Source organism: Cololabis saira, chromosome 12, assembly GCF_033807715.1.
Source record: "Cololabis saira isolate AMF1-May2022 chromosome 12, fColSai1.1, whole genome shotgun sequence".
Taxonomy (NCBI): domain Eukaryota; kingdom Metazoa; phylum Chordata; class Actinopteri; order Beloniformes; family Belonidae; genus Cololabis; species Cololabis saira.
Genome location: NC_084598.1, coordinates 13292883 through 13364263, shown reverse-complemented (window position 1 = coordinate 13364263; position 71381 = coordinate 13292883). Strand labels below are relative to the sequence as shown.

Sequence of the window (71381 nt, the reverse complement as noted above, 5' to 3'; positions counted from 1 at the left end):
GCAGCTCCATCTCCAGCATCCTTCTCCCAACATATTCCCTGTCCTGTCCTCTTCACATGTCCACACCATAGAGTCTACAGTATATTCTGGACATGATTTTGTTTAACACGCCACGATGGCATCGGTTTGAGAGTATTTCCAATTATCCTATTTCCTACAACGGTTTTGTGGTTAAGTCATGAATTTGCAACACAAATGTAGAGGGAAGGCCTTTTAAACAAAGATGGGAATCAAAAACAAGTCAGTATATTATTATTGGCCTGAAGGCAGTTTGTCTGCCAAGTGTCTGCCCCTGTAAAGGCAATTAATTTATATCTATCATTAACAGTTAAATGCAGAGGCAATTATGTAACATGACTAGATACATTTGAGTCTTGTGGTTGTTTTATATCCAACTCTTTGCCAGTAACCAAAATATCACTCTAACTCACACCCTCTACTTCTCGAGGCCGTGTCATTATAGATCATGATGTCATCTGCAAACATCTTAGTCTATGGAGACTCCTGTCTGTCCTCACCTGCCTATCTGTCCATCCAAGGGAAGTATCGTGATATTGTATGAGGAAGTCTGGATTGACAGTGTAGTGGAGGCCAGTATGAGGGCAGCAGTGAGGTGGGTAGTAGGAGTGACAGGTGTATCTCAGGTGGAAGTGGAACTGCATTAAAGATTTACCCTGAGCCTATTTTGTCACCAGAATGATGGAGAGGTTGAGGGAAGAGGTCATACTGGAGTCTCCGTGAACTGTGACGTATTTGTTTCCCAACAAGTTTATTTTGGCCCTTCCACTGCTCCATAGATCCGGCTATTCGCTTTCATCCAAAGCTTCTGAAAAGGGCAAAATGAAGAGTGCATTAATAGTTAAAAGATCTCACCTGTGCCATGAGAATACCGATCACCACACCGAGCTGGTGCAGGGTCCCCAGTGCTCCACGGAGAGACGTGGGGGAGATTTCCTCCACATACATGGGAACGAAGCCAGTGGAGAGACCAGAGTAGAGACCCACGATAAAACGCCCAACGATGAGCATCTCAAAGGAGGTGGCCAACTTCGAGAAGCCCATAAACACAGCAGCTATGAAGGCCAGCACGTTGGCCATGAGCATGGAGTTCTTTCTGTAAAAATCATGCCACTTGCATTGTTGAAGCTTATAATTTACAGGAATATAAATTGAGAGAAAAACGATCGTCGCCACGAGTGAACTCTCACCTGCCGAAGCGGTTGACGAAGAGGCCGACGGAGAAGGAGCCAAGCATTCCTCCCACGGAGAAGATGGCCACGGAGAGAGACCACAGAGCTGTTAAAGTGCTCTGAGGGATGGGCTGCGAAAACCTGCTGATCCACGTCTCATTGTAGAAGCCCTCGATGATCTGAGACGCAAAACAGCTCAATGTGGGACCAATGCAAGCAAATCAAACAGGCTTGTCTGTGGTTTACAGATGTGGTGAGTTCATTTGGACTTCAGCGGCGTCTGGTTCATCATGTTAGTTCAATGACACTTTATTAGAGCATGAAAAAGACATTTCTGTAGGGCTTCATGAGCATTTTTTTTAAAGAGTTAAAAAATACTGCAGATTAGATAAACAGTGAAACTCCTCTGTGGTCCAAGCAAAACTAAAGCTAAACTCGGACTTTGTTGTGCAAACTCATATTTAAAGGGAACCTATTATGGCATCTAATACCTATTTTAAACAGACCTTGAATGTCTTAAAAACAAGATTTTGATTGTTTTTGCTAAATAAATTAGAAATTCAGCCTCTGAGCCATGTCTTTACCATCCCATTCTCTAACTCATTCTCTATACGGGATTCTGAGGGGAGGGGAGTCTATGATAATGAGGCACTGTGCTGATTGGCTGCCTGAATACACGGCTACGGAAAAATGGTGGAAGCTCCGGCCGGCAGAGTTAGTTGTGGCCGTGGTTTGACGCATCGCTCGCGTCGTTACGTAACGACAGGAGCAGAATCTGAAGTGCTCGTAGATCCACATCACACTGGATGGCTCATCCGGGTGGCTGTACAGACACTGCAGAATTTGGTTGCTTTCCTCCTTCTCTGAGTTGGCAGGCTGAGGGGAGACCACTTTATATATGTTAAAGCAAGAGAAAACGTGTTTTTCATAATAGGTCCCCTTTAAGACAAAGGTCTACATAAACAAGATTCGATTTGACATCACAACAAACATGATGGAGGAACACCACTGCCTCGTCTGTGACGTCCTCACATGGTCTTCACAGATGCACATTTGCAAGCTTAACACACAGTATCCAATTGCTATGCGCAGCTTAATCCTTAATGCAGCAATTTGTTGGTGGCGTTATCTCATTAAGATGCTCCCTGTCATTTCACATTTCAGTCATGTCACATTCAAACACAAACAAGGGGTTCAAAAGCTCCACACAGTAAAGACAGCCCGCAAGAAAAGCAGAAATACGTGCCTGTTTTTAACGCTTTCTTTACCTTCAGTATTGAAATGTATTTTTTAATTTATGTAAATTCTATCATTTTTCTGGTTTAAGCTTGATTATTTAACTAGATGAACATTTAACCGTCCTCTGTTTTCATTCAACCATCAACTTCCACATGAGAGGAGCATTTATTTATTGAAATTTTAACTTGTAATTCTAACAAAAGATAAAAAGTATTTAAAAATAAATCTTTTCGCGAGTGATAAATAAGTAATGACATCGTGAAAGTGTCAGTGGTTGACATTTCCCCCAGTTTGTGTTTCTGTTTTTGCCCTGCCTGTCTTCCATCTGCCCTGATTGTTCACACCTGTGTCTCGTTACCCCCTTGTGTATATCTGGTCTTGTCTTTCCCTTGCGCCTTGTGGTTCCGTCCTGTTTCCTTCCTCCATGTGTCCTGCCAAGTTTTCAGGTTTTGCTCTAGTGGTTTTTGTTAATCCTGCTCTGCAGCGTTTTTGGTTCTTGCCTTTTTTTTTTTTTTTTTTTAAATAAACCCTTTTTTGCTGAACTCCTGCCTCTCGCTCTCCTGCATCTGGGTCCTCATCCAACCACTCCGTGACAGAAAGTAGTGATTACGTTTCCTGGACTCAGCTTCCGGTAAAACATGTGGCCGTTGCATGAATGACTATTTAACTGCGAGGCTGCCCTGCTTCCTCCGATTGTTATTTCTACACATTTTTACCCGAGTACAGTCGTTTCCTCTCACACACAGTACTCACAGTCTGAGGAGCGTTGATGACACCTGTGTTGTAGCCAAACTGCAGCGATCCAATCACAGCTGTTCCCACAGCCATCATAAGGTGGGGAGTCACCTGTTGGGAGAGGAAATAAACATTTCTTATTCTCAAACTCTTGTCTGAAACAAGGTATGTTTCCAGTTAGAACCTTTTACTTCCTAAGATATACCCACAAACACAAATAAAAACAAATTAAACAAATAAATACATAAAACTTGAGAGATTAAAAATATATAAAAAGTGGAAAATTAAACAAAAAAATAAATAAAAAGCCAACTTAAATAAAGATCAATAATGGACTGAAAAACAAACAAAAGTAAATAGATAAATAAATCAAAAACAAATTACTAAAAACATAATACAAATAAATAAAATAAATAAAAACCTAACAAAACTAAAAATAAACAAATTACTAAAATACAGTTAAGTAAAAACAAATGAGCAAACAAATAAATGAATAAATAAACAAATTGATAAACAGTGAAAGAAAGACCTAAAAAGCAAATAACATTGATAAAAAGTAAAAAAAATTAAAAATCTAAATAAAGAACAAATAAAGAAATAAATGAATACAAAAATAAACATTAACAAATAAACAATTAAAAACATTGATTAATAAATAAAACAAGCAAGCAAATAAACAAAAATAAACAGATAAAAATGAACAAATAAACAAATTGATACAGAAAACTAACAATTAACAAAACTAATAAACAAATTTAAAAAAAAAACAGTCACGCAAAAGAAAAACAAGTTGATGAAACAAACAAACACACAGAAGCATAAATGATCAAACAAATAAACTACTGAAAAATTAAACAAATACACAAATAAATAAGCCAGTAAAAATAATCACATAAAGAAATTAATGAACAAATAAATAAATAAATGAATAAAACAAACAAATGATTATATAAAAAATAAACCAGAGATGTAGCTTTCTTTCTTTTCACTTTTATTTCGTCCTGGGATGACTGACAACCGTGATGAATGTTTTCTACTTTTGAACTTTTGTTAACAAACACTTGAACGCTCCAGACCAGCAACAACATCTGTTCTTAGAGACGCTCACCTTTCCCAGTGATCAGTTAATCAAGTACATTGATTAGCTACTCACCCCCACCCCCCCAACACACAGAATGACACAAATCTCAACAGTACAGAACATGTGAAACCAAATTAAAAAATGTGTACAACCACAAAATGAAGAGCAAAAATAAATATTTTAAATACATTCTATTTAGATTTGAATGTGATCTGCTCCACTTCAAAACTATGTTTCTGCACACAGATTCACTGTTACTTCCTCAGATGTCATGTTTTTGATAGTTCTCCTGCATCAATACTGATTCTTCTGTGTTAATAAAACATCTGCTTTAAGATTTCCTTGAAACACCCCTTGTTTTTAAATATATTAAAAAAAAATGTTCATGTTTTATTTTTCTGCTCTGTAGCACTTTGAGATTATTAAATATACAGTTATAAATAAAATGTATTATTATTATTATTATTATTATTATTACCCCTCTTATAAAACGTCTCAGTCAACAGAGTGCGAGTCATGATGTCACCACTTCCCTCAAAGTTCTTTTACTTCACAGCATCTCCTTCAGACTGTTGCAGAGGTTAACTAAGTTCAGCAGATTGGATTTCCTTTGAATTCAGTTCACTTTTACTTTTTGTGTTTAGTGCCCAATCGCAGCAAACTTTATCTCAGGCCACTTTACAGAAAAAAATCTACTAATATCCAACTATATGCAATCTAATTATTATAATCCAATTCTGTTTAGTCCAATGATGTTCCTGTTATCTGCACCTACTGTTATTAACACAAGATGCATCAGTGATGAGGAAACACAAAAACAAACAAATATTAAGCTTTTCTGTTGCTTTTAATCATTTTAGACTTTATGAAGCCACGTATAACTTAAGATCACATTAATTTTATTTGAAATTATCCAGTATTATTCTTTTTCTTTCACCACTTCAGTTATGCAAACTAAAATATCCTGCAGTCTGTCTTTACCTCTGATGACACATTTAAGATGAAATGTGACAGATAATGCCAGATAAATCTTTAAAAAGAAATAATTATATCATTAAATCATCAATATATATATTAAATGTTATCTAATGTCACATGACTGATGAGAGACGATGCAAGCGTCATTGTTTTGGTTCTGTTCAGGGTGCTGTCCATGGTGCCGAGCATCGTCTGTGGAGGCCGGGTGTCGGATGGGGGATGAAGGGATGAAGGGATCCACAGCTTTCCCACTGAAACTGCTCCCTTTCTAACGTCACGTGTATTGATTATCTACCAGGCAGTTACCTCTTCGCTGCACTCCATGCTGGTCCAACTTCACTTTGGGACTATGGACACAAATCCTTATGGCTCCTAATCCCTCGGGTGAAAAAAAAATCTACTTTTAACAAAAATCCGTCGCCCCGCAACATCTCAGTGTAAACAAATCATCCCCAGTTTCATTCACCTGCTCAGGTAAGGAGCTTAGTGACGTCACCGCTAAGTGGATCTCGACGGCTGCTCCGATTGGCCGAGGCGGACACACAACAGACACCAAACACGTGTACTATCGCAGGGGTACTTAGCAGTATTACTTAAACACACTGGTAATCCTGTGGACCGCAAATATAGCTCACTAACAGAACAGCTCTAGAAACATTTTTTTAAATATATAGTTTGTTTACATTTCTTTTTGTATGTCATTTTTCCAACACATTTTACTCTTTTTTTCTCTTAATTTCGCCTTTAAAATGTGACCAGAAGCCGCCGCGGCTGATGTTGCGCCTGTTGTGGCCAGCAGAGGGCGCTGCCTGCACACCGCACCACTGCAGCATCATGCCATGATAAACCCTCCAGTCAACTTCTCCCTCAGGCTGTGCTGCTGCTCCTAATCCTGCTGTAGAAACCCGGGCACACGTCCACACCACAAAGATCTCTTTGCACAGTGACGAGGATTGGGAAGAAGGGAAGAAACCAAGAAGTAAAAATCCAACCACATTATATATATATATATATATATATATATATATATATATATATATATATATATATATATATATATATATATATATAGGCCTACATCAAGATCTACTGTCCTGCATATTTTAGATGTTTCCCTGCTTCAACACACCTTATTCTAATTAATGATCATCATCGGCGTGTCATCAAGGTCTGGACAACTCTGTTGGTGACACAGCCATGTCTGTCAGGGTTGTGTTGCAGGCAAAAAAGTATTTTCTTTTTCATAAAAGCAACTTTCTTAGAGTAAGGAGTGTAAATTGAGAATGAAAGCAAGTACAGATTGTGATAGTTTTATCCAATCCAATCCAATCCACTTTATTTATATAGCACATTTTAAAAACAACAGGGTTACCAAAGTGCTGCACAATAAAGCAAGACAGAATAATATAGTAAAAAAAATATAAAATAAGATAAAATAAAATAAAATAGTAAAAATAAAAACAAAATAAAATAAATAAGAACACATACAAGCATGAAATAAAAACACACCAGACAGCAACCAGTGATTCAGAAACATAAAAGACAAGACAGAGACCACACAACTCTCATGCTGGATTAAAAGCCAAAGAATAAAAATAAGTTTTAAGACGAGATTTAAAAATTTCAAGGGTGGGGGCCATTTTGATGTGGGGAGGTAGCTCGTTCCAGAGTTTAGGGGCTATTGCTGAAAAGGCACGGTCGCCCCTGGTTTTTTGGCTAGTTTTGGGGACGACAAGACGTAACTGAGTAGAGGACCTCAAAGACCTCGAGGGAGTGTAAATGTGTAGGAGGTCTGAGATGTATTTTGGTGGCAACCCATTTAATGACTTAAAAACAAACAATAATATTTTTAAATTAATTCTAAAAGAGACAGGGAGCCAGTGAAGGGAGGCCAGAACGGGGGTGATGTGATCATGCTTGTGGGTTCCTGTTAAAAGACGAGCAGGCGCGTTTTGGACTAACTGTAAGCGTGCAAGTTGGTTGACGCCAGTATAGAGGGCATTACAGTAGTCCAAACGGGTTGAGATAAAAGCATGAATCACTCGTTCGAAATCATTAAAAGATAAAACAGATTTAATTTTAGATAGAAGTATTGTGCTCCTTAGTTTCCCCCTGGCATCTTCTGTCTGGTTCTTTGTGAAGGACGCTGGTGAAGGTGTAGGGTTTGACAATGAAGCAACACCTTTTCTGGATTTGAAGACCTCTTTTTGGCCATCTGTGTCATCTGGGTTCACATTTTTATCAGATGTTGAATACCGTCCTCCGCCTTAGACACATCCTCCTCATTTTCCCTGGTGTCTTCAAAGTCCCTCTCATGACCAGAGATATTATCAGTCAGTAGCCTCATAGACACTGAATCTCATGTTGACTTGGGCTAGTGCAGAATGAAAGTGACCACAAATGTCACTCTTTTCAATAGACCGTCAGAATTTACCAACATAGTGAAAATGTGTTTAGTTGTGTTAAAACATACTTTTTGTATACCTAAACTAAAAAGGGGGTCAAATCTGACGCAAACACAATATAAGTGTTAATATGGGTGCAGAAAATGTTTGCACGGCAGTCTGAATGTGTTTAAAATCTAAAAGTTCAGATTAATTGCAGCTCTCGTGAAACGGTTCCAGTGCTCTGAAGAACTGGTTTGACATGAACCGTCTGTATTTGACTGAAAGTAGGACAGAACTTGTGTTTAATCAGTTAAGAGACTGCTGCCTCTCTTGGCTTCTCGGGGTCGCCCGTTGAAAGCGTGGGCGTGACTTCTGACAGCACATTTAAATTTGATAAACAAATCAGTTCTGTCATGAAAAGCAGCTCCTTACACTGTCGGCCAGAGTGAAGCCTTACCCATCTAATTATGAACTAGCATGGGTCGTCCATGCTGTTATAACTATGTAATAAGGTTACTGTTTGTGTGTCGGTGTAGAATCGCCGTCTTCTGGTTGTCTCCAGTTAGAGCAAAATGCTGCCGCCTTGACTCTTAACCTAAGCATATCACTCCCGGTTTGGCATCACTCCGCTGGCTTCCTGTTTAGGAGGGATTTGAACACTGATTATTAGCCTACCATATGTTGTTGGTTGGATCAATGGATGGATCTTTGTTTTCCAGCAGATATCCGGCTAGACAACCTTAAGAACTGTTCATTTTTATTATTTCTCATACCGTGTAATAAATGTTGGTATTTTAACAATGTGTTAGGATTTTCACTCTCATGTCACTTTTGCAAAATATCTCGACATTGCAGCAAATTTATTCTGTCTTTACTGGTTTATTATGATGATGATGATGATGATGATGATGATGATGATGATGATGATGATGATGATGATGATTTGATTAAAATAGTTATTTCAAAACAATATTGTAAAATATTCAAATAAACCATCAACAATATGTACAACGAGACCCCACAATCTTATGAAAAATACAGCTGACCTCTTTCAATTATTCTCTGTATCCGGACATGAACAAATCTGATCCTCAACAAGAGTTCTGTTCAGCCTCAAATAAACAGCAACACACGACATGTTATATCATCCCACTATGTATTGATCAAGACATGAGACCAAATGCAGAAGCAAGTTTTGCTACGACGATTAGATGGGCTCATTTGATCATCAGCAAGTGTGAGCACATTTTGCTGTTTGATGGTTTTAATGCAATACCAAGGAGGAAAGATGTCAGCAAAGATCCTATAGAAAAACAATCGTAACTGCTGGTTAGTCTGGGAAGGTTATAGGAATATTTCCAAACTATTTGGAGTCCATTATTTTACATTGAGAAAGATTAACCGGAAGCAGAAAAATGCTTCTCATAAAAGAAACAATAGTCTTGTCTGACCAACTAAAATACTTCTGCTGAGAGATGTGCATAAATGAATGTCTGCAAACCTCAATGCAGCCAAGCCAGACTGTGAAGAAGGATGTGGGCCAAAATTCCTCCAAAACAACACGAGCAACCGCTAACATCCAAGAGGCGTTTAATCCAGTTTGAAGCCAGAGGTGCACTTAGTTTGGCTTAGTTTTTGTTCAGTAAGCAATGAGTATAATTTGTCATATGTTGGGTATCTCTAGTATCTGACTCAATTTTTATCTTGGAACTGAAGTAGGGAGGGCCTAAACGGACATAATTAAAAATAAAAGCAGAAATATATATATTTAGTTTTTCCTTTTCCTTATACGTGCAGTCCTTGTTTTTAAATTCCCTCGTGTCCTCTATTTACTTTACTTTGTGCATTTCTGCCTCATTATGCAAATGAGGAAGGCGGGCCTTCTTGTTGCAGCTCCTCTACTATTGGTCAGTAAAGGGGAGGGATCCTGCTTTGGACTAAGAAGGGCATTGACCTGCTGCCGATGAATAAAACTAGATAACAGTCAGCTGTTGCTGTAGTTTTGGTTTTAGTATTAGTATGTTGGTATACACCTCCATCAATAAGTGGCACCGCAGAGACATTTCAAAGATTAACCCTCTAAAGTTGATGAAAGGATGGGGAGCGTCAGTGAAGCTGCCAAGGGGCCGACGGCAACCCCTAAGGAGCTGCAGGTTTCTGGCAGATACTCGCCAATACTTGCATGTGAATACCATCTCCTGTATTCAAGTCTGGGCTTTGGAGTTACGTGAGCCGTTTCTTACAAAACAAAAAAAAAAAAAAAGCATATGCAAGCCTTCTAACTGACGGACGAGACAAAGGCTGGACTTTCAGAGAATTCTAGGTATGTGAGGCTCAAAGCCAATACACAGTATCATCCCAACAACACCATAAAATCAGCGAGCATGGGAGAGGTAGAATTATGCTTCGGGGCTGTTTCTCTTCACAGATGGGAAAAAAAAATGACTAAAACACGTCTGAACACCAAAACATTTAGATGCAAGACTCTGTGTTCTCTGTCAAAAAAGCTGGAAAAGGAGAGGAACCTCCCTTTTCCATCACAACAATGACCCAAAGCTCTCATCAAAACAAAGACATGACTTCACAAACGGAAAATAACGGTCTTGGAGTGGCTTAGTCGGAGTCCAGACCTCAATCCCGTCCAAAACCTCTGGAATGACCTAAACACAGCCATACACCGGAGATCTGCTCAGTCTGCAGGGAGTTGAACTTCTTTGCAAAGACGCGTGGGATAAACATCCAAAGTCTGGATGTGTGAAGTAAATAGAGACTCCTCCGCAGAGACATGATGCTGTTATAAAGGCAAATGGTGTTTCCACAAAATATTAGTCTCAAGTGGTGCCATTTTTAATAAAAATATTCCCAGTAACTAGATATATATTCTTTCCCTCTGGATTTGCGTCTTTTGGACTCAACGACAACAAGTCTGACACCTATGTTGCTATTATTATTATTATAAGTGTACGTGTACTTTAAATAAGCACTGTATTAAACTTTGTGCCAGATTTCTCTGGCTTGTTGCTCCAGAGGAGGAATGGTGACATCCTGATGAACCTTGTCGGAGCAGCCAGGCCGTTTCTGTGGAAACGACGTGGGAACGCGTCCGTGGCGGAGCACCTGTGTCGGGACCGCTCGGCCGCAGGTCACGTCGGACGCCTCTCAGCGCCGGTGGTTTGTGTGTTTGCTTTTCTGTGGAACTTTTCCACATCGATCTCATTCAGCAAGCTTTTTCCAGTCTGGTTGGAGTCCAGATCTGCCCACCAGCAGCCATTTTCTTGCGCAACCCTGGGATGATCACTTCACCACACTTCCACTGTTTCCACAGGCCAGAGGCGGGGAGAGGTGGGAGGGGTGGGGGGCCGGGGTGGGAGGGGCGGGAGGGGAGGTTAAACATGGAAAAAGATTCAATAGGCCCAGTGTGTATGAGCAGGCCATACGAGCATGTGAATTCCCCACAGAGCCATCCATCAGCTGCAGACAGTCGCAGTAAGTTCGTTTCTGTTTTTCTTTTCTTGGAAAGGAAGAGGAGTGCCTCCACGCGTGACATCACAAGAAACCTGAAACCGTTATTTTCAGCAGCCCTCCCTCCCAACTGCCTGCTCCCACGTTTGCTCCCTCTCCCCAACCTTTCCCCGAGCTGCTCTAGTCTGTGCTTCTCAGCTGGGCTCCAAAAAAGCCCAACAATTCAAGACAAGCCTGCCCAAACTGCACCTCTGATCCCAGGAGGTGACCCAAACGGTGGCCCCGTGTGCTCCCGGGCTGACACCCCGACCCGCTTCTCGAGGTAAGTCTCTCCTTTCTTCTGGCTCACTTGAAACTGCTGTGCTGCCACGTGGTTTGGGTTCAAGAGGGTCTACTCAAGAAGAGTGAAGGATCATGGGAGAAAAGCCCAGAGGCTTTAATTTTGACAGGTTTATCAAGCTTTGGTTGTTGGGGTGTGCCCCGCTAGGGTGTGTTCTCCAACTATGATCAGTCTTAACAGTTCCTGCCGGCTTCTGCTCTCACTTTTTCTGTAAAGTCATTGATCATTTATTTATTTATTTTAATACGCTTCAGCTTTGTCTTGGAACTGAAAGAAAATGGAAAGTTTTTGTTATGGATAAACTTTTCTTTACTTATTTTTCTTGAGACCTTCCTTCAGGATATATATATATATATATATATATATATATATATATATATATATATATATATATATATATATATATATATATATATATATATATATATATATATATATGTGTGTGTGTGTATATGTATGTGTGTATATATATATATATATATATATATATATATATATATATATATATATATATGTATCCACAGTGTATATATATATATATATATATATATATATATATATATATTTATATATATATATATATATATATATATATATATATATATATATATATTTATATATATATATATATATATATATATATATATACATATGTATATTTATATATATATGTATATATATAAATATATATATATTTATATATATATATATAAATATACACATACACACACATATATATATATACACACATACATATATACACACATACATATACACACACATATATGTATATATACAGTAAGACACAAGGACAGAAACTCAAGAAAAAAAGTGGCCCTCCTGATGTTCATATAAACAGGAGCCTCATCTGATTCAGTTAGCCGTCAGCACGCCGCTCATTTAAGAGACACGCATGATAAAAGTGACAGTGTTACGTAAGCTACCGATCTACACGTTCCTTCTAAGGCAAAGACGGCTGTGCCTCGTTCAGGCACACATTGTCCCGTATGTACATGCAGACTACATCCTGCACCACCAATTTTAAAAACAAATGGTTTGTACTGTGTGAACCACATTACAAGATTTAAGGATTGTAGGAAACAAAAGAAAAGCAAAATCCTTTAGAAATAAAACTTAACTCTTGAAATGATCAACTTTCTTTCTTTGAGACTGAGATACTTCAGCTATTTTCACATGTTGAGGAGATTTTCAGCAGAATGTGTCGAGGGTTCGACCCTCTGTTCACACCTGGACTTCACAGACTTTCTGCTAAAGTTTGTGGAGCTCGAGCTCGAGCAACACGACTCCTCACAGCGCGTCCAGAGCGGCAGATGAAGCTCCTGTGCGGCTGTTCATGGGTTACTTTCAGTACCACGTGTATCAAACTGAGTCCATAACACTTCCAGCCAGTGGAAAGCAACGCGAAGGTTGGAAGAAATGTGTGCACGAAGCAGCTACTGTTACAAATTTATCCTCTGAGGGACCCGCACGTGATCCCACTGAACCCTGCAGACTTCCAGGGTTTCAGGGGGGCTGGCTGGAACATTTGTTCAAGACTGCAGAGCAAACGCTGCGGGCGTTAGCGGGTTTCTGAAACATCTCTGGAATATTTCAGAGCTGCGTCGCAAACGTCTCGAATACAAATGTAAGTGTGAAAACAAAACCTGGAATGGAAGTTGTTTCCTCCGCGGCAAAGGTGTTAAATACTAGGACGTTAAAAAGTGGTCTGTATGTGGTTTGCAGAAATTTGTTTTACGGTAGTTTGAGTTCTGGACTTTTGAGTGGACACAAACGGCACTTTGAACGTTTCCCTCTTCGGCTTTGCTGGCGTGTTTGGGCTCATCGCCCCGTCCCGGGACCAAGTTTCAGCCGAGCTTTCCTTGTCACGTTTGGCTCTCGGGTATTTTGGTCTAGAGAGGTGTTTCGATGTGGAACTTCCACGTCTTGCTTGTGTGGTGTTTTAGTGCGGATGTGGCGCGTTTGAGTCGCAGCGACTGTCGCTCTGAGTTATGGCCAAACATCTCCACGTTAGTCAGGATGTCAGAAACATTTAACATCCGTTAAAACGTGTTTTCTGTTTGCCTGAGGATTTTAAAGGCTGACCTTTGGGTGAACTTGCTGGGGTGTTCATGATCTAAACGTTATCATAATGTGAATAATCTTTCTCGGCGTGGAAAGATCGGCTCTTAATAGCTTTATAACCCTTCTAAGACTGACAGACAGCAACATTTGCTTCTCTACGATCTTTGCTGATGTCTTTCTTCCTTGGCATTTTGTGAACACCTGAATGCTACAAACCTGAAAAAACCTTTCTAGAGATCAGTTAATTAATTATATTTCACTCGCTGCAATCGTGTACTTTCTTCTTCACGAGACTTTAAATGGTGCTCAAATATTTGGTCAGCGAGCTGCTGAAAACACACGCTTCATCACAGATATATCTGTTTACAGCTGGAAATGGTTCTTTGGCCAAAAAAAGCGCTGGCCACAAACCGCTGGATGTGATTGGAGCGTTGGCTGGGAGTGGATACCTGCATCACAAGAGTCAGACGATGTCAGATCACAGCATCGGCCAGAGAAAAAAATGCTTTGATTACTTTCGTCACTGTCTTGTTTCTGAGTCTTTTCTCAGACTTGTACGTTTGCATGGTGAACAGATTTCAGCCTGTATTTAAATTGTATAAAAAAAATAAAAAGTGTCTTGAAGTCATCCAGATGAGACAATAACTAACGCGTTTCTAATGTAGATATGGAGATTATGGGTTTAGAGATACAGGAGCTCCAACAGCTGCTGTTTAATGACAACAATGCAGTTATAACAAAAGCACTGAAAGACGAGTTTTTAACGGCGCCAACAACACATTTCTTAATTAAAACCGGCATAAAAACTTGCGTCTGCTTGGTGAAAGTACAATAGAGCACATGTAACCGCCGATGTACAAATGTCAAAGTCTGATAAACCGCGGCAACCGTGTTTGAGCAGGGAGGTCAGCTTCAGCCGTTATCGCTCCGTCTGTTGTTGCTGAGGCCTGCAGGGCAGATACCTCCACTGAAGTGGCCCGGACCCGGCTTCTCTCCGCGCCCTTATCAGCACAGACACGTCGCTGCTCAGTGGAGTTTGCTGGATACAGTTCAACGGCCGTCATATTCAGTGCAGACTCTTACTTTGAACACATGATGTGAAACGCAGCAGCGACATTTACCAACATCAGTGTCCAGGGCAAATGTTAACCGTGGGTAACTTCCTACACAACCAATTCATAAAAGTGTTAGCATCTAAATGTCCAGTGACATGTTTCCATCAATGATTCCTTTTTTTTTTTTTTTTTTTTTAATATTCAGGTACCAGCAATAACAGGCCAGAAGCCTATAAGCCAGTTTTCTCATCATTGTATGAAGCTTTTTTTTTTTTTAAACGTATATGTAAGGGTGATATGGGGGGGGTGTTAGGGGGTGGCATCCGCTGCAAGTCTGAAATGAGAGAAACACAGGAAAATCCATCAATGATTCCTTCTTCAGAAGTGATTGAAGCAGTAACATGTCTTATGTAGCATTGATGCTACCACCATGAGCAGCTCTCAGGTTAGTGACTCTAACTTTAAAGGTGGGGTAGGCAATTCTTTATAGTTTCTAGAACTAGAACTTTTATCACATGCAGTGAATATTTCCTCCCCTCTGCTTGTTGCCCTTTTCATGAATAGACCGTAAAAAAAAGGAAAACAAACAAAAACAGGTCTGCACGCTTATCTCTGGCTCCGTAATGTGGACCCAAACAGAGGGGAACAGCCTGCCCCCAAATCACAAACATTGCTCTGGCCAATCGCCATCAGGGGGAGGGTTCATGCTCATGTCCATGCACATGAAGTAGGGGAGGGTGGAGAGGCTGGACACTTTGTGATGGGGTGTGTTTCCTCAGGGGAGGGAGGAGCTAGCTCTCTGTGTTTTGTTGCTGTTTTCTTTCAAATATCAACAAAGGAGATGGCATCTAGAAATCGCTTACCCTGCCTTTCACATCTTCAGAAAAGTCTAGACATAATCTTAAAGACAGATGGTGGACTTCAGAGACTTTCCCCAGCACACAACCGCCGCTGGCTCGAAAAAGGTCACATGACTGATGCAGAAGGGTCCCATGCATCTGTTAACGTTACTCACATGCTTCTCCCATGCAGAAACACACCGTCTTCCTCTTCCAGAGTTGACTCGTATCAGATTCTGATGCATTTTAGATAAATAAACTATATTATCGTGATCATTTCATCGGGTCACTCTGCGATTACATTAATAGTCAACACAAAACATTGTTTTGTCTTTTCCAGAAGTCACACAGCAATACCACTTGGACTTGGTTACAAAGAAAAAGCCCATCGACCTCCTGGAGCTGCCGTGAACATGGAGCTGCAGAAACTGTCCAATGGGACTCACCATGAAGCTGCCATGCCTGTGGAGACAGGGTAGGTTTCCATGCGTCTTCGTTGGCTTTCAGTTAACTTGTGGAAATCTAAGTGTGTTCAAATGTTCAAAGAAAACTAACCATTGTTTCTTTTTTGTGATCAGAGTCTCTCCAGAGGAAGAAACCTTCCTTCCTCACAAAGACGATGGTTCAAAGAGACCTCAGTTCACAGACGTGAGTGTCAGAGCGACCTCCCGGTCTGTTCATAAATCAGGAACTGACTTATTTATTTATTTAATCATTGAAGTTTTATCATCACGTCCTAAAATTATCGAGGAACGAGGATAGATCCACTGAAACCCCCCTCTGCAATGTGGAGTTGCTACATTGGTGCACAATACATAATCCAAACTCATTACACGCCTACACTTAACTTTATGAATTGTAAAATTCATATTTTGCATTTTTGTGAATCCCAACACGAAGCTGTTGTTGCAGAGCTGCGTATTAAAACATTTTTAAAAGGAAATAAGGGAGTCGGACGGTGGTGCTGAGATACAGAGTGTCATCCCAAAGAATCAAGTTCCCATCTCAAAAGAGCCGGCCAGCTCAAGGACTCCTCATATTCATTTTCATGATCATTCAAGGTTAGACATGGGAATAAGAAAATCCATCCATCCGTCGGTCCGGCCATCAGGCACAACCTCCTGATCAGAGATCCCCAGACCCCAGACCCCAGGCCTCCTGGCCTCCAAGCCTCCTCTGGCTCTACCTGGGACAAAGTCCTCTCGGCCTGTCCTGAGGACGACTCGCTAAAACTCCCTCTGGAAGACGTACAGCAGGCACCCTGATCACCTCAGCCGGCTTCTTTTGAGGTGCAGGAGCAGTAACTCTACCCTGAGCCCCTCCCCCCGTCCTTAAAGGTTTAGCCGGCCGCCCTTTAAAGGCAGCTCATTTTGGCAGCCTGTACTTGCAACCTCGTTCTTTTGGTGACGTTCCAGAGTTGGCGAGCACCTTCCCCTTTTTCATTCAGTTCTGTTTTCACCACGGCAGAGCAGCTCATAGTCCTCATCTCTGCAGATGCGTCCTCAACCCCTTTAATCTACCGTTCTGCTATACTTCCACTCATGGAGGAGACCCCCCCCCCAAGGTATCTCAAATCCTCCATTTAAGGGGGCGGTAACTCAATTCCAACCCAGGGTGGAAAATCTACACCTTCTCAACAAAGGAACAGACTTCGAGGCGCAAATTATCTTCCCAGCTGCTTCACACTTGGTTGCAAACTGCGTCATGACCGCAGAAAGTCTCAGCTCAAGGAAGCTGCCCAAACTGGAAACCATCCACCCCCCACACGGTTCGGTTCTAATATAAATTCATGCTGGCCCGTACAAAACAGCTATCAAAGAAAATGTTACTTTCTCGCAATTTGGACATTTAGACGACCTTATTACACATTTTATTTTGAGACTGAACTGGTAGGACTGTGAAAGGGAAGGACCAGATGTCAAATACTACCTCCACAGTCACTCTTTCAAGATGTTATCAACAACAACAACAATCACGTGACCCTCCCACAGGGAGAACACCAGGGTTCAGTCCTGGTCCTTCTTCTTTTTGAGCTAAACCACCTCATTGGCTTTGCGGTGCTGTTGGTCTCCAGTAACCTTCATGAGGTGGTTTGCTTCTCAGAACCTTAAAATTCCTTCGTATAAACTATCATAAAACATCATAAACCATCAGATAACTGGTTAAAGGCCACGTTTACACGTAGCCGGGTATTTACAAAAACGGATATTTTCCCCTCTACGTTTTCAAAAATATCCTCGTTTACACGGACCCGCATGAAAACGCTGTTAACGTCATGCCAGCCAATCAGAATCCTGGAAAAAACATCAACAAATGACACGTGTAACTTCCAGTGAAGGCTGATTTATGGTTCCGCGTCACACCAACGCAGAGCCTACGGCGTAGGGTACGCGGCGACGCACACCGTACGGCGCGCATCGCCGCGTACCTTACGCCGTAGGCTCTGCGTTGGTGTAACGCGGGACCATAATTCAGGCTTTACTTCCAAGACGGAACGAGAGTCTGAGAGAATTTAAAACAGGTAAAATAAAAGAAAATATTGACGGTGGCCAAACAAATTGTAAACACAGGTCGCACTCATGACGCTGCTGGTGACGTTTCTGTCGCATAATGTGACGTAAATCTCCGTTTTCCTCCGTTTTCTCCGTTTACAAGCAAACGTGAAAACGGAGTTTTTGAAAATCTCCACTTTGGCCGGAGTTTTCAGAAATGATCGTTTTTGGGGGCTTTGACCTCCGTTTTCGTGTAAACGAACGGCCAAAACGCATGAAAACGCCTCCGTTTTTGCCCCGTGTAAACGGGGCCAAAGTATTTGAGGATCCAGAGTGAACTTCCTGACCCAGACGTACCAAAGGGAAGCACTCGACCCGCCGGTCAGAGCCATAGGAGCCACCTCAGACTTGGAGGTGCTAATTTTCACCCCATCTGCGTCACACTCTGCTGCAAACTGCCCCAAAGGCTGTTGGAGATCTCTGCTTGATTACGCCAAAGGACCATATCATTTGAAAACAGCAATCCTTCTATTCTTAGCCTGCTGGGTTTCCACCAACCGACACGGTCACATAGTAATCGTCGACCTCCACTGGCTATCCGTGCCTGTATGGATGTAATTCAAGTTAACAATGCTCCCTAGAGACACACTTCTGGGCGTCAACTCTGACATCTTCAAGCCACACTCTTCCTCAAGTCAAAGATCATCCCTTGTTTTCCGCACCCAACAAAAAGCAGTAGAGTAGAAACTTTGAGGATTGACATTTTAATGTGGTCATATCTGTTTGGTATAACTTTGTGATTCTCCAGAACAGTTGCTATATGAGTAAACTTTATTTTCTGTGAGTTTTATTCCAGTGCTTTAGAAGCTTTTTACTCTATATACGTCATTAGTTTGGTAGGTTTTCTCCTTTTAACTGGCTAAAATAAGTATGCCGTGAACTTCCAGCTTGAATTAATCTTGTAGATAAAATGCAGAGAAACCCCTTCAATGTCTTAGATATATTCATTGAGTGAATGTTCTGGTCACATCTTTTCCAGTTTGAGGGAAAAACCTCCTTTGGGATGTCTGTTTTCAACCTGAGCAACGCTATCATGGGCAGCGGCATCCTGGGACTGTCGTACGCCATGTCGAACACCGGCATCGTCCTTTTCCTGTGAGTCACACACATGCACACTCTTTGGTACAGAGCATAACCGAACGTAATACACAGACACACGTGCCTGGTCGTGTGTTGTTACCTGAAAAGAACATTCAGTGAACACAAGAGCAGTCAAGGTAAATATTGCAAAACACTCTGTTGCCTTAAACACGGCAGATCCATGTATTAAATGAGGTTCGATGTAAAGTAATGGATGCTATATTAAAGAGACAGATCTTAGTCAATTGCGTTTAGATAGTTTTAAATTATTTGGGGTGAACATGACTCTCTTAGAAGAGTTCATGGTTTCATCAAAAACTATATGTGTTATTTTATTGTTGATTTGCATAAGAAAGCTCATATTTGGATTCAAAGGAGCCTATTTTGTCTTTTCTATCACTTGTGTGAAGCATGTTTTCTTCATAAATGATGCTCAGTTAGCCTCAGATGGTTGCAGCAGAACGGAGATCATTAATGATACGTTCCAAAAGACTAAGAAAACAAGTGGGAGGTCGAAAAATTATGTCATATCCAAGATCAAACAGGCTTTTAGTTTTCCGAGGACTCAGCTTGGAAAACAAACAGACAATACCTCCAGGAATCCTGCCCTTGAAAAAAAACCTATTCCCACTGATCTTTAATAACTTTGTTGTTTAGGGGCCAGTACTGCTTCATTTCAATGTATCTAACGAATAAATATATTCCACAAAACTTACACGTATACCTGCTCAATGATCTGCAGCATCACGGGGGTCTGCAGGAGCCTATTTATTTCCAAATAAATTAAATTTGTTGATAATTAATTTGTCAATTTCTGTTATACAGGACTGCCTCAGAAAATTAGAATATTGTGATAAAGTCCTTTATTTTCTGTAATGCAATTAAAAAAACAAAAATGTCATACATTCTGGATTCATTACAAATCAACTGAAATATTACAAGCCTTTTATTATTTTAATATTGCTGATTATGGCTTATAGTTTAAGATTAAGATTCCCAGAATATTCTAATTTTTTGAAATAGGATATTTGAGTTTTCTTAAGCTGTAAACCATGATCAGCAATATTAAAATAATAAAAGGCTTGCAATATTTCAGTTGATTTGAAATGAATCCAGAATGTATGACATTTTTGTTTTTGTAATTGCATTACAGAAAATAAAGAACTTCATCACAATATTCTAATTTTCTGAGATAGTCTTGTATGTGTCTGTTCATTTAGCTGCAAGCAGTGTGTGTGATTTGTCTAGGAATCCCTAATTCTGTCTGAAACAGTTAAATTACTGTCGAGTCTGCTCTCGATGTGAACTGTGAACCAGCAGGTCAAGCAAATACTCATCAGTTTACAGTTTGCTAACATCCATGGGTCTAACGTTGACTTCTTTTAACTATGAAATGACAGACCTGATTAGGGTTTAAGGTCTTTGATTAAATTATATGTGTTTGATTCAGTATTTTTTATTCCGCAAAGTAAGTTGGATGCAAAGTTGCTCTATCTGCCCCACGTATGTGGCGGCTGCAGTCAGAGCTTATCCCGGAGTGGGACTGCAGTCATGCGTGAGGCAGCCGTCATGGCTATTTTCATCAAGGCTTGTGGGTCAGGGTGCACATGCATGAGATTATTTCTGATGATAGAGAAGTGGATGACGACCAAACGGGGAACTGTGGTAGAAAATTGAACAAATCTCAAATCCCAAGTCTGAATTTCGTTTCAAGTCACTGAAGTGCGCAAATCCAAGTGGCCATCTCCGTCATAGGCAGACCGTGAAAGCCAAAAGCTTTTACACACGTGGAAAACTTGAAAGTGCACTCATGCAAGCACACTTAACATACCGCTACACTGGCATCAGTGTAGTACCAGGCTTAAATGCGTCAATTTTTATCGGCCTTTGCCGGAGCAATTTGATGAATCAGGTGTTCAACATGTAAAAAATGCTTAATAGAAAATAAATATTAAATATCTTTATGGTACCTTCTTTTATCAAACAGTCTCTCATTGAAAAGAAAAGTGTATACTGTTTACGCTCGAACAGAAACACTCATGATAAACTGCCAAAACAAATGCCAGTATATAAGCTGTGGACTGTCGCAAAACAGAGTAAAGAGCATCAACAGTACATTGGAAAAACTGCATATATTGACATAGCATGTGATGCCCCACGAGCTATTAATTATCCCTGTTCTGCTGTAACTGACCTTAAATGACCCTAAGTCACGGCTGTCACGTAGAAGTTATGGGAGTCTGGGAGTGTAGGTTTCCGTAGCGACAACAGTTGGTGGAAAGAATCCATATTGCCCTCAAAGTTGCATGTCCTGCTCTCACCTGTAGATGTCCTCTAGAGGGATCACAGGGAATCCAGTGACTGTTTAATTTTGTTTTAATGGCCGTCTGCCATTCCTCTGTCAGCTGCTGAGCAGCTCCTGAATCAGGTGTTAAATAGGACACCATTATAGCTTCTACTGGCAGCTTTGTAGAGGTCGACCCTCTCTGGCCTTTTTGAGGAAGAAAAGTCTCTCTAGAGCCCTTTTTAATTAATTTGGGGGGGGGGGGGGGGGGGGGGGGTTTCCACGTGGGACACCCATGCCACCTCCTTATTACAGTAGCGAGACCTCTTCCTCCTGTCTTTTAAAGTTTTGAATCAATTCTGTTGTGTTTCTGATGCCTGTCTACGGTAATATTTAGCTACAGCAACCGCGTACCGGTACATGGATTGCTAATGTCACGTGTCGACTGTACCATGAGCGTTGCTTTCCTTGTTGTATTGCATGGAGGCATTTTATTGATCTGGAAGCATGGACTTAAAAATCTCACATCACAGCCACAGCAAGGGTTTATTTCAATTCAGCTTTGCTGTTTTGTTGTAATGCATGAATACCAACAACGAACTTTACCACATAACCCTAGCAAACAAAAAATACATCCGCGGCTCAACCTTTGCCACCTTCCTCCAAACTTCATTCTTCTGGATGCTCTCCCAATAAGTGAAGGATCATCAAAATAAGTGGGAATCTTGCCATAGCTACTATCAACTTCTCCTCCATGCTTTTGATTGGCATTGGACAGTTTAATCTCCATAGTTTTGGGCCTTGGTTAACCTTTCCGATGCTCTCCTCAGACGCACTGCCTTCTCAAGGTGCTTAGCATAAGTGTTGACTCCTCGCCTCCCAAAGAAAATGAATCCGATCTGTTCGATGTTCATAGACACCAGCGATTTCTCTGTGTATTTCATCTCTAAAAGGATGAGTAGATATGCAGTTGTATGTGTGGATGGAGTCGAGGAGTGGACCCAACACATGTCCCTGTGGTGCGCCGGGCCTGAGGGCAGAGCTCTGGGAAGTGCAGGAGTCCACTCTGTGGCTGTGGGCAAGATGTTTGGAGGTTTTGGACGGTTGCCAACATTGCAGCGGCATAAGGAATGTGGACTTGAGTTATCATCGGGACCGTGTTCTATAACGGCGCCACGTACCCCCTAACCAGTGCTGCGATATTTGCCACCAATGTGATATTTATTAAACGTTGCTCCTGAAAAGGAAAGGTTTGCATTCGAGGTTCCCTCTTCCCTCCACTCAGGTGGCTGACTAACATGACTTCCCTGTTCGTGGTAAGACGGGCCAGAGATGTACTGGTTTCATGCTGTTGGCTTATTTCTCCCCGCAGAAGAAACACAATGCCTCGCTGGGCTGGGAGTAAATGATTATTTTCAAAACGATTAATCAAGCGATTATTTTATTAATTAGTTGACGAATCTAATGAGTGATTGGATGATTATTCTAACGATTATTTTTCTGTTGTTGGATTTATAAAGACCATAATGTGTCAAATACATATAAAAAATCCTTGATAATATAATTTGTTAAACACACTTTTGCACAGCAAAATAAAAATATAGAATACAAGATAAAGAGGCCAGCCTGTTTACTGTTACAGCCCAAAAAAAACCTCTCCTGTAAAATATTACAAAAGATTAAAAAAACGCAATGCACTGCATATTATCCGAACGTGTTAAAAACAATAATAACATATTTGGATAAAACAGGGCACTGTTTCACAGTAATATACACATTTTTATTACATAAAAAAGTCTAATCACTAAAAGACCCTTTCTATGGCGGCTGGAACTAAAAGAAAAGTTGTTTTCGGTAGGAATCGAAATCTTTAGCTTCTGCTAACTGATAAAAAAAAAAGGTTTTTTTTATGCCGGGTAAACGGAGTTATGAGCAGAAAACATCAAATGTAGGAGCTGAGGCAGACCATAATTTGATCATGTGACTTTCGTTTTGCAATTATTTTGCTAATTATATTTTGCAATTACTGTTGTCCCGTCCACGAGAGACAAGGGGGCAGAGACCAGAGCAGTGGATAAAACAGAGTGCTTTATCCATAAAACAGAGTGTTTTATTAACAGCTCTGCATAAACATAAACAGACACCTCATTCAGCAGGTTGGCCCGTTGCTGTGATACGTCACCGTGTCCGCCATATTGGATGTGGCAAATTTACCAGTAAACTAATACATTGAAATGGACCGAACTTCATAAAGTGTTTTAAGCTAATTTCCGGCATTGATCCATTCACACACAAACACTAATATATTTGGAAATGAAACAAGCACCAACGACAACATTTCTATTAATTATTTTATGAAATATGATTATAGTTTTTGTTTTTCCCTCCTTTTTTCTTCTCTTTGAGTCTTCCTTCTCCTCCCTTCTGTATTATTCTTCCTCTCTCATTCCATGTGGTTCCTGTATATAATCTAACTAACTCCATTTAGTATAAAAAACCTTTTAACTTTATTAAATGAGCCATTGTATGTTTATATTTACTAACCTCTTACATATATGTCATTGATTTATTATCACTATTATTACTTGATTGTTGTTCCTTTAATTTCTTTACACACTGATAATGTCAGTGTTAATTTATTCAGTTTAATATCATTGCTTACACACTCTCTCTTACACTCTCTCACCCTCTCTCATTCTCTATCATTCTCTCTCTCTCTCTCTCTCTCTCTCTCTCTCTCTCTCTCTCTCTCTCTCTCTCTCTCTCTCTCTCTCTCTTTCTCTCTCTCTCTCTCGCTCTCTCTCTCTCTCTCTTTCTCTCTTTCTCTCTCTCACACACACACACACACACACACACACACACACACACACACACACACACACACACACACACACACACTTGTGAGTGTGAACTTGTGACATCAACATAAAATGGTGATTGTCAATTCTAAACTGTGTTTTTTGAATGTGGCCCTCCAGAAAAAACACACCCTCAGACCCAATCTGGATTTCGTTTCTGATATAATGCGGTGGTACTATTCCAAGCAGAACATGAATGAGGCATTTTCTCCTGTTGCTCCACTTTTTGCCACATCCAAGATGGCGGCAGCGTTGACGTGTGATTCAGCGCTCAGTGAGGCATCTACGTGTACATATCTATGCAATGGGGTGCCTCCGCTTTAGATGCTCCAACATCGCTGTTGTGCTGGTCTGGTTTGCCAATTCCAAAAGGCGTTTGGGTCTAAATTTAAAGTATTCCCAGACTTTTGATGACTTAAGGCTTTTTTGGGGGGTCTTTTTTTAGCTTTGTTGGGTACGCTGTGAGGAGGTCGGAGTTTCAGTCTCTATTCTGCAAAAGTGCAAACTGTTTGTTTTGGGAGACCCAGGTGTGCGTGGCGATGTGTCGACGACAAAATACGACGTGGACGATATTTTGAAGTTGACGCATCAACGTCATCGACACATCGCTACAGCCTAATGCCTCGCCCCGGTTTTGTCATTTTAACATTTTCATTTAAGGGCATTGTTACATGAAATTTAATTATCATTAACATTATTCTATTGTGCTTACTGTGTTGTGTTTTATGGTTGTTTTGTGAATCACTTTGGTTTTAAAAGTGTTACAGTAATAATAAATAAATAATATAAATAAAGCTTACTTGATTTTACAACTCCGTTTTGGGAGTTCTCACAGTGACAGGTGAGGTGGTGGTGAGATTAAATATGAAATATAAAATCCAGCTCATAAAAAGATAATATAAACCAAACACAAAGACAGTGATCAGCCACTAAGACGTGGTGTTTTGTGTTCCAGGATCCTGCTCACATGCATTGCCTGCCTTTCTTGTTATTCCGTCCATCTGCTGCTACGCAGCGCTGGAGTTGTGGGTAAGGTCTCTTCACTTCAGTTTCTGCTTCTCGAACTGGCTCACCCTTTACTCCAACGCAGTGTCTTTCCAATTGATTATCTCTGATGGCTTTCTTCAGGTATTCGTGCTTATGAGCAGCTGGGTTTCAGAGCCTTTGGTCACCCGGGAAAGATTATAGCAGGCGTCATCATAACGCTTCACAACATTGGAGGTAAGAGTCTGGTACGTGCTGCAGGCGTGGTCACACGTCGTGGTTCAGTGGTAAGCAGTTATCTCTGTTTTCTCTCCCTGCAGCCATGTCAAGCTACCTGTTCATCGTTAAGAACGAGTTACCGCTGGTCATCCAAGCCTTTCTTGGTCAGACATCTGCCTCGGAGTGAGTGTCGATCCATTTCACTTTAAATGTTGTTTTTTACAGTGCTGAGGGGAGACTTAACAAACTTTTTTTTAATTGTATAAACCTTTTTGTTGATTTTTTGTTCATGGGTATGGTAGAGGGGTGTCAGAGAGGTTGAGGATGCTTCTTTTTGGATTACTTAATGGGTTATTACTGGGAGAGCTAATTGGAACCTGTAAATTAGTAGTATCTATTGATGTGAACCATGCAGAACAAAATAAAAGACTAAAGACTTATGGAAATGGCACAAAAACTCATCTCAAAGTGTTTAAGGTATATAGACAATAACTGTTGGTGCCCAGACCTGATTACTCCAAAACTACCACGATAAATCCTCAATGAGGTATGAAGAAGCCGCAAGTAACGGCTAAAACAGGCCTCATTCGGGCCACATCAAGATCATGAAAGACCTCAAAGGGCTGGTTGTGTCGGTCCTGGAGGTTGTTGCATGATGGCAAACGGCTGCTTTAATTAGACAATTATCACTCTAGAGGGCCACATAAATAGTTACGGCAGAGTTTGACACATGTGAGCTAAAAGCTTGAAGGCATCTCTGGATCTGGCAAACATCAGCGTTTATGAGTCCACGGCCTCTGCCAGAGATGTGGTGGAGCACTCATGCCCAACCCGAACATAACCACTGTGAAACAATCTCAAAATAGCATTTTATTTTTCTTTACTTGGTGCCAGTTTCAGACACACGGTGCTAACGGGTGCTGAGGTGATCCACCCAGAATGGGTCTAAAACATTGACGCGGACACCTGTTACTAGGATTTCTTCAGAGCTTTTGGATATGAAGCGTTTTCAGTGTCGTAACTGGATGCGCTAACTTAAATAACAACATGGCAGCTGTGTGGCTTACCACTGACACAAACGACTACCGCCATCCATCAGAGGTCTCGTTGAGGAACAATAACAGTTCTCAACTATCCCATTAAGTATATTTGAGTCCGGATGTGGCTCGAGTTATTTTAATGGTGTTTACAGGTCTGAGCGAACAGTCACACTTTGTCCCCAGTGTGTTGAAAAGTGGAAAATAAGCACTATTTGAGTCATCAGTACGATGCAATAAACAAAATGCTATCCATACCTGCCCAGACAGATTACATGCTCATGGCTGCAGACTCTCAGTCAATTCGTCTGCGGAAACTGTTAATATGTGTGTGTTGTCTTGTGTTCGGCTTCTAGCAACTGGTTCATGAATGGAAATTACCTCATCATCATCGTTACAGCCAGCATCATCCTCCCACTGGCCTTGATGAAGCACCTGGGTAGGTCACCTCCCTTCACCTCAACAACTCCTCAGTACTGCTCTGCTGTTCAACAGGATCCTTCATTGTTTCAACTCTTTAGGAGGTCCAGCCAGAACAGAGCTTCAGTTGGCTCGTTTGTAGTGTCGGTTTGTATTTCAGACATTTATCTGTGCGTGATTTCCTTGAATTCTGCAGGGTATCTGGGATACACCAGTGGCTTCTCTCTCTCCTGCATGGTCTTCTTTCTCTCTGCGGTAAGTTGTCATAACGCCGGATCTCAAGACTACGGCTGTTATATGCGCTACAATCTCAGGTCCTTAGGGTTTAGAGGTTACTGGGGGTTAAGGGTGAAAGGGTCATTGACTGATGTCACAATCAAATATCCCTGGTAAAACATTAAAACTAAAGCTATCAACATTAACTCCTGATTCATCAGATGGTGTTAAAACAGCAAAGAGGGAAGGGAACAGTAGTTGTCTTTGTCAGAACTGCACTGATTTGCACAAATGTGCAGAAAGGGCAAACTAAATATGTAACTGTGTATTTGAGATGTTTTTGTTCCACCTTAAAATCTTTCAGCAGGAAATAAATGTAGTATCTGTCTTGGAAGCAGCTGCAGTGTTATCTAATTCTACAGAAAATGGAAAGAGATTGAAGTTGAACTTCCAAAAGAGAAAATGCGATTCTGTTTCCAGAGGTGACGTTTAACTGATTGGAGTGACTTTCTCTGCCACATCAGGTAATCTACAAGAGATTTAACATCCCATGTCCTCTAGAAGTGTTTGGCAACCACTCTGTGATAGCAGACATCTCTGAGGACATGTGCACAGCCAAATTCTTTACCATCAACCAGGAGGTAAGACGACACATACCTATACTGTAAGCAAACACACGATTTGAACTGTTTCTGCATGATGACCGCTGCTGAAAGCGTGCTCTGAGTTTATGTATAGCCCGAAACTAATCGTGCAAGCATCATATTACACATCACACACCACTGCACGTGTACCTCAGTTTGTTGTCCTCTGTGGTTTTGATTTACAGACTGCATACACCATCCCCATCCTGGCTTTTGCTTTTGTTTGTCACCCAGAGGTGCTTCCCATCTATACAGAACTGAGCAAGTAAGATGCACGCCATATCAGATGGTCGCACCCACTTCATGCATTTTCTACCGCACCTATGCAAATAATGTTATAGGTGGAATAAAAATCAAAACAAAAAACATCTTCATTTCATTTTCTTTGGCTTTTTAAACTTGCACCCCTAAATGTGTGATGGTGTCCACAATAATAATAAAAAAGGTCTTCATCAACAATGAGGAAATATGATTTATGACAACACAAATCAGAAAAATTTGGTACTATGCAAAAAAACAAAAAATAAATTGATGTTAAATGTGATGCCATTGATGAAAATTTCCAGCTGTTGCAGACAGAGAACACTAAACATACTGATGATTTCAGACTGATTTTCAGACATATTCCATATTTCTGCTCTAATTTGCCGCAGAGCAACAACCATATGACACGTGTAGTCTGCACCCACTGGACACATTCAATTTATTGGTGGTACACCAGAAGAAGTCAGCTGAAAACATTTAAAATGTGTGAACTTGGGGTTTGTCCACAAACTTCAAATGTATTCTCTCTCTCCCACTTTGGTGCCATGGCAACAACGGTGGATGTGTCTTCAAAGATGAGGCCTGCTTGTCCTTGTTTAAAACATTTGTCATGTTGTTCCCCTGAAGCCCAACGAAGCGAAGGATGCAGAATATTGGCAACGTTTCCATCCTGGGCATGTTCATCATGTATTTCTTCACTGCCATTTTTGGCTATCTGACCTTCTACGGTGAGAGCAACACCTCTTTACGTCTTAACTCAGTTTAATGCCACTTTTGATAATAAAGGTATTTGTGGTATTTGTGTTGGGCACTTGATTTATTGAACGCATGGAGAAAGATAAAACAGTGAGTCAACTATATTGGAGGGAACTGACTTAGATTTATGGGGATTAAAATACTGGGCCCCATGAGACTCAAGGGCCGTTTGAGGATCATATAAGTAGGTTGTGGATTTACACTGAGGTCACGGTTGCACGTTTGACATTCAACTACACTGGTTAGTTCCCATAAGAAAAAATATTTTAATGAAGATATGGATTAAAATTAGAGTGAGGTTTGGGGTTAGACATGTAGAGTAGTGTTTATGGTTTGGTTTGAGAACGTCTTTAGAAATGATGAAACTCCATCCTGTGTGTGTTTGTGTGTGTGCAGCGAACACGGAGGCCGAGCTCCTCCACACCTACAGCAAAGTTGATCCTCTGGACACCTTGATCCTGTGTGTCCGGCTGGCTGTCCTGGTGGCCGTTACTCTGACTGTACCCGTGGTCTTGTTTCCAGTAAGACAAACACTCTTTTACAACATCAGCCCCCTTTCCACTGCAAAGAGCAGGGTCTAATTTAGGTTCCAGGGAATTATTTTACTCCCTAAGAGTTCCTCTGAGAGTTCACATACTTTAGAGACTGGTTTTGCAGTGCTGAACCTTCTTAACTGGTTGAGTACACACAACATTTTATTTCAGCCTGTCTTCCTCAGGTCCTGTTTAGACTTGGCATGAACATGAATCTTGAGAAAGTGGCCGGTATTAAATTGCAAGTGGCCAGCAATTAGCACCTGCGTTAACACCTGGCATTAAAATGTGTACTAAAATGCATCTTGAGTAATAAGATCTTCTCTTCTAAAGCCAGGACAGCAACTACAAAAAACTGGGGGTGAAAGACAGAAAAAAAGAGAGGAAAAAGATGGAAATGTAAAAAAACATGAACATGGGGAAAAAGTAACCCAGAGCTTTATCACAGTCATTTCCACAGATTAGTTTATGAGGTGCTCCTTGAATTGATCCCAGGATGCATTTGTGTTCAGATCATTAAGTGAATTTGGACAAAAACATTCCAGACCGCCTTCAAACGTCTTCTGAGTGACTGAATTTGAATCCATTGTTCAGATCTTACGTAAAGGTTGTCCACTTGTGATCGGATTTTTGATATTAATATATTATCACGTATTTATTTCAAAATTGGAATTTGTTCATAGAGCTTAAAGTTCTGCATACCTGCAAACTTGGTCCTTGTTTATTTGTTGTTGTTTTTTTTCTGAGCAACGTGGGGCCTCCTAACATCTTTGTTTCTGTCAGATCCGCCGTGCCCTCTTGCAGCTTCTGTTTCCTGGCAAACCCTTCCACTGGTTACGTCACGTCCTCATCGCTCTGTGTCTGCTATTTGCCGTCAACGTCTTTGTCATCCTGGTTCCCAACATTCGAGACATTTTTGGCATTACAGGTGAGATGTCAGACACTAATGATGTAGACGCATCGAGATCATGAGAGCAAAAATGTTTATTTGAAGGAACACAGCAAGTAATGAGGGTGATTATTCTAAATTGCCTGTAGGTGTGAGTGTGAGTGTGCATGGTCATTTGTCTATACATGGGGCCCTGCGATGGGCTGGGGACCTGTCCAGGGTGAACCCCTGCCTTTTACCTGTAATGACCTGGTATAGGCTCCAGCACACCCTTGTGACCCTGTATAGGTTAAAGCAGGTATAGAGAAAGGATGGAGGGATGGATTGATAGCAAAGCTCCAGTCAAAATTCAACTATTACCTATATTTCATTTTGTGGAGTTATATTTGTGCATTTTGCAAACCAATTAAAGGAGCTTGAGGCCGGATTGAGGCAGGATTTATGAAAAAAATCATTTTAAGTTTTCTAGTAATAATGTCAGATGAAGCGTTCCAAACCCAAAAGAATGAGCCCTCTAGTGTATCTCTCCTTTGCCTTGAACAGGCTGTGTGCTGCAAAATGTGCTGCAATTCGGTCCCGAATTTCCCGCGCTGGGCTGCGGATGTGACGTCACATGACGCTGCATGCACGTTCTCCCCGTTCTCCCGTGCCGGCTTCACTGTTGGCTGCAGTACCCCCAACGGCCGTCATGGTGAAGGGTGGCGCTAGAGAGTCTCATTTCTTAAAAGGAGCCTCAAGCTCCTTTAACTTTAAAGTCTCTTTGAACCACCAGCTTATTGTGTTTGTGTTTACCGACGGTTCCTTAAAGCTATGTTGTCGGGGGCGTTACGCCCCTGGTAGGGTCTCCCATGGCAAGCAGGTCCTAGGTGACGGGCCAGACTAAGAGCAGTTTTTGATTGTGCTCCAACTGGGGACTCCATTGTTCTACTGGGGGACTTCAACGCTCATGTGGGCAAAACTGTGATACCTGGAGGGGCGTGCACTGCTGTTATTGGACTTCCTTGCCAGTCACAGTTTGTCCATAAGGAACACCATGTTCAAGCATAAGGGTGTCCATCAGTGCACGTGGCACCGAGACACCCTAGGCCGGAGGTCAATGATCAACTTTGTTGTCGTTTCATCTGCTCTTCGGCCTTGGACACTTGAGTAAAGAGAGGGGCTGAGCTGCCAACTGATCACCACCTGGTGGTGAGTTGGATACGCTGGCGGAGGAGGAGGTTGGACAGACCGGGCAGACCCAAACAGATTGTGAGGGTCTGTTGGGAACATCTGGCTGAGCCCTCTGTCAGGGACATCTTCAACTCCCACCTCCGGGAGAGCTTCTCTCGGATCCCGGGGGAGGCGGGGGAGATTGAGTCCGAGTGGACCATGTTCTCTGCCTCCATTGTCGACGCGGCGGCTCGAAGCTGTGGACGCAAGGTCTCCGGTGCCCGTCGTGGCGGCAATCCCCAAACCTGGTAGTGGACAAAGGAAATAAAGGATGTTGTCAGGCTGAAGAAGGAGTCCTACCGGGCTATGTTAGCCTGTGGGACTCCTGACGCAGAAGATGGGTACCGGCAGGCCAAGCGAGCCGCGGCTCGGGCAGTCCTGGAGGCAAAAACTCGGGTCTGGGAGGAGTTCGGCGAGGCCATGGAGTAGGACTTTAGTTCCGGTGCCTCAGAAAGGGGAATCCTCGACTGGGGACATCGTTGAACTGTGAAAGGAATACTTCGAGGATCTCCTCAATCTGACTGATATGCCTTCCATTGAGGGAGAAGAGACTGTGGACTCTGGGGTGTGCTCATCCATCACCCAAGCCGAGTACCTTAAGTCTCTGGATGTCGTAGGGCTGTCTTGGTTGACACGCCTCTGCAACATTGCATGGAGGAAGGGGACAGTGCCACTGGAGTGGCAAACAGGGGTGGTGGTCCCCCTTTTTAAAAAGGGTGACGGAGGCAATGCGGTTTGGGAACCACAGGATTTCATCTCTGCTTTTTGCAGATGATGTTGTCCTGTTGGCTTCATCAAATGAGGATCTTCAGCATGTGCTGGAGCAATTTGCAGCTGAGTGCAAAGCCACTGGGATGAGAATCAGCACCTCCAAAACCGAGGCCATGGTTCTCCACTGGAAAAGGGTGGCGTGCCTTCTCCAGGTGGATTGAGAGGTCCTGCCTCAAGTGGAGGAGTTTAAACATTTCTGGATCTTGTTCACAAGTGAGGGAAAGATGGAGTGGGAGAATGATGGGTTGGTGCAGCGTCCGCAGTTATGCGGTCGGTGTACCGGACCATCATGCTGAAGAAGGAGCTGAGTCAAAAGGCAAAGCTTTTGATTTAACGGTCAATCTACGCTCCCACCCTCACCTATGGTCTTGAACTTTGAGTAATGACCAAAAGGACAAGATTGTGGATACAAGCGGCAGAGATGAGTTTCCTCCGCAGGGTAGCTGGACGCTCCCTTAGAGATAGGGTGAGGAGTTCGGTCACCCGGGAGGAGCTCGGAGTCGAGCCGCTGCTCCTTCACATTGAGAGGAGTCAGCTGAGGTGGCTTGGACATCTGTATCGGATCCTCCTGGACGCCTCCCTAGGGAGGTGTTCCAGGCATGTCCCTCCTCCCTAGGGAGGTGTTCCAGGCATGTCCCACCTCCCTAGGGAGGTGTTCCAGGCATGTCCCACCGGGAGGAGACCCTGGGGAAGACCCAGGACACGCTGGAGAGACTATGTCTCCCCAGAAGACTGTCTGGGGTGAAGGAAGTCTGGTAATCTCTGCTTAGACTGCCCCCCCCCGACCCAGTTCTGGATAAGCGGAAGGAGATGGATGGATAAATGGATGGATTAACTTTAAAATACCACCCAGGGTCTTCATTTAAGATTGAAAGGCGGAGCGAGATGATAACTTGGTTTGAATCAATGCTTTAACAAATACAGAGCAATAGCAATAATAATAATAGGAATAATTTAAGCAAGATGTGAAATGAACAATTTCTTATGCCATACCTTTCACTATGTCATTCTCTTAATATATCTGTTCAGATATCGATCAAAAACAACTCCCACTTACACTCCCACCGTAGACTCAAGGCATGGCAAGACAATTTAGGAAAAAATATTACAGAAAGAGTAGGAAAATGCTTGCAGAACTTATGTGACAGCTGTCAAACTACATCGCTACCACCCAAACACTCCTGGCAGCTGTACTAAATGTAGTGATGATGTTGCTCTGCTGCACTGCATTTGGGAATGCCAACAATTTGGAAAGATGTAACCGTACATGATTTGACATGTTACTAATATGGTGGTTCCCCTTGAGGCACAGCTCTGTATATTAGCCATTTACCCTGATCACTTTGCACCTGGCCGCAAAGATGCACCCATGATCTGTCCTTGCTTCAGACTAGGAGAGTGATGCATTGTGGTGGAAAAATACGGAAGGCCCTACACCTGGATTGTGGTGACGGGAGATGGCGTCATGCTTGGCACTGGAGAAATTAACTTATGTTGTCAAAGGGAAACTAAACAAGTTCACAGAGATATGAGACACTTTCATGCAGTTTTTGGAAAGTGACCAGACTTAAATCAATGATTAAACATTAATGACTGAGCTTGTGGAAGCTGGCATGCCTGACACACTTCCCCATTTGTTTGAATGAGAAGGTGTGTCCAAACTTTTGGTCTGTATTGTATATGCACCCATCAGTTGCATGGATCCAGGAAATAACCAGGTTGGCCCAATAAACAAACTTTTTAAAACTGACACCAGTTTCAAGAAGATACCCAAAATATTTTCATCAACAAGTAATACAAATGATTTCAGTTTAACACCATAAATCTTGGCGTAATTCTTCAAGGGGGATGTCATGGGGTTTGCTTAGGGCCAACCCAAAGTAAGTCTCCTTCTCCTTCTCAATCTTACCTTTCAGGTGGCCTGAATAAATAAAAATATTAGTTAGTTAGTGATTTATTCCGAATTATAAATAAAAATATTGATGCTTAAGTCAATCAAAACACAACAGGATATACTCCCTGTGCAACACTTGAAAAAGTTTTAAATAAAAGGAAAAGAAAAATACATTTCTTTTCTTGGCACCACATGTTTACTGTCAGAAAAGTAAAACTCTCTTATTTTATAATATTGTTCTGAGACTAATTTTGTTATGCAATGAAAGAATTTGTTGTGCATATGCGACTGGTTGCGGCTAGCCTCTGCGTGTGTTAAAAATAAGCTCAGGCTGAAGAGGAACATTCACCGTTTATTCTGTGAACGCAACCACATTTTTTTCTGGAAAAACGTCCCCTTAGATCCTCCAGTACTGATAAACAGGACCAAATATGGTGAATTAACAAAAAACAGCAAACAAAATAGGGGGAGAGGCGGGAGATCAAAATGGATTCATAGAGGGGCATCCAAAAAGGAGGCACACAAAATACTATAAAAAAAAACCTGCACAGGTATAGTTATTATAGTCTCACTAATATAACCTGTCACACGTTTTCTTTGTGTCTAGGGGCAACCACCGCTCCCACCTTGATTTTCATCCTGCCCGGGCTGTTCTACATCCGCATCATCCCTACCAGCCTGGAGCCAATGAAGTCCAGACCAAAGATTCAGGTAATGAGGCATGCACGCCCCTCTGGGTGAAGACAGAAGTTTTTCGCACTGGTCAGAAAAGTAAAAACAAAATGCCCAATGCTGCTTTCATTAATATACCTGTAATGCTGGTATCCTCAACAATGTGTGGATGATATTTACATCACGACATCATTCAGTTCAGCACAATCCAGACTAAATTGATCAGATGGCTGAGGTGAAATCATCCCGTCAGCTCCTTTCAAAACTCTGTGCACTGTGCATATGTCCTCTACTTATTACAGTGGATGATTTATTTCCCTCTTTGCGCACATGCCGTTTGCTTCCATGTACGTTTTATCGACTCCATAAGGTCAGTGCTGACGTTGCTTCAGCTTAACTGTGGATTAGCTGAGCAAATGCCTGTTGTGATACTGAAATGTCATTCAACTTTGAGCGCAGCTGCAGGTCAGAGTCCAATTGTTTTGGTTCAGATGGTAATGTTTTAAGCTGCAGCTAACTTTAGCAACGTGCTTACAAACACTGCACCTGCCCCGAAGCATCTTTGTCAGAGATGTATCACCGAGAGATGCAGCTCACATGTCTCGCTCTGCCTGCTTTCCAGTGCAGACGCCGTCTAATACCGACTAATAAACCTGGTGGTTGTTGTGGATGTCTCAATGGTGCAAAACAACACGGTTGTTTTATTTCACGTCTTTCTGTTGGCAAGCCTCTCAAAATTTCTCAAAATTTCACTCACATTAATCAGAGTTCTTGGTTGTGTTTCTCTCATCTATCCTTCTTTGAAAGAACAGCACGATGATGACGGCATGTTGTGATGCAACGCTGACACGTCTTTGTTGGCTTTTTCAGGCTGCGTGTTTCGCCTCATTGGGTTTCATATTCATGATCATGAGTCTGACGTTCATCGGGATCGACTGGATGAGCGGCGAAAGGCGAAATCTTGGTGGCCACTGATGTGCGACCCCATCCCTCCTCCAACCCTCGAGCATCAGCAGCCCGCTGCGGCGCCCCTCCCCCCCAGTCCTCCGGACAGGAACAAGGTTTCATCCACTGCTGGAAGGCTCCGGCTTTGGTGGGACTGTTTTCATTAATTACAAGGACAACGTGTTCCTCCACGGTGACGACTTCTATTTTCTCACTCAAGCCGGCTGCATTTACCACCGGGATACATCACGGGTGGCCTCTCTCAGTTCTCCACGCAGAGCTGGAGATCATCGAGGCCCCTCAACCACTAAAATCTGATTGCTTTGAAAGAGGCTACATGTGGTGTTTTGTAACAGCAAACTGGCCAAACTTGTGAATGCAAACCAACAAAAAGGTGATTTTTCTGATAAGTGACGTTTTATGAATAAAATTCTGTTGCTAAAGGTGCTTCCAGAATGCTGTTAAAGGAAATCAAACATCGGTGCTTAATGTTTAGTGCAATTATTACTGCTTGCTGGAGACAATATGAGGTAATAAGGAAATTGATTTGCAGATGAGTTAATTTATGTATTCATATTGTAATTCTGCAGAGCAGTAAATGGAAAACTGGAGAGAAATGTTCAATAAGCCATAGTCTGACAAGAAGTTTAAACAGCTGAGAAGCTCTTAATTTGTAATGATTTGTCTGTGAATTTATGCTAAGCAGCACACGTTCATTGTTTAATAAAGTTTTACAAAACCTGTGATGTTTAATGTGATATGTGATGACACTACGATGTGTTGACATCCTGACAAACTGGTGAGGACACTTTTAAAGCTCTGAAAACTTCCCCAGATAGCAAAGATTGTTTCAAATGTCAGCATTTTTTTGTTGGAACCCGTCAGGCCTTGAATGTTGCGAGTGTGGGTGAGTTTGGCTGTCTCAACTCAGTCCTGGCCCAAAGCCCGGTCTTCTCCGAGACTCTGGGCCACAACCTCGCCCTCACAACATTTGTCAGTTTTGGCCATATGCCAAAGTTGGCTTATAACGTTTGAGCTACATATCACTTGCTGGTGCCATACCTGCGGTATAACTGACAAAAATAACCCAACCGTATCTTTATCCGGGACTGGTTCCTGCTCGTCTGCTCACAGAACTTGAAACAACAAGTGTTGTGGATGTTTCCCGGAATCTCTAAAATGGTTTAACAGTCTCTGAAAAACAGCCTGCAAATTGTGAAATAATTTCAAAATAAAGTTTTCTCAGTATAAAATTGACACATACAGTATATAGTTTTATCAAAAGAGCCTGACCGACTGGATGTGGTGGAATCCAGCTACTCAGGGTCCAGCATCATAACACACAGGGTGTGTGCGGCTATATATGCTATATTTACTCAGCCCTTTTCCAGCTGCTTCCTCATAGATGAAGATACAGTTTTTTGTTGTTTTTAAAAAAAATATTTTTATCCCGATTTTTTCCCCATTTTATCACCCAGTGCTCCTACCTAAGTGTCAGTCCTGGGCATTGCTCCCTCTACCAACCCCGGGAGGCCCTGCACTGAGGAGTGAGCAGGCCGCTTCTTTTCACCAGACAGGGTGGGGCTTCTCCGGCCGGACGTAGCGGATACATCAGAATCAGAAGTGTTCAATCAGAAGATTGAACACAGTTGGTCCGTGAGCTGTTCCTCCTCCACCACACCAACAAACTGGACATGTTTTATATGAGACAAAGCTGAAAATCAATCATGGATACCCATCATCTTCAGGATGAACTGCGTTAAAACACCACGGCTTTGCAGTGGAGATCCCCGCAAGGCCTCAGGGGGTTTCCTGGGGCACTGACAAGCACAGATTCTTTAATCCATCACATTTGGTCCTGGTATGATGTTTTTTAGATGTATTTAATGGAGTTCGACTTTATTAATGTGCAAAGGGACCTCCAATGGTCGCTATCTTGTGTTTTAGCAGTCCAAAGTTAATGAAGACATTTGCTGTAAGCGCTCTACAACACACACATCATCAGTAAGTCATGAGCAACCGATTAGTCATCCTACATCTATTTTCTTGCGGTTTTCATTTACCCTCTTGAATTTTTACATCGTTGTGGCATCAAAAGTTGAAGACATTTCTTTTAAAGCCAGTTTCCACTGACACCAGCAGAATCCTCTTCTTGACCCTATTATCTTTACGACATCAATCCTGTCACTATAACCAGCACATTTGGACACCTCCGCCATATGATACAGATTTGCGTTTTGGGTGAATTGAAATCTTTGGTTTCACAAATCTTGATCATCTTAAATAAAATACATGTAAGTAAATTTTTCAAGTTGTGGACAAATCTCTGGTCCATCACAGTCGCAAGGAACCACACGTGCACACGGATTATGATGGAGATGATTGTGTATTAGTTTATTTTCTTTTCTCCTGCTGGAAGAGCTTGAACAAAAGAATTCTTGAAGGGTGTAACTTTGCATACACTGAACTTTTACTGAGCTGTGTCGTTCACCTCACAAATAACCAAGTTAGAGCCAGCTTGGTTACAGGGATGTCTGCAAAGCTCCATCCTGGCTAATATTGCATGAAGTCTCCATTCTTCACACCGTTACGGAGAGGCACTTTTCACCAATTCGTGAGATTCTAGTCAAAATACACATTTTTGGATTGAGAGGTTTGTTGGTCAGAAAAAGGGAGACAATTTAAAAAATGTTACTGTCGACATTGAGACCTAACAGGGCTGCTGCTGCATGTACGGAGATCATATGTACGGATATAAATGCATGATACCTGATACCTGTTTCAATAACTCAATGATACATTTACTGAAGGCCTAAACGTTCAAACGCCTATAACAGAACAATAAATATCCAAGATTTTACACCAATGTGTTTATCATTTGGGTAAAAATACCAGGCTTGACCACCATCAGCCTTTTGACTCCAGAGGCAGTAAACCTGCAAGATCTGCTGCCCTCCAGTGGAGATTAAGGGAACACCATCGAAGTAAAAGGATTTCTATGTTCTATGTTCATTGAATCTGAATCTCAGATTCAATGACACACTACACTGTGTCATTAATGTTCAACAAAGCTGAAGCCACCACTCAACTGCAGTTACAAAGGACACGCTGGAGGTTGGAGCCACATGCTGTCTCAGATGGAGCAGTTTAGGTACTTCAGGGTCTTTGTTTTTTCAGCTTTTTGTGATGTAGATGTGTTGATGTGTTTGGGATCATTGTCCCGTTGCCAAGTTTGAGTCTATCTCTAGCTGTTGGACAGGCGGCTTCACATTTGACTCAAGAATACTCAGAGTAATTCATGGTGGAGACTCAGACCTATTTCTCTGTTTTTTTACAATTTTTGTCATTGTGAATTTTGGATCCACACGGATCTAATGTTTATTAACTAAAAGTGGCTTTTTTCATGGAAAATCTGCATGTTTCACATATAATGAAACAGTTTACACTCTGTAACAGATCTTTGTTTATTGAGAAAGCATTTTTGTTTAATATTTAACATGATTTGGCCGGAAGATGACAATACTTCACTTGTTGGTCAGCAGATGTGAACAAAGGAAAGTAAACAATGAAAATGCCGGTCAGGTTTTCCCCACATTTTAGGGGCTGCAGTGGAAAAAGCTCTGTCCCCTCTGAGCTTGATCTTGGTTCACTGAGAAACAGCTGATCACCTTACCTGAGAGACTGAGCCGGAGTGGTAAGGGTATTTCAGAGAGTTAAGGCGGTAAGAGGCCTTTTAAAGATTTAAAAACAAGGAAAATACGTTTAAAATTAACTCTAAAATACAGAATGGGTGTAATGTTATCTTTCACACCTGCTCTAGTTAAAAGATGTGCAGCTACATTTTGAACCAGCCGGAGATGTGACAGGAAAGACTGGCTGACTCCACATTAAAGCTTGTTCCGGGAATCCAGCCGAGACATAACGACCGCACGGACTACTGTCTCAAAATAATGGGTTTCACTTTTGCCAATTGCCTTAAAAGAAAGAAGCTGGAACTCACAACTGTAGCAATTTGATGGTGTAGTTTAAAATCATTTAAAACCATCCAAAAACATGTATGCTAGGTTGATTGGATTCTGAATTGCCTATAGTTGTTAGTGTGGGCTTTGTGTCTGCTAAATGTTATGTCTGAGATCCTCTCAGCCAGTTATTGTGACATAGATTTGTTGGTGTGTTCGGGATCATTGTCTCGTTGTATCACCTAGTTTTTGTCAAGCTTCAGCTGTTGGACAGGTGGTCTTGCGTTTGACTCAAGAATACTTTGATATGAAAAAACACAATCATCAACTTTCCACCATTATGTTTGACAGGGTTGGCACTGTGCATTATGACCAAATACGTACCTCTCCTTCGCTCTCATACCTCCAGAGGACATATTTTTTATTTTGATGTCTTATATGTATATGTATATATATATATATATATATATATATATATATATATATATATATATATATATATATATATATATATATATATATATATGTATATTAAAACTTTTTATAGTCTGCAGCAGTCAGCATCTTTGGTTTAAGAGAAAGCATATGTTTAATATTTAATGTGATTTAGCCAATGGATGACAAGGTAAAATCAGAATTCTTATCTTTTTTTGTCAGCTTCACTCACAGATCCAGTCTTGATCTTTTTAAAGTGGATGTATTATCAACAAAGTGGACTTTACATTACTGTCTTTACTATCTCTCCTCACCTCCACGCAGACGGCATCTGGTCTCTGCTTTTTGCTCCTTTTTGAATTCTACATTGTTGCAAATGTAAGTAAAAAAATGTAAGCAAAAGTTGTACTCTAATTGCACTTTTCACTAGTACCAAAATGCTCGGCTCGCCTCCACTAAGTAAATCTAAGGAAGGTGTTGTTTACATCCGCAGAGTGTCCATCCACCGCGTCCATGTGGGTGTTTTTTCCACTTATGGTGGTGAATATGATGCAGAGTGAAGATAATCAGAAATGTGTACCTGTTGTACAGCTTAACCATCCACATGACTGCCTTGGCTGTGTTTATAAAAGATCCTACTGTTCAGGCTGATGTTCAACATTTACCTGATCTCTAAAGTGTGTGCATATAATGAAAAGATGCAGAACAGAAGTGGATGATAGAAAATAATCTGATTTCAGACTGTCCAGTCCAGCACATGCAGGAGTGGATTTAGTGTGAAGGAACAGTTCTGTTGCAGAAATCAGTCTGAAACGTATTTAATGACGGGACTTTTCAAAGATATTCAGAGATATTTAACAGAATATAGTCATCCATCTGTCTTTAGTTGGTTCTCAGCTGTAGATTCTGCATTTGTTAAATAGAAATTAAACAATTGTTTTGCAGCTTCTGCCTTTGAGACCTGTCCTCCTGGTTGGACCTGGTTCAGAGGCCACTGCTACTGGTTTTAGAGAAGTGAGAAGGACCGGCCCGATGCCGAGGTACAGTAGAAGACAAACACAGCTGTGGCTGCGCGACTTATTGATCCAACCTGCTCTGAAGCAGCTCACTGATCCATGAATCCCTGATCCATGAATCACTGATCCATGAATCCCTGATCCATGAATCCCTGATCCATGAATCACTGAATCGCTGTGATGGAAAAAAAACAATATTGAAAGTACAGATATTGTTAAGATTCAAATGCATAGTTTTTTTTTGTCACATTATAGACTTGATTGACATTCTGAACATAAAAAGAAGAACAAATGAACATGTTAGGTCTTCATGTCTATTGTATATTGTATATTCGCAGCCGGAAGAGGAAAAAAAAGATGCTGGGTGCAAATGGTCAAGTTCCGATTGTATTTTTTATTCCATTACACAAACTTGCTTTTCATACATTTCACTTTTAAAATTATAATACTGGCATGTTGCTTCCCCGTTAGCGTTTCTGCAATTCCCTTGATAGAAATCTAGCCTCCATCCAGAGCACAGACGAGTGCACTTTTCACAGGGTACAGGGAGGATGAAGGGCTTTGACGATCACCAGGTGTTTCCACACATCATTTAGTCACTTGTTTACTCACATTATTTATTTTCTTTGTTGTAAATGTGTACATATGTAATGTAAATATGTAATATGATACTGAAATCAACTGAGGATTGTAATTTCTGAGAAGGGAGAAGGGGTAGGATTGAATAAGCATATGCTTCTTTCTACTCCTTTTCGGACATGGTAACATTGTTTTGTTTTATTTATCTATTTTTTTTTGTTGTTTTGACTATTTTGACTTATGTGTTATTTTATGTTTTCCCATGTTCGGAATAAAGCTTACATTCATTCATTCATTCATTCATTCATTCATTCATTCATTCATCCATTCATTCATTCATTCATTCATTCATTCATCCATTCATTCATCCATTCATTCATTCATTCATTCATTCATTCATTCATTCATTCATTCATTCATTCATTCATTCATTCATTCATTCATTCACTTTCCCTGATCTACAGAGCGGCAGGGTGTTACGAAGAAACCTGGGTTGAAGGCTATGAGGCCGCAAGGGTCAGTGTTTCTCTTTTCTTTCTAGTAAACACCATAAATGAAAGATGTTATTTATTGCTTCTGCGGATGAACCTGCAGAGGAATCTTCGTTGGTTCGGACTAAATATTTTTCTATTCCTTTTCACTAGTTTAAATCCAGTAGCTGTGAGATATTCTCATTACCTAACTAATGGGTCACTGAAGATCTCGGTGGCTTCACGCTTGGTACTGTGATAGGATGCCACATTTGCAATAATGCAGTTTGTGAAATTTGAATTCCTGCTGGATATTTCATGGTCAAATGTTAGTGATATTATAATTCTACAGTTGAAGAGTTCAAAACTTCCACGGGCATTAATATAAGCACAATCCGAGCATTTGGAACTTCATGGGATGGGTTTACATGACCAATTAGCTGTGTGCAGACCTCAGATCAACAGCTCCAGTGCCAAGCGTCTGATGGATTGGTGTAAAGCACACTGACACTGGATTGTAGAGCAGTGGACACGTGCTCTCTACTGGTTACCTCCACTCAAGTATTTGGACATTTCTTTGCTATGCTTCCAGCTTTGCGACAAATATTGGAAGAAGGTCCAAACTGTTGCCACAAACTGCAGAATAACTTTGGCCCAGTACACAAATAGCAAGGACCACAAAGAGATGGTCTAAGTTTGGTGTGGAAGAACATGAGTGGGCCTGGCCCATAGCCCTGACCTCAACCCCATCAAGCACCTTTGAGATTAAGTGCCACCATCCAACATCAGTGCCTAACCTCATTAATGTTGTACAGAAAGGGCACACATTCTCAGAGAGACATTACACGATCTTGTGGAAACCCTTGCCAAGGGAGTGGAAGCTGCTACAGCTGCAAAGGGGGACCAAGCTGATGCTAAAGTTTATGTATTTGAACAATTCAATTTTATTTATATAGCGTCTATTACAACAGAAGTTGTCTCTATGCGCTTTCCAGAGACCCAGAACATGACCCCCTATCAGGGTTTGACATTCCCCCCAGCTTTTCAGTTTCTGTTTTGCCCCACCTGTGTCCCATCTGCCCTGATTGTCTGCACCTGTGTCTCCTCGTGTCTCGTTATGCCCTGAGTATATCTGGTCTTGTCATTCCCTTGTTCCCTGTCGGTCCGTACTGTTTTGTTCCCCATGTTTCCTGCCACGGTTTTCCTCCTCAAGTTTTTTGATCCCTGTTTAGTTTGTTTTGATCCTGCTAAGCAGTGGTTTGTTTTAGCCTTTTCTGAATAAATCTTTGGTTTTTGCAACTCCTGCCTCCTGCTCTCCTGCGTTTGGGTCCACACCATACCCTAGACTTGACACCCCCGAGCAATTATTACATAAACATAACAAACACTGGCAGTTAAAAAACTCCCCTAGTGGGAGAAAAACCTTAAGCCAAACAGTGGTAAGAAAATCTCCCCTTTAGGAGGGAAGAAACCTTGAGCAGGACCTGGATCATAAGGCGGGACCCTCCTGCTGAAGACCAGCTGGGCAGAGCAGGAAAAGAGAAAACAGACAGAGAATGAATAACAAAGAAAGACACAGACACAATGGCTATTGTAACTGATGCAGTATTGGGATAACTTTATAAGCAGATGCTGTACCAAGTGACAGTGTCAGTAACAGTGTAACAGTGTCGTTACAGTTCCTGTAGGTGTAATAGTCAGGTGACTGGTCACTTTTATTTGTTTATCAGAATTGTGGCCTAAGGCAGAATACTTTTAGCACTTGTACCTCATTCGTGCCACTTTTAAATGTTATGTGGGCTGGAAATGGCCCAAAGGTCATAAACTGACCCTAACTTGGGTTATGGCATATAGTATATGGGCCAGATGTGACTCAAATGTCACAAGCTGGCTTTGTCTTATAGCAACTGATGCAAGGGCCAGATGTGGTGAACACGGCTGAGTTTGAGCAACCAAACTCATCTTAATTCAATGCTGTCTGTGAAGGGGAAAATTGGGCCAAAGAAAACTGCAGTAGTAGTCTATGTTTGGGTACAATTTCCTTTGCTCTCTCAGGATCTTGCTATTGCTATTGTGCTCATGGCATTTTTCTGAACGAACTTACTTTTATAAACTTAGAGTGGTGTGAGACTTGTCCCAAGAAAGGTGGTATGAAGAGACAACAATGATTTTCAAAGTGTTTTCTCTCAGGAGGGTGTGTGCATGTGGAGTGATGGTTTGAAGTTCACCTTTAGCGCCTGGGGTGATGGAGAACCTAGCAATAATAATGGAGGAGAGAACTGTGGGGACATCAATTTAAACGGTACAGTACAAATGAATAACTGCCTTTTAGATGGCAAATTTAAAAGGTTAAGACCGTGTTTTCGTATTTTGACATTAGATGACCAAAAAAAAAAAAACGTAATATCTTTAAGCTTATTGCTTATCTTTTATCTACTTTTTTTAACCTTTTTTTACAGGACAAGAGTATGTCAATGATGCGATGTGTGACATAGAAGTCTCTTGTCTGTCTCAGAGACCCATAACTGTCATACTGATACATCTGACACAAAGATCTGTCCTGATGTCACATGATGTCAAGCCTCCATGGATACGTGTACAATTTGAACATGTGATTAAATCTAATTCGGTTCTATAAAACAAATTACTAAGCCTCTGAATAAGGTTCTATTTAATTTATTTTCATCTTTTGCCTAATGCTTTTTAAAAATCAGACATGCACACACATAAAACTTTTTTTTTAGTTGTTTTTTTTGTTAATTGAGCTAAATCATGTTTGTTAGACGCCATCCCGACTCAAACTCAAAAATGTTTTTTCTCTTAATGGCATGGCAATACTGGACCAGATCAACTTATCCATAAATTTAAGATATATATTCGAGTCACAAATTACCTTCTTATGGCCTCAGATAAGGGATTAGTGTCCATATTGGTTCATCTGGACCTCAGTGCTGCTTTTGACACTGGAGATCAGTATTTCACTGCACAGGTTAGAGCATGTTGTTGGGATTAAAGGGGCAGCTCTAGGTTGGATTAAATCAGACCTATCTGACAGATTCCAGTTTGTTCATGTACATGAGGTTTCTTCAGAACAGTCGTGGGTCTGTTATGGTGTTTCGCAGGGTTCAGTGCTAGGGCCAATCTTGTACAGTTTATACATGCAGCGCCTAGGAAGTATAATCCAGAATCACAATATAAACTTGAATTGCTATGCTGATGATATGCAGCTCTATTTGTCTATGAAGATGAAGCAGAACCATTAGCTACACTTCAGATATGTCTTAGGACATCAAGGACTGGATGTCCAGAAACTTTTTGCTTCTAAATTCCGATAAAACAGAGGTTATCATTTTTGGTCCCAAGCATCTTGGGAAGGGATTTTATGGTGTTGCGATGGCCTCCAGTACGACTGTGCGAAACCTTGGTGTTATTTATGTAAGCAATTCGTACCATAATTCGAATTAAAATGGATAAGCAAAAATGATTTTTAATTTTCGGAATACAGCCGCATTTTTTGACTCATAAATAAAATGAATATGAACTTATCCAAAATGCATTTTCATTTTCTTCTTCAACATTGCTCATTCTGTGACTTAATTAAAATGATAAAGAAAAATGGTTGGCAACCCCAAGTGATGCAGGAGAGTGACATCAGTGATCGCCTTCACTGATACATCAGGCCAGAGAAGTCCCACCTATCGGGTGAAAAAAAGCGGCCTGCTCACTCCTCAAGTAAGGAGGAGACTTGAGCTCAGTGTAGGGCCCTCAGTGCAAAGGGAAAGCAATGCCTTTGAAGACTTAGGTAGGGGGGAAAAATGGAAAAAAATCTGGGATAAAAAATTTGAAAACCTGCAGGAGCTGCAGGACAAGACTAGAGCAGCTGGTCATAAAAATTGCTCATTGATGCTATAGAGCTACGCTGCAGGGGGACAACAACATGAGTAAATCGTCCACCTAGCAGGGTGTGTTCTTATGATGAAACAAGGAAGATATCTGATTGGTTGCAGATCATTCCGCATTTGTGGATTGAGGCAAGTCAGGGGAGTTTCAAAAACAACACACAAATGCAGAGAAGTCCACAGACCACAAGCCAATTTTAAATCCGGTTATATTTGTGTGTGCAACAGAAATACATTTGTGAATCTGGTCCTATACACTGTGAAACGTCCTGTACATTTGTGAATCTTAGGAACATAGGTTTGAGGTTAGCTTAATATCGCTTAAGGAGCACATCAGGAATTAATGGATAGACGCCTGAGCCAAATTTAGAAAAACTTCTTGCATTTGTCTGAGTGTGAGTGTGCATGGATGTGTATATATGTGGCCCTGTGATGGACTGGTGACCTGTCCAGGGTGTAACCCCTGCCTCTCACCTGAAATGAGCTGGGATAGGCTCCAGCAGATCCCTGTGACCCTGCAAAGGATAAAGCGGATATAGATAATGGATGGATCGACTGGACTACTGGCTGTCTTTACAGGCCTCTTTAAAAACCAGCTAGTTCAGATCGCTGCATCTTGATGTTTTTTCTATTTAAAGCTTTCGGAATTTTCTTGTACATTAAATGTGTCAGACAAGCCACCTTCCCCTGCCTTGTCTTGCCTTTCCGTTTATTTAGAGTATAAATATTTATTTTGTATAGATAATTACACAGTATGAGATTAAGCTGTACAGTCTTTCGTAGCTCAATGTCTCTGTTGATGCCTGGTCACCCAACGGCATCATGATGAACGCCGCTTTACTCTCTCAATGTCAACATGGCCCTTGTGGATCAGGGCCAGAACCCGTGGTTGCAGGCTGACTGGGACTGACAGGCCAGAGTCCACGGGCAACATGGACATAACCCCAGCATGACAGCTCCTCTTGACCCAATGTGAGGGTCTGACTCAACCACATGAGTCAGATCATCACAAAGCTTCACAGATTAATTCTGCTTATTTTACTGTCAACACTATTTTCTTTCTTTCTTTCTTTCTTTCTTTCTTTCTTTCTTTCTTTCTTTCTTTCTTTCTTTCTTTCTTTCTTTCTTTCTTTCTTTCTTTCTTTCTTTCTTTCTTTCTTTCTTTCTTTCTTTCTTTCTTTCTTTCTTTCTTTCTTTCTTTCTTTCTTTCTTTCTATCTGTCTGCGTGATTTTACCGCAGTTTTGATCATCTCAAACAACCTACTGCCTTGTTGTGTCACGTGAGACTAGCCTTGGTGCGTTCACTTGTCATAGGAAATGTGCGCTCTTTTAACACAGCGTCAGGGTATGGACACATCTTAAATTAAATCTGAAGAAGCATCCACCATACGGACCACTACTTAGTAGCAACTCCCGATATTCACATATTATTTACATTCTGCTTTCACTTTCAGCACTTTTATTCTTCTCCACTAAAAGCGATTGCTTGTTTTACAGACGCCCTTGAAGGCGGCGTGACACAACAACGAAGATGGCGTGCTGTCGAAATTGTTTTTGTTGCCGGTGTTGCTGCCCAGAAGGAGACACCAGGACGCCGGAGGAACTGGTGAGGGGCCCCAGACCCTCGGATGGGAGAGGGCATCAGGTTATCCTGTTATGATCTGCGGCTCTTCCTCGCAGGTTCCCCGGGAAGCGGGTCTTTCTGCTTCGCTCCCCCCGCAGCAGACGCACTGTGTTCTCCTGCAGAACGCAGCCGCCATAAAGTTAAATCCCATTTGCACATGGCAGATGGTGTGATTGTTGCGGTAACACCAGCTCAGACGAAGCATGCTGCCTTCGTGGATGTTCAAGTAGCGGAAGCTGCAAATTACTATTATATTCAATGCAGCAACTTTTCCTGAATGTGAAATGTGCAGAGTCCTTAGTGTGGGGATGTGCATGGGTCATGGTCCACCAGAGTAGACCATTTGGGCTTAACCTGGGCTACTTTTGGCACTTCTGGCTCAGTTGGCCCTGACATGTGTTGTGGGGGCCAGGTGGGTCCAGGTGGGTCCAGTCTGGCAGGTACCTGGCTGGTTTTACTCAGCCACACCCACTTTGAGTCAGCAAGGTCATTGGGCCATGTTGGGGTCCGGTCTGGTTTCTCACAGAGACTATATTCAGGTTTTCTTTTTTTTGTCTTCAGTTGGAAGACAAAAAGTTATATTTTAAATCTGGCATCTTTCCTTTTGCAATGTTTTGCTGCAGAGCACGTGTCTCTTGTGTGATTTCCTCAGACAATTCTTGGGGAAATTCGGGATGAAGAAGATGAGATTCTACCCAGGAAGGACTACGAGGTGAGAATCCTTTTTTTGTCGGCTTCATGACTTCATCATGACATCATCATGACTTCATCATGACATCATCATGACATCATCATGACATCATCATGACATCATCATGACATCATCATGACTTCATCATGAGATCATCATGACTTCATCATGAGATCATCATGACTTCATCATGACATCATCATGACTTCATCATGACTTCATCATGACTTCATCATGACTTCATCATGACATCATCATGACATCATCATGACATCATCATGACTTCATCATGACTTCATCATGACTTCATCATGACATCATCATGACTTCATCATGAGATCATCATGACTTCATCATGACTTCATCATGACATCATCATGACTTCATCATGACATCATCATGACTTCATCATGACGTCATTGGCAGTAGCTGCTGTTCTTCACCTTCTCTCTAAAACGAATGATCCTGGTTCCAGCTCTGAAAAGGTCTGAAAAGTGCAAACATGTTGGTCTGGGCTCTTAATTAGTGCAAAAGGTGTGGTGAGGTGATGACACGTCAGATCATTATAGACCAACGTATTCCCGACCACTGAGCTGCCACCGCTCTTTAAAGGTAGGGTAAGAGATTCTAGGGTTGAAGTCTGGGGCCTGATTCACGGTTTAAAAAAACAAACTCTGAGTCCAGAAACTTTTCGTTTTGGATTTCAGGAACGGTTGGTGGACGGTGAGGAGATATTGACTGCGTTAGAACTCATAGAATCACTTACCCTACCTTTTTAAAAGCTCCAAACACACGCGTGTAACTGCAGACTCATTGTTAGATTTCTGTCGCATTTCATTCAGTAACGGTGCTTTTGTGGTTTAACAGAGCTTGGATTATGACCGCTGCATCAACGAGCCCTACGTGGAGGTTCTGGAGGGGGTGGACAACAAGGTGAGGGACGCTCGGTGCCGTTTTATCGCATGCAAGTCTCTCGGATTCATCTAAACATCTGCTCTTTGTGTTGACTGTTGAGTTTGCCACGTCACCAAAACAAGCCAGAGATTTAAATGTCATTAATCTTGATGTAAACTGTTCTTAGCGGTCTTGTTTGAACTGTGATGTGCCGACAGAAATCCGGGAGGTACGAGGCGGTGCGGTGGATGATGGTGTTTCTGATCGGGGTCACCGTGGGTCTGGTAGGTGCACGCCAGGCGCTTTTCTTTCATCTCGCTAGCAGACGGCTGTAAAACGCCTTGTCCCTCTGCCTCCTGCAGGTCGGCCTGTTCATAGACTTCTTCGTGCACCTCTTCACCAAGATCAAGTTCACCCTGGTGGGCGATTGTATCCTTTCATGCATGTTTCTAAAAGGTCAACAGCTTTCATGAAAACTCATGGCCTGAAGTCTGAATGTTGAGGATGACGTTCAAGTTTCTGCCAGAGAGGTGTAGGAACATCTCAACATTCAACCTTAACCGAACATCTCCAGCTATAGAGAAGTGCAGCGATAAAGGCTGTCTGTCCTTGTCGCTGCTGGAATTCCTCTCCTTCAACATGACCTTCGTCTTCATCGCCAGCGTGCTCGTCCTCATTGAGGTGCGCCTTTTCACGTCATGTGGGGGTTTTTCCAGATGGAACCATTTTGCTCTTTTCAGAGATGCGCTCAGGTGGCAGCATGCGGGCGTTAAGGAGCTTTCTTTAGCATTGTGTATGTAGACATGTGCATGTACAGGCAGACATGGAACGACATATACGATGGTTCTGAAGTCCACATGGACATCGACTCACTGACCCACCTCGCCGGGTTTCATCAGAATGTCATTGAGGTGGTTAAATGTGCTCTGATCGTATCAAAGGGGGCTAAAATGATCCCGACGGACTGGTTGAACTACCAGACGGAAACGTTTTAAATGTACAAAACAGATACAAATACCTGGGGATACCAGCCTTCCTTAAATGGTCCCTTGCCTACATGACTGACAGAAGCTCAAGACCCCCCCAAACCGTGGGACGTCTTCGCTTCATCATGTTGTTGTGAGGCTGCTGCGTTGCTCGCTACGAGACGGGTCGGCCCAAAGCGGGTTGTGTATCGCTCCGACTCGGTCAATATCTCAGCAGCAAAACACACAGTCAGCGTTTTTGTAACACAACGTTCTTCTCATATTTTAGCCTTCAATCTTACACATTGATCACATCCTGAAGAAGTAATGCAAGCATGTCTTCTGTTCCCTTCCCTTCCAGCCAGTGGCTGCAGGTTCGGGGATTCCAGAGATCAAAAGTTACTTGAACGGAGTGAAGATTCCCAGAATCGTTCGGATGCGCACGTTTCTCTGCAAAGTGGGCGGAGTCCTGTTCAGCGTCGCTGGAGGTGAGATGGTCCTGGAGGTTATGATGCTGAAGTCGACTTGGTTTGTGTCCTGAGGTCCTGATGAAGCCTCTGGCTCCGTGTTTGTCCGCTCAGGGCTGTTCGTGGGGAAGGAAGGTCCGATGATACACAGTGGAGCCATAGTGGGGGCCGGGCTTCCTCAGGTACTGCACGGACCCGCCGCACCGTCGGCTCTCACACACAACACTTTCCTCCGGACGCCTTCGCTCCCCTCGTTTACACTGGGGTCACCGCGTATGTCCGCCAAACAAAGGGACGTTGAAAGTTCATCGAGAGTCGACACAATGCTAAGCTAAACAATGCTAAAGCGACCTCTTTACTCACAGACGCTCGGCTGTTACTTTGGTGGTCCAGCGTCTCATCAGACAACAGAACTGGATACAAGGGGGTCAGACTGCAACTTATTTACAAGCGTTACAAGCCCGTTAGCGTTGATCAGACCCTGAACACACCCTGCTACCTGCAGGCGATCGCTATCCCAGGCGGTCAGTGCAGTCTTAGTTTTTTTATATTTCTTATCTTGATATTTCCACCTCTGTGCTTCACCGACGGCTGCCAGACGCCATCTCGCGTATCTGCATCCAACAACGAGCAAAGCTTGTTTTTCTTTGATATTTGCCAACCTTATAAAATAGTGACATTAAACAGGTTTTTTTCTTTTTGTTTTCTTTTTAAAGAGCCTTCTGTCCACTTTGTCTTTGAGAAAAGACATCTGATCTCTGGTGTTTGTCTCCCGGTACTTCTGGAGCGTCTTCACTGATATCAGTGTGTTCCATCGTTGTGTTGACACAATCAGAATATTTCCATGAGAAGCTACGATGCAGAGACACCCAGGTCTAAATCTAAATCTAAAGCTAAATCTAAAGCTCTCATGCCACGTTCCTTTTAGACCTCAGGTCTTCAGTCTGGTGTCAGCAACCTTGAGAATTACATCGTTGTTCTGTTACTCGTCTTGTAAATGAATGCAGTTGTTTATGACTCATATAACCGTACGTGACTAGCCTCGGCACATTTACTGTGTTTAACGTATCGACCCGTGATTTGTGAGTTAATCGTCAGATTCTGTTGGTCCTCCTCATCAGTTCCAGAGCATCACTTTCAAGAGGATCAAACTCGATTTCCCCTACTTCCGCAGTGACAGGTATGATTACGGGACACATCCTCGTTAGTTTAGTGAGGTTTAAACTGCAACTTTTGTTAATTGCTGTCAAATGTGTTCTCCAGGGACAAGCGGGATTTCGTGTCGGCTGGAGCCGCTGCAGGAGTCGCCGCTGCCTTCGGCGCTCCCATAGGAGGAACTCTCTTCAGTCTGGAGGAGGGCTCGTCTTTCTGGAACCAGGCCCTCACCTGGAAAGTGGTACGTCCCCTCAGGCGAAAGATCCTTCAGTGACTGAAACGATGTATCTGTATTTTTAAAACATCGGTTATTCAATTCAATTCAATTTTATTTATATAGCGTCTAATACAACAGAGTTGTCTCTAGACGCTTTACAGAGACCCATATCCAGAACATAAACCCCCGAGCAGTTATTACATAAACAATGGCAGGTAAAAACTCCCCTAGTGGGAGAAAAACCTTAAGCCAAACAGTGGCAAGGAAAAACTCCCCTTTAGGAGGGAAGAAACCTTGAGCAGGACCAGGCTCATAAGGGGGGACCCTCCTGCCGAGGGCCAGACTGGTGGGTCAGGGACGGCAACAGCACAGCAGGCAGGTGGAAGCAGCAACGGGATGACCAGGGGTGGGGACCGCAGGCCAGAACGCAGCTCCCGAAGCTCCGGCCCAATCATCAAGTCCCAGGTTGGGGTGCAGGGTCGGGGAAAGACTTGTGCTCCGTAATGCAAGCTACAAGCCACCCACGACCACCTGCAGGCTCCGGTGTCCGGCAAAGGATGCTGCAACCTGGACAAAAGAGAGAAAAGGGAGGAGAAGGGGGGGCCAGCACAAGAAACTACAGGAGCGACTCTGACACACTAAAGTTTACACTACCTAGAGATTTACCAACACCAGCTAGAGGTTTACTAAACACCAACTATAGGCTTTACTAAACAGAAATGTTTTAAGTTTAGTTTTAAAGGTGGAGGTGGTGTCAGCCTCCTTAACCCAGATTGGAAGTTGGTTCCATAGTAGTGGTGCCTGATAGCAGAACGCCCGCCCTCCAAATCTACATTTAGATACTCAGGGATTAAAGTTCTCCGTCTCTGGACGGATTTCCGTCAATTGGAAAATGAGGGGGAAAAAAAAACAAAAAAAACTTTGCATGTGAGTTTTGTTGTGGTATAGTTTTAGACTATCCAATGAAATCATGTTAGGCATTAAACTGACGCTGTTGTAAACCAATAAAACTGCCGGAGCCTTGGATTAGCCAATCAGAGCAGAGGAGGCGGTAACTTCGGGATAAGGATTGGCTCTAAGGGCTGGGTCGGTCGGGCTGGGGATTGAAGCGGGGCTGGGCTCGAGCCGCGGCTGGGGGAGCAGTAGCCCCGTCGCCCTCCTCTCCCCGCCGCCGGAGGCTCGGCAGCCCGGCCCGCCTCGCGGGGCCTTCGTCCAGGCGGCGTTCGCGCGTCGTCGGGCGGGGGTTTTCGCGGGCCGGTGTCCGGCGCCGCGCGGAAGGCGGGCCGGTGGGGGGATCGGGTACGGCGGTCGGCGGCGGCGACTCTGGACGCGCCGGGCCCTTCTCGCGGATCTCGCCAGCTGCGGCGCCCGTCGGGGACCCGTTAACGCGGGCCCCCGACGGGTCTCCTCTAGGTTTACCACCTTTCAGAAATAGAAATAAGGAATGCCTGATTTCAGCAGCGCAGGCGCCAAAAAAGGCAACATCCCCAAAACTTCTAAACTGCATAGAAATGTATTTATTTTATATGAAAAAACAAAATGCTTTGATTTAAAGTTTAAAGTGCTTTAATAGCATTGGATTTGCACGACTGTACAGACAGACAACCCTAGCCTCTGCTCCTATGCTACTGTAAGTCCACATCAGCCCAGATGTAGAATATAGCTACAGGTGAAGGTTGGAAAATTAGAATATGGTGTAAATTTATTTAAATTTAAAAGGTGAAACTAATATATTACATAGTCTCATTACATACAAAGCAACACATGTTAAACCTTTATTTGTTATAATTTTGATGGTTGAATTCTTTATTGATTTCATAAAATATTCAAAATTTTTTAGATTTTTTATTTGGGGTTTTGATAAACTGAGCCATAATCACCAAAATTATAACAAATAAAGGCTTGAAGTATCTTACTTTAAATGTAGTGGGAAATAAGATATTTGTTTCACCTTTAGTTGGATTTACTACGAATGAAGTTTTGTGATATATTCAACTTTTCCGACCTTCACCTGTAGATTATGACATCAATAAATAAGAGCATAATATGTGTCCGTATTGTTTCAATAGGGAACGCAACTTTTAATTCGCAATTACGTAACATTTCCGCATATCAAGGGATGGGTGGCGAGCCTTGTCACCTCGGCTGGCGCCTAGCAGCTGACTTAGAACTGGTGCGGACCAGGGGAATCCCACTGTTTAATTAAAACAAAGCATTGCGAAGGCCCATGGGCGGTGTTGACGCCATGTGATTTAGAAAAACCTTCCTCTCAACAATAACATGATCTCTTTGTCTGCACTAACACCATCATTGATTGTCCATGAAAAAGTCCAGGATGCTTTCATCACCTTGGCCAAAGCCTTGCCAAGTGCAGTGACATCAGAGCAGCTGGTCAACTGGATGAAGAAGTGCAGTTTACCAGGTCGACTCAGATCTAGGAGAACAGGCCTAAGGCTTTAATGACCAATTGATGTGGACCATAAATTAAAAGCAAACTAACAATAATAAAACTGCTCAAAAACACCTTCCTCCTATAAAATGCTATTGGTCTCGAGTATTTAAATAGTGTTGGTTAAAAGTCTTATTACACCTTAAATGCTGTATTAGAAAACAGAAGGGCTAATACAGCATTTAACTTTTTTACTTGAAACCTTTGGGAAGCGACCGCATATGAACTGGCGTGAAAAAAATTTTTCAGTCAAAAATATTTTTTTTGCTTTAATCCCTGGATACTCTAGGAACTACGAGTAAACCTGCACTCTGAGAACGGAGAGCTCTGACTATCAGGTCTTGCAAATAATGCGGAGCTAAGCCGTTTTGGGCTTTATACGCAAGTAATAAAATTTTAAATTGGATTCTGAATTTTACGGGTAACCAATGGAGCGACGCTAACACTGGAGAGACGTGGTCTCTCCTGCTAATTCCTGTCAGTACTCGTGCTGCTGCATTTTGGATCAGCTGGAGCCTATTCAGCAAATTACTTGGACATCCTGCTAACAACACATTACAGTAATCTAGTCTAGATTATGTGTACAACATGTTTTAAAACAATCAATAAAAAAGTGAAGTGGCGACGTTGACACTGTTTTCATCCCCGGCTCGTCCGGTCCTCCTCTTTCTCAGCTCTTCTGCTCCATGTCGGCCACTTTTACTCTGAACTTCTTCCGCTCGGGGATCAACTTCAACAAGTGGGGTTCGTTCCAGCTGCCTGGTCTGCTCAACTTTGGAGAGTTTAAGGTAAAGCCTGTACAAAAAGCTTCTGTAAAAGCTTGAGGTTGCAACCGTCTTAAGGGGAGGAGACGAGGGAACAGAACCGCTTGGACAAATACAAGAAATGAATGAAAATAATTTAAAAGCTTCATTAGCCAAAACAAGCCATAGATGAATAAAACCCCCCTCAGCGCTGCCGCTGAGCTTTCAGCTCTTATATTTCCCGCAAAATCTAAAAAAAACAAGACAATGTTGACATTTGTGGTTCCAGATCGGGCCCGTTTTGTCCATGATGGACAAACGTCTGAAACAAGCCTGTTCTGAGCTTCAGATGACTTACTTTTAATACTAAACCTTTCAAGTGCGAATGCAACCAAAATAAGACCTAGTGTAGTGTCCTACTCATCATTATGATCAATGATCTTTGATCACTGTTCAGTGTCCGGATGGGGATAAGAACTGCCACCTGTGGACGGCCGTGGACTTGGCCTTCTTTGTCCTGATGGGCGTGGTCGGCGGCCTGCTGGGCGCGCTCTTCAACTGCATGAACAAGTGCCTGTCCAAGTATCGCATCCGGCACATCCACCCCAAAGCCAAGTTCATCAGGTGAGCGGGTCGTTGCTCTCCAGACAAGCAGCCCGGCTTCAGGAATGTGTCTGCCGTTCTGATATTTACATCCTTGGCAGGGTTCTGGAGAGCCTGCTGGTTGCCATGGTGACGACGGTGGTGATATTTGCAGCTTCCATCCTTTTGGGCGAATGCCGCGACCTGGCCGCTCCCACAGCCCACAACACAACGGTCAGTCTCTACCCCGTCGTCGCTGCTCATGCTTTTTTAAGGAAAGTTGCCAGTTTTAGAGGGATGATCCACGAGAGCCAGGGATGTTTTAGAATAGAATAGAATAGAATAGACTTTATTGATCTCCCAGAGCAGAAATTAAATTATGCAGCAGCAAAACACACACAAGCTCAACGGTTTATACAAATAGACATGAAAGTATGACAAGGTATTAAAAAAAGTATATCCTAAAAAAATTAAAATAAAAATAACCAATAAATAGCTAAATAATAATTAAAAAAAGAGCAATATAAAATGTAGAAAAATGAGCAATGTACAAGAGAAGATAGTAAACCCAAAAGACTGATAATATTTACATGTGCAAAATACGTGAGGTATTTAGCGGGCGAGGGTTATTGCACTTTCAGAGAAACAGGTTATTGCACTCGGGTGGCTACAGTTTGTTGTTATAAAGTCTGATAGCTGTGGGGATGAAGGACCTGAGGTAGTGTTCCTTCTTGCAGCAGGTGGAGCAGTCTTTGGCTGAAGGAGCTGCTGATGCTCCCACAGTGTCATGTAGGGGGTGAGAGGGGTTGTTCATGATGGAGTTCAGCTTGACCAGCATCCTCCTCTCACCCACCTCCTCAGCAGAGTCCAGAGTACAACCAAGAACGGAGCCAGCCCTCCTGACCAGTCGGTTCAGTCTCTTCCTCTCTCTCTCGGAGCTCCCGCAGCTCCAGCAGACACTGCATAGAATATGGCGCTACCACAGAGTCATAAAAAGTCCTTAGGAGCTCCCTGCACACGCCGAAGAACCTCAGTCTCCTCAGTCTCCTCAGTCTCCTCAGCAGGAGTTTTGATGTCACTTAGTGGCCGTTGGTGGTATTACACTTGGAGATAACTTGGAGATAACTTGGAGATAACTTGGATTAACAATCAGGCGTTCTGTTGCAGGTCTGGTTGGGACCGTTTGTCCTGTTCTGTGATCTCTGCGGGTGCAACCCTCCACCGCTGGGTTTGGCCGGGGCCTGTTTGTGCTGTCGTGCTGTATTTAGCGTTTCCCAAAACAAGCTGTCAACCAAGTGTCTCCACTTCGGTTTCATATGTTTTGTGGTCCGATAACTTCTCGACGCAGCTTTGCAAACTTTAGCGAACATGTTGTTTTTAGCAAGAAGTGATTTCCTCCTAAACATCTTCAACATCCCTCCGGTTTCTGTAAGAGCACTGCGGATGTCTTGTTTTTGTTCAGTAAGTAATGACATTGTATGTTCTTTCTTGTCACAGAAAGAGGGTGTACTATCTTTTCCTGATCACAGTGCGCGCCGTCTCGTCTGACACTGGTTTTGTTTGCAGCTGGCTGGTAGCGAGGACATCAACTCCACCATCCGCCAGTTCTTCTGCTCCAACAAGACCTACAATGACATGGCAACGCTGTTCTTCAACCCGCAGCAGGCGGCGATCCACCAGCTCTTCCACCAGGACGGTGAGCTCGCCAGCTCCATCGCTTAAAGTCAGAGGGGTTTTTTTTGTTGCAGCTACGATTATTAGCGCTCTAATTATGCTAACAAGGCAAGAAAACCAGGTCCAAAACAAACTCCAGGGTCCCTGCCAGCTGTTAAAGCTTGATCACCTCTCTGTTGGAGCTTCTAAAATTAGTTGGTGTGATGAAATTAATTACAGTTTTTGAATATCACCCAGGCAAGCTGTGGCCAAAACATTTAAGGCCATAAAAACACAAATATTGAATTTGACTATCAAATGAACCAGGAGCTAAAGGAGTGAAGACTTAGGGGAAGAGAAGTTAAAAGCTGGCAGCTTTTGAACAAATCGTAACAAACAAGGGTTTTTAGTTCTGTTTAAACTGAAGATGGGATGAAACTAAGGTGAAGGATCATAATCCAGTCTTGAGCTAACAGAGGGCTGGACTGCCTTCTCCGCGTCGTCGAGGGGTTCCACTTGAGCCAAAGTTGAATCTGGAAGACGCTTGTCTTTGCAACACTATTGGTCTACTTATCAGTCTTTAAGCTTCTGTCAAAAACTGCTCCAACACTCCTCACAGCTGGTTTTTAAAAACAAAACCAGGAATGCAGCTCGACAGGTTGGCATGTTGGATGGAGGATCAAAGATGATTCACACCGTTTTATCCTCGCTTAAGTGAAGGGCCAGAGCTTTGGGTCAATCACAGAATTAACAAAAGGGTTTAATCCATCACTGACATTTAAGTTCATACTGCATAACAGTAAAAAAACAACTGAGGCCAATATTGAGACCATGGACCACCTGGGACCACCTGAGACCAGCTGAAGCCTCCTGCGCCATCTGAAATGGAGAAATAAACCGAAATCGAAGTTAATGTATTTCCATCCATCCATCAAATGTTTATATAAATACATGCAAAAATAAAGAATATTTTATTCATCTATGTGTACAATTTTGCATTCCAGCATCTTTTTCTTCTTTTGTTAATGGATCTTAACAAGAAGGGAAGAAGCCTCCTAACGGTCAGCTGCTTCTTGGTTCTCCGCTCAGGTACCTTCAGCCCGGTGACTCTGTTGGTGTTCTTCCTGCTCTACTTCCTGTTGGCCTGTTGGACTTACGGCGTCTCCGTCCCCAGCGGCATCTTCGTCCCCTCGCTGCTCTGCGGGGCAGCGTTCGGACGTCTGGTCGCGAACATCCTCAAAGTGTAAGGACAGACTTCTCTTCCTGAAATCTTTCTTATCAAAACAAGATTCATCACATCAGTTATTTTAGAAATACCACCTCAAGATCAAGCTTTCAATCTTTGGGAACTGAAATCAGAGCTAAAACGGAATTGAACCCTAGACACGTACCGGTGGTACTTTACTGTTGTGTATTATGTCATGAGCAAACATGTACAACGAGCGGTGGCCTTTTTACACCTGCGTTAGTCACCGCTGATGTACCGACTGTGATGTCTGCTTTCTTTTGCTTCTTAAACCTGTTAATTTGAGTATTGATGCTTTCATCGACACGCTTTCCCACCGCTGAGGGCTCCCGCCAGATTCTCCCCTACCCACGTCATTAAACAGCCACTGTATTGATTCTGACGGTGAGGCTGTCCTCTGCTAGGAAACTGGGAATGGACATCTACTCCGGGACGTTCGCGCTCATCGGAGCTGCCGCCTTCCTCGGAGGCGTCGTCAGGATGACCATCAGTCTCACCGTCATCCTCATCGAATCCACCAATGAGATCACGTTCGGGCTGCCCATCATGATCACACTCATGGTAAGTGACCTGTCTTGTACCGCTGCAGTCTCTTCCAACATGTGAAAAGGTTTTTGTTTGTTTTTTCAGTCAAGGAGGTTTTAAACCCAAAGACGCCATGATTCAGGGTTCATACTGGAACGGTTACCATCACGGTTCGTTGTGAACTGTCAAACACTTGACTAGATTGTATCTGATTGTTTAAAACATTAAACTAAGTGTAATAAGCAATAAATGAGAACCGACAATATGATATAAAAGGTTTTTCCTGAGGTAGTTCAGGATGTGGAGAGACTTTTGTCTTGAATAACAGATATCCAGTAACTGAAAACTATATTTATATTTGTATCTAGCATCCGCTAGAATGGCGTCAAAGACAATAATCGTACATCAGGTTTGAAAAATCAGATCCGCTTGGAGGTCTCTGTTTTAATTGCCAAGTAAATGACGGCCAAATTCCAAATTTGCAAGTCGGCAAACATAACTCTGATCACAATTTGGCTGAATTACCAAAAAATGAAAGATGGTTAAAAAAAGGCAGATGAGAGACTCAGCGTTGACATGGTAACTCTTGGCATCAACTGGCTCAAGAAAAGGAGCTGATGTGTGCAGAAACGATGGATGGATGGATGGATGGATGTTCATAAATAACATTTGTAGGGCTGCAGCTATCGAATATTTTAGTAATTCTACTGAAAATTCCATAGATTAATGGAGTAATCGGATAAAACATATTTTTGTTTAGTTAAAGAGCAATTATAAATATACATAAGATGTTAGATGTTAATTGGCATTACTAAGACTAAGTTATATAATAAAGTAGGTTCATGGTTCTTCATTTAAAACCCCTGAACTTACACCAGTTGACCAAATTTACTGCCTTCACTCAAAAAACTAAGGATCTTACCAAGAAATTTTCTTATTTCTAACCTAAAAATGCCATTACACCTGATAACACACATCACTTAAAAGGTTAGGTGTTTTTCCCACGTGTTTCAATTGAACTTTCATTTGTGTCAAGCTAATTTTAAGTTCTAGTTAAGTTTTAAGTTAAAGTCTCGATAAGATTTTGAGTTTTGGCAGTGTTCAAAATAAAATTGAGACCTCCTGTATTGGAGCACATTAGGCACCAGTGCTGCTTGTTTTATCCATCAATGACTACAGAGCTAAAATTGAAAACTACCCAGTTAGCTTTATTATGTTTTTATTTTTCACACTCACTCTACAGCTCTGTGTTTTTACAGATTAAATGCGTTAGCCACGCGTCGACAGTCGTCATAATTAATAGAAACCTAGCCCTCCACAGGGCTAACGTTGTGTTATGAAGGTACCGTAACGTTAATCTCATTAATTAGCGCTACATTAACTTAATTTTACCGTGTCTGGGGTGACGGTCCTCCGCTCTCGGAGTAAACAGGGTGTTGGTGGAGATGCTGCAGCATTCAGGACGTACTGTTGTGGTCTGCAAGCGCTGTCTTACAGTGAAAACATGCAACAGTGTTCGCCTTGGTGTCCAGATTGAAATGCTCCCACACTTTTGACATTTTTGCCTTTTCTTTTAGTTAAAACCAAACATATCCGCCGCCTCTTTCTTCTACCATTACGTGCGTGGCGTCAGCGCGTTGTGCCGCATTAAACGGAGTCCGGGCGAAATACCTGCTTTGAGCTGGCAAAATTAAACGATTCCTCGAGGCAGAGAAAATTCCTCCATAATTTTTTGTAATCGAATTATTAAAGGAATCGTTTCAGCCCTAAACATTTGCCCCCTGTACAGGGGTATAATGAGTTCTTAAACATGGTTCTCTTAAGATGTCACCCACTTTGCTGGTTAATTATCGAACCTTGTTTTTATTGTTTGTTTGTGTATTTGTTTATTTAAATCTTGTGGCTCCAGTGGTCTATATTGAAAGTATCTGGACAGAGAGTGATGAGGAAGACCTGGGGCCTGTACTACGAAGCGGGATTTGGGTTTAGCGAGGTAACTTCAGGTTTAACCCTGGGTTTTCAGGACTACGACGGTGGTTCACTTCTTACCGGGATACATCGCCATGGTAACTTATGCTGAACCGCTAACCTGCTCCGGAGCAGGTTATGTTCGAGATACAGATCGCCGGGTGTAAAAGCACCGCCCACTGACCAATCAGCTCTCTTGGAAAATGGCATGCCCTTTCGAAGAGAATCCAGTGGAGCTTGGTGCGCGGATCGTGAGAGGATCCCTCCGAAGAGAACGCGTATTCAGGGACCACCAAAACCCCTTTGCTTTCCCTGATGAGTACCTGTATGAACGATCCAAAAAAAAAGGAAAAAAAGAAAAAAGAGGTGGAGGAGAAAATAAAAAATAAATCAATCAATGAATAAATAAAACAAATCATCACCCAAAATCCGATGTACAGTCAATCCAAAACTAATACCAATTAAATAAATAAATCAAGAAGAAATGAAAAAGAAGATGCATTTGTAAGGGGATAGGAAAAAAGGGATTTTCAATTTCGTCCCTCGAACATTCAAGTCACTTTTAAATACTAAATACCCCCCTCCTGAAAAAATAAAAAATTAAATAAAATAAATAAATAAACCCAATTCTTTGGTACAGCATCAGCACAAGTTATCGGCCAACAACAATAGTTATAGAACCAATATATACAGGACTGTCTCAGAAAATTAGAATATTGTGATTTTCTGTAATGCAAACACAAAAACAAAAAATGTCATACATTCTGGATTCATTACAAATCAACTGAAATATTGCAAGCCTTTTATTATTTTAATATTGCTGATCATGGTTTACAGTTTAAGATTAAGATTCCCAGAATATTCAAATATATGTTTATATCCCTATGAATTTACGCATTTATACAGTCAGCGATCTTTTGCCAGCTGTCTTTCCTGCATTTTGCAGCTGCAACTGTGTTGCTTTTTGCCTGTATTATATGCCTATACTCATCATATTTCCGTAAAATTATTGTTTGCTCTTCGCTACTGAAATAAGCGGCTCTGACAGCGGACTTCTCCATGCTTGCGATTGGTCATGCGCTGAAAACACTGCCCCTTTTATGTGCACGCGCTCATATCCAGATTGGAGAAACCTGGGTTGATATACCGAGTTGATAACCACCGTCGTGTGACCGCTTAGCGTGATTGCAATTGTCCCGCTTAGTGAATCTGGATAAGGAAAAGATATCCTGGATATGTTGAACTTGCTTCGTAGTACAGGCCCCTGGAGGCCTGGAGTCAGACCTGGCCCACCTGCATGAAGACTGTAGACTCATACATGGAGGACCTGCTCAGCCAGGTCGACTGTCGGCCCTCAATGGTGATTCATTCTTGTGTTTGTTGATTATGCTGGCGTTTAGGTTGCCAAGTGGACTGGAGATTTCTTCAACAAGGGTCTCTATGACATCCACATCGAGCTGAAAGGAGTGCCCCTGCTGGAGTGGGAGACTGAGGTTGAGATGGACAAGTAAGACTTGCTTCTGTTCCCTGAGCGGCGGTTCAGTCCACAGTCCCAGGTCTTCATCCGTGTCGTTTCCTCTCCACTCTCCAAGGCTCACCGCCAGCGACATCATGGAGCCCAACTTGACCTACGTATATCCCCACACCCGGGTCCAGTCTCTGGTCAGCATCCTGCGCACCACCATGTACCACGCCTTCCCCGTGGTCACAGAAAATCGGCAGAATGAACGCGATTTCATGAAAGGCAACATCCTGATCAGCAACAACATCCGCTTCAAGGTTAGTCTGCCACATCTTTACGTGTTAAAACTAGGGGTGGGTATTCCCAAGGACCTCAGGATAAGATAAACATCACGATACTTGAGTCACGACACGATATTGCGATGTTATACATAGTAGTTGAAAACTTTAAAAAGGCGTTATGCATCTTAAACTCTGAGTTGCACGTACATCAGATGTTTGTCATAGGACAAAAAAATTTGATTCAAATTATCCATGCCGTTTTATTGCCACTATACAAGCTAAAGTTATAACATATTTGAATATGTTCTTCATATTATTTACATAATATGGTATGAACATTAACAAGTTGGGGAGTGGTTGGGGAGTGAGGTTAATGGTTACAGAGGAGGGCTGGAGTCTGGAGGACCAGGTTCAAGCCCCTGGATTGCAACTGAGGTCAACCACTTTGGGCCCCTGAGCAAGGCCCTTCACCGGGCGACAGAATAAAGGCAGCCCACTGCTCCTAGTGTAACTAGTGATGGGTTAAAAGCAGAGGAGAAAATTTTGGTGTATTTCCAAGTATACTGACAAATAAAGAATCTTTCTTTCTTTTCTTTCAATATTTATAAATACCCATGTAACCAATAACATTGTATTGGATGTGCAACCCGTTGGAAACATGACTTATTATTTGGAAGGGGGAAAAAAATCTATATTCAAATTTTCAATGAATCAACTGGCAAAGTATTGCGATATATTGCCATATCCATATTTTTGCCCACCCCTAGTTAAACCAAGCCTTGTAGAGGAGGATGAACGAAGTCGAGGTTCCACACAAAAGCAGCGCAGCAGCCAAGAAACATTGTTATGATCTCTTACTCCTGGTTTAAGTCTGGGAAGCACCTTTAAACAACACAAAACCAGTACTACATCTTGTTCTTCACAGTACATTACATCATAACTGTTTTAAATTTCAAACGAGACATTTTTCAAAGTTCTTGACATTTTTTTTTTAGGTCTTTATGAAATCGTTGACACCATTTGTTTAAAGAGAGAGAGTATTAAAGCTTCTGTTGAACCATAAATGTACAACTCGGTTCATTGCAGCTGGTTTAAGGGGGTAGAGTTAGAAACTCCTCTACCCTCCAGTCCTCTTGTTCTCAAAGTGTGCCTCTTTAGAGATCTGTCCCACAGCTTATTGCCACCATGAAAACCTTTGGGTTGCAAATTACTAGCGTGACTTAAATTTAGTTTTTTGGACCGTGTCAGTGGTCTGGCTTGTGGGTGCACTAATAAACGGTGTTATTTTAAATATAAGCTTCTGTCTGACTTGTAGAAATCCAGCGTTGTGTCCCGTGCGGGGGAACAGCGGCGGCGATGCCAGTCTATGAAGTCGTACCCATCCAGCGAGCTGAGGAACGTTTGTGACGAGCAGAGTGCTGCGGTTGAGCCGACGGAGGAGGGAGAGGACATGCTTCAGCAGATGTTGGAGAGAAGGTAGGACGGCCACGCAGGAATGCTGTTATGTAGGAAGCTGGCGTCCTTCATATTTGTCATTGTTCCAGTAGACGACACGAGTGTCGGTGAGGAAGAGGGAACAGACTCCATTCAGGTTTCAGGACCCCCGTTATGCAGAATCCTTGGAGAAATACTCCTGGTTCCTTTGTTCACCCAAATGTCCAGAGCATACAGCTTCATGTCTTATAAAACATCCATCCATGCATCCATGCATCCATGCATCCACCCACCCACCCGCTGGGGGGGAAGGAGCCGGAGCTTGTGCGTGAGGTTGAGAGATACCGGCTTGGGCTCTGGAACCCAGCTCCTTGAAAGGGGCTGGACCCTCCACTACTCTGGAGTTGCCCAGGGTGAGAGGCGGGCTGGTGTGGGCTTGGTTATAGCCCCCCAGCTCAGTCACCATGTGTTGGAGTTCACCCCGGTGAACGAGAGGGTCGCTTCCCTGCGCCTTCGGGTCGGGAAAAGGTCTCTCACTGTTGTTTGTGCCTACGGGCCGAACAGCAGTGCGGAGTACCCGGCCTTCTTGGGGTCCCTGGGAGGAGTACTGGATAGTGCTCCAACTGGGGACTCCATTGTTCTACTGGGGGACTTCAACGCTCACGTGGGTGTTTTGTTGTTGGACTTCTGTGCTAGTCACAGTTTGTCCATAAGGAACACCATGTTCAAGCATAAGGGTGTCCATCAGTGCACGTGGCACCAGGACACCCTAGGCCGGAGGTCAATGATCGACTTTGTTGTCATTTCATCTGACCTTCGGCCGCATGTCTTGGACACTCGGGTGAAGAGAGGGGCTGAGCTGTCAACTGATCACCACCTGGTGGTGAGTTGGATGCGCTGGCGGAGGAGGAGGTTGGACAGACCGGGCAGACCGGATTGTGAGGGTCTGTTGGGAATGTCTGGCTGAGCTCTCTGTTAGGGACATCTTCAACTCCCACCTCCGAGAGAGCTTCTCTCAGATCCCGGGGGAGGCGGGGGACATCGAGTCTGAGTGGACCATGTTCTCTGCCTCCATTGTCGACGCGGCGGCTCGAAGCTGTGGACGCAAGGTCTCCGGTGCCTGTCGTGGCGGCAATCCTAGAACCCGGTGGTGGACACCGGAAGTACAGGATGCCGTCAGACTGAAGGAGTCCTACCGGGCTATGTTGGCCTGTGGGACTCCTGACGCAGTAGATGGGTACCGGCAGGCCAAGCGAGCCGCGGCTCGGGTGGTCCTGGAGGCAAAAACCCGGGTCTGGGAGGAGTTCGGGGAGGCCATGGAGGAAGACTTTTGGTCGGCCTCGAAGAAATTCTGGAGGACCGTTCGGCGTCTCAGAAGGGGGAAGCAGTACTCTGCTGGCACCGTTTATGGTGCGGGTGGGGAGCTGTTGACCTCGACTGGGGACATTGTCGGACGATGGAAGGAATACTTCGAGGATCTCCTCAACCCGACTGACATGCCTTCCACTGAGGAAGCAGAGAGTTGGGACTCTGGGGCGTGCTCATCCATCACCCAAGCCGAGGTCACTGAGGTAGTTCGTAAGCTCCTCGGTGGCAGGGCACCGGGGGTGGAGGAGATTCGCCCCGAGTACCTCAAGTCTCTGGATGTCGTAGGGCTGTCTTGGTTGACACGCCTCTGTGACATTGCATGGAGGAAGGGGACAGTACCGCTGGAGTGGCAAACCGTGGTGGTCCCTCTGTTTAAAAAGGGGGACCGGAGAGTGTGTTCCAACTACAAGGGGATCACACTTCTCAGCCTCCCGGGGAAAGTCTACCCCAAGGTACTGGAGAGGAGATTACGGCCGATAGTCGAACCTCGGATTCAGGAGGAACAATGCGGTTTTCGTCCCGGTCGTGGAACACTGGACCAGCTCTATACCCTCCGCAGGGTGCTCGAGGGTTCATGGGAATTTGCCCAATCAGTCTACATGTGTTTTGTGGATCTGGAGAAGGCATTTGACCGTGTCCCTTGTGCCATTCTGTGGGGGGTGCTAAGTGAGTATGGAGTCCGGGGCCCTCTATTAAGGGCTATCCGGTCTCTGTATGATCGAAGCAGGAGTTTGGTTCGCATTGCCGGCAGTAGGTCAGACTTGTTCCCGGTGCATGTTGGACTCCGGCAGGGCTTCCCTTCTTCACGGTCCTGTTCATAATTTTTATGGACAGGATTTCTAGGCGCAGCCAGGGGCCGGAGGGGATCCGGTTTGGGAACCTCAGGATTTCATCTCTGCTTTTTGCAGATGATGTTGTCTTGTTGGCTTCATCAGACCGGGACCTTCAGCATGTGCTGGGGCGGTTTGAGGCCGAGTGCGACGCAGCAGGGATGAGAATCAGCACCTCCAAAACCGAGGCCATGGTTCTCCATCGGGAAAGGGTGGCATGCCTTCTCCGGGTGGGTGGAGAAGTCCTGCCTCAGGTGGAGGAGTTCAAGTATCTCGGGATCTTGTTCACGAGTGAGGGAATGATGGAACGTGAGATTGACAGACGGATCGGTGCAGCGTCTACGGTTATGCGGTCGATGTACTGGACCGTCGTGGTGAAGAGGGAGCTGAGTCGAAAGGCGAAGCTCTCGATTTACCGGTCCATCTACGCACCTACCCTCACCTATGGTCATGAACTTTGGGTAGTGACCGAAAGGACAAGGACAAGGATACAAGCGGCCGAGATGAGTTTCCTCCGCAGGGTGGCTGGACGCTCCCTTAGAGATAGGGTGAGGAGTTTGGTCACCCGGGAGGAGCTCGGAGTCGAGCCGCTGCTCCTTCACATTGAGAGGAGTCAGCTGAGGTGGCTTGGGCATCTGTACCGGATGCCTCCTGGACGCCTCCCTAGGGAGGTGTTCCAGGCATGTCCCACCGGGAGGAGACCCCGGGGAAGACCCAGGACACGCTGGAGAGACTATGTCTCTCGGCTGGCCTGGGAATGCCTCGGACTCCCCTCGGAGGAGCTGGAGGAAGTGTCTGGGGTGAGGGAAGTCTGGGCATCCCTGCTGAGGCTGCTGCCCCCGCGACCCGGGAACGGATAAAGCGGAAGAAGATGAGTGAGATGAGTGATGAGTTGAATTCTGTAAATAATCTGGCCTCCATCGTTCTTCTAAAACAGGCCAGATCTTTTGAAATGATTATGTTACTCTCCGTGTTCAGGCACATGCCCTACCCCAACCTGTACCCGGACCAGTCTCCCAGTGAGGAGTGGACCATGGAGGAGCGCTTCAGACCGCTCACCTTCCACGGCCTGGTCCTCCGTTCCCAGCTGGTCAACCTGCTCATCCGAGGGGTCTGCTACTCCGAGAACCAGTCGGTCAGTGGAACGTGCTCAAGCCCCGATGGACGTTCGGGGCTTTTTATGACCGATTTCTCCCTCTGATGCAGAGCGCCACTCAGCCCAGACTGTCGTACGCAGAGATGACTGAAGATTACCCACGTTACCCTGACATCCACGACCTGGACCTCGCCCTGCTCAACCCCCGCATGATAGTGGTACGAACAATTTCCCAACTGAGTCAGACGAGTCCTTCCAGAAACAAAGTGTGAATTATGATTCTCCCTGCGTTCCCAGGACGTCACCCCCTACATGAACACAAGTCCATACACAGTTTCACCAACCACCAGAATCTCCCAGGTGTTCAACCTGTTCAGGACCATGGGCCTGCGACACTTACCGGTGGTCAATGCTGTTGGAGAAGTAAGTTCTCATCAAAAACATTTGGTCTGCAGCCGTTTACAGTGGCTGTTTTTATCTAGATTAATGATTCTGACTGGTTCCCTGTTTATGTCTTTCAGATCGTTGGGATAATAACGAGACATAATTTAACCCACGAGTTCCTCCTGGCCAAACTGCGACAGCACTACATCACAGTTTGACCCGTCTGTGGACATTCGGCCGAGGTTCTGCTCAGTTTGGTCCTTCGGCCTTTGTTTTGGTCTGTTCCCAACATCATTCCAGCGTTTCACAACCACACATATGTAACCGCGGTACTGGAGGGAACGCAGTAGGTTAAACTGTCATGTTGTAGTTCACTGGTTTTACATGCTCCCTGTCGAAGAATCAGCTTTCCTCCAGTCCAGACGGTAGGAGTGTAAACTTTCATTCATCCACCAATCATGAGGATACTGATGACATGGACACTTGCTCAGACTACGAGCAGCAGGACTGATGGGTTTCTGCCTCAGCACAAGGGTATGGGTGTTAGCGAGTTGCTAGTAGTGACACTCAGTACGTTTCCATGCACTAACAGAAACAGAATTGTTGCCTTAATCCGACCGATAATTAATTTTTAAAAGCCATGTATACACCTTAGTCGGACTGTAGTCAAACCGAACTGAAGCTCTTGAGATCGAGTTAGTGCCAGATAATGCGTCCTAATCTGAGTTATTCCAGCATGTATACGCAACTCACACTTAGCCGAGATACTGACTGCCCCGGGACTCCGCCTTCTGGAAGTGACCTCACTGAAAAAGCCAGAATATCAACATAGTAGGAGAAGAAGAAGATGAACAACAAAGAACTAACAGAAAGAACGCCAACGCAAAAGTGCATGTGGCGCCACCTGTCATTACGGAGTCGGATGCAACTCACTCAATAATACATTGTCTTCTCGTGCATGTATACTTGGATTTCTCTGAACCTCCAGTTTAATCCTGAGCTAGATTGTTGCCAGTAACTTGATTTAGATGTGCATGGATTCACACTGACTGTGACTTTGGTAACCGATAGATGTTAATTAATTTACTGGTTTAATATCTAACTGACTTTGTTGGTTGGTCTGGTTGACAAATAAATAACCAGCTCCTGGAGGGACTGGTATTTCCAAAACATACATATCTTAAATTACTGCCAGATGGCCTGAAAACTGAGTATAATACAGTTTAAGAGCTTTCTGAACCTCTGAAAGTCAGTAGAAGGGTAATATGTGCCCTTAAAGTGACCCACTGGTGTCTTTGCTCGTAGTCTGAAGCCTGTTGCACAGCAAACTACCAAAATGAAGATTTCCCTTCAGAGAGTTGCTCACTAACTTTTTAACAGTGTTTCTTTTGATGGTTCTGTTTTGATTTGCAAGCATTTTTAATTTTTGTCTGTTTTGTTTGTTTTGTTTTGCTTTGTTTTGTTGAGTTGACGGTGTGATTGACTGGAACATATGCACTAAAAGCAGACGTACGTTGCGGCCTGCAGCTGAACTCGACCTCAGTCGTGGTTTGAAGTTGCTTCTTCATCCCACGTGTGCACACATGGTCTCGTTTCTAACCACTTTAGCAGTCTGTGAGCATCGTTTTTGCACTAATTATTTGTAGTAATCCTCGTTCAGTGTTAAATCTGTCAAAAGAAGGCGACTGTTTGTTTGACAGTTTCAGGTTGTGTCGACCAAGTTTATTTTAAGTTTTAGAGAATTTAAAAGACCTGATATTTCAAGGATAAACAGCAACTTTCCTGTTGATCTTATCCTCTCGCGTTCACACTCGGGTTCATTGTTTCATTCCTAAAAACGAGCAAAGACAAGTCAGATGAAGTGGCGTATAAAGTCTGTCGTATATCAGGATGACAGATAAGTTGCCGTAACAATGATTCAATGTTCATGCATATGCACATCAAACATTCCATGTTTGATATATTAGTCTTTGCTTTAATTTTATTTAAGAGAGTATTTTTTATACTATTTTAATTTCATGATTTGTTGCCTCTTCTGTGAAGGATTCAGTCTTTTAACTGTATTTCTGAACAAACAAGGGTTCTCTTGGATCATATTATTTATAGTGAGAGGACTGAGCTGTTGTTTTGGATATCTGTGTTTTGTTTCCTCCACGTCTGCAGCACGGCAGGTGAGGGAAGGAGAGACGGCGGCTAGTCCAGGACGCGTCGCGATGCTGCTGAGGGACTGTTTGCCAAACTGTTTTCTTGACATTTGCTATTGGCTTCTTTGGGAATTAGACCTGGCACATGTAAAACAATAAGTAAATAAATGAATAAATAGGGAACACGTGTGTAACCTTTGAATGAAACAAGCAGAGAACAGCTCTGTCTTGTGCCTTCATGATTGTTGAAATAAAGCTCCTTTTGTTTTGTCTGTCATTTAAAGTCTGGCTGGGTTTTTGTTTGATAAAACTCAAGTGAGTATGACCATAACTCAAATGTTAGACTTGTATCTTCACTTGCACAGCACCGACTCACAACAAAGTCATGCCAAGATACTTCACGCAGACAGCAAAGCTAACAAACCTTGGCGTGCAGCACATTTGTCTCCAGAAGGTCTTGACAGTCTGGAGATTTCATCGTACCGTTACCAGATGCAGCAAAGCAGCTCCAGAACAGAACTGAGCCTCTTCCATGTCTCACATAGTCTTGTTCACTTGTGTCAGTGAACATAGAAATTAGTGACTCCTCAAAAAGCTCCAGCTGTGTCATCTGTCCAGAGGGCAATCTCCCAGAAGCTTTGTGGTTTGTCAAAATGGACTTTGACAAAATCCAGTCTGTATTTTTCCACTAGAGGAGATGTGTGTTGTGAGCACGAGTCGAAAGAGACAAAGGTTTCCTCCACAAGTGCGCATATAAAACAACTTAAAGATCACATACGCGTATATATAAACATGACATGCATGCAAACTGTTGGAGAAATTTGTTTCTGCACTCCAACTCTGCAGCGGCAAGAATGAGACACAAGACAGAGAGGTTAGATTCAACAATCTTATTACTTGATTACTTACTAGGGTCCCTCCTTAATTATAGAGGAATCAGCCTTTTAAGTACAGTTTATAAACAGTTTTCTAATATTTTAAATTCTAGGCTGTATCAGTACCTAGAGGAAAACATTTTAGTGGAGGAGCAGAATGGGTTCAGAAAACATAGATCCTGTCTATATCATATTTATACCCTGTGCACTGTAATAAGAGCTAGAATTTTTGAAGGAGAGTCTATTTTTGTTTGTTTTATTGATTTTCAAAAAGCTTTTGATTGGAGTTTAAACTTGTGTCGGCTGGAGTTGACGGTTTATTTTACAAAGCAGTTAAGGCATTATATAAAAATCC

General features: G+C 42.9%; 3 protein-coding genes across 5 annotated transcripts in view; 2 read left to right on the top strand and 1 right to left on the bottom strand.

Moving 5' to 3' along the window:
* LOC133456897 (solute carrier family 2, facilitated glucose transporter member 1-like) overlaps positions 1 to 5684 on the bottom strand; it is a 17026-nt gene extending 11342 nt beyond the window's left edge. Inside the window, exons 1-4 of the mRNA XM_061735589.1 lie at positions 5530 to 5684; positions 3183 to 3275; positions 1209 to 1369; positions 874 to 1114 (exon numbers count right to left, since the gene is read on the bottom strand). Of these exons, the coding sequence (XP_061591573.1) occupies positions 874 to 1114; positions 1209 to 1369; positions 3183 to 3275; positions 5530 to 5547 (513 nt within the window). The 5' untranslated portion in view covers positions 5548 to 5684. The remainder of the gene's footprint in view (positions 1 to 873; positions 1115 to 1208; positions 1370 to 3182; positions 3276 to 5529) is intronic.
* Positions 5685 to 11018: 5334 nt separating this feature from the next.
* Positions 11019 to 36358, top strand: LOC133456896 (sodium-coupled neutral amino acid transporter 3-like). 2 transcript variants are annotated; one of them, XM_061735587.1, is made up of 16 exons: positions 11019 to 11394; positions 15729 to 15863; positions 15967 to 16036; positions 18920 to 19035; positions 25118 to 25191; positions 25291 to 25383; positions 25467 to 25548; positions 26759 to 26841; positions 27019 to 27077; positions 27563 to 27679; positions 27868 to 27947; positions 28574 to 28674; positions 29099 to 29223; positions 30019 to 30163; positions 34606 to 34709; positions 35541 to 36358. In XM_061735587.1, the coding sequence occupies exons 1-16, from the start codon at positions 11033 to 11035 to the stop codon at positions 35643 to 35645; spliced, it is 1851 nt and encodes a 616-aa protein (XP_061591571.1). In that variant the 5' UTR covers positions 11019 to 11032; the 3' UTR covers positions 35646 to 36358. The 2 variants fall into 2 exon arrangements, with proteins under 2 accessions (XP_061591571.1, XP_061591572.1); XM_061735588.1 differs by lacking the exon at positions 11019 to 11394 and adding an exon at positions 12926 to 13057.
* An 11045-nt stretch (positions 36359 to 47403) lies between these two features.
* clcn6 (chloride channel 6) lies at positions 47404 to 70423 on the top strand. Of its 2 annotated transcripts, XM_061735585.1 has the most exons (23): positions 47404 to 47579; positions 48250 to 48309; positions 49156 to 49221; positions 49401 to 49466; positions 49545 to 49611; positions 49757 to 49863; positions 50509 to 50635; positions 50729 to 50796; positions 51736 to 51794; positions 51878 to 52010; positions 55110 to 55223; positions 55636 to 55802; positions 55883 to 55994; positions 57327 to 57456; positions 58503 to 58656; positions 59064 to 59220; positions 62553 to 62659; positions 62745 to 62931; positions 64211 to 64371; positions 67506 to 67662; positions 67734 to 67841; positions 67921 to 68046; positions 68145 to 70423. In XM_061735585.1, exons 1-23 carry the CDS (start codon positions 47505 to 47507, stop codon positions 68223 to 68225), a joined length of 2589 nt encoding a protein of 862 aa, XP_061591569.1. In that variant the 5' UTR covers positions 47404 to 47504; the 3' UTR covers positions 68226 to 70423. The 2 variants fall into 2 exon arrangements, with proteins under 2 accessions (XP_061591569.1, XP_061591570.1); XM_061735586.1 differs by lacking the exons at positions 47404 to 47579; positions 48250 to 48309; positions 49156 to 49221; positions 49401 to 49466; positions 49545 to 49611 and having other exon boundaries at positions 49842 to 49863; positions 50513 to 50635.
* Positions 70424 to 71381: the final 958 nt, after the last annotated feature.

Excerpts from the sequence above, each read along its gene's own strand:
- clcn6 (XM_061735585.1), top strand. The coding sequence starts at position 47,505 with ATGGCGTGCTGTCGAAATTGTTTTTGTTGCCGGTGTTGCTGCCCAGAA. Across the intron at positions 48,310-49,155 it reads TACCCAGGAAGGACTACGAG|AGCTTGGATTATGACCGCTG; the intron begins GTGAGAATCCTT and ends GTGGTTTAACAG. Across the intron at positions 49,467-49,544 it reads TCGGGGTCACCGTGGGTCTG|GTCGGCCTGTTCATAGACTT; the intron begins GTAGGTGCACGC and ends TGCCTCCTGCAG.
- LOC133456896 (XM_061735587.1), top strand. The coding sequence starts at position 11,033 with ATGAGCAGGCCATACGAGCATGTGAATTCCCCACAGAGCCATCCATCA. Across the intron at positions 25,192-25,290 it reads ACGCAGCGCTGGAGTTGTGG|GTATTCGTGCTTATGAGCAG; the intron begins GTAAGGTCTCTT and ends GGCTTTCTTCAG. Across the intron at positions 26,842-27,018 it reads GGCCTTGATGAAGCACCTGG|GGTATCTGGGATACACCAGT; the intron begins GTAGGTCACCTC and ends TGAATTCTGCAG.